The following is a 53,715-nucleotide window of genomic DNA, read 5'->3' as shown; positions in this document are numbered from 1 at the left end:
GAGTATCCGATAATTCTATTATCGCCTTACTGCCCGACTATAAAACAGAAATGATGGATAAAAATCAAATTGTATACGTTCCTTCTATTTTTCTAACTTACAAAGTAGAAGATTAAGTAATTAATCAACTAACGCCTCTATACATTATTAAAACCCCGCAAAATAATATAACGGTATTAATTTAACAAACAAACAAAGGTGTTTATAATTACTACACTCTTTTTCTTATTTATAGCCAAATTACTTAAACACAACTACTTGGGAAATAATTTTATGTTGGTAACAATTATAGAAAATATATACTGTATATATATATATGTATATATTTATTATAGTGAATATATATATATATATATATATATATATATATATATATATATATATATATATATATATATATATATATATATATATATATATATATATATATATATATATATATATAAACTAATAATTTCTATTAATATCAATAATATTATTGTTGATAACACTTACATAATGTATGAAATAAAAGAAATCCACGGAGATTTGTTTACGTGTCCAAAAAATGTATCATTGGCGCATTGCGTTTCCCGGGATTTTTACATGGGGGGTGGAATTGCTTTAGCTTTTAAGGAAAAATTCGATAATGTTCAAAAAATTAAAAATCAAAATTGTAGTGTGGGTAATGTAGCCATTTTAGATGAAAATGAACGATTCATTTACTATTTAGTAACCAAAGAAAAGTACTGGGAAAAACCTATATATGAGAACTTGTCTAGTTCTTTGTTGTCCATGAAAAATCATGCATTTAAAAATAATATATCTAAAATAGCGATGCCCCGTATTGGGTGTGGAATAGATGGTTTAAAATGGTCATGCGTTAAAAACATTCTTAGTGATATTTTTTCAATTTACAGACATTGAAATAAATGTTTATTATTTATAAGATACCGAATAAAAGCATTTGCTTTATTATTGTTATTCTGATTTACGAGAGGAAAAAATGGAGGGGGTGCATTATTAATTTATCATTTCTCTCTAATATTTTTTTGGTTTTTTTCATATATATTAAAAAGACTTTTAACCCTGGATAGGTACGGGTGGGTCGTTTGCGACCCCGAGCGTCAAAAAAAAACAGGTTTTTCTCACGTGACTCACCCCGTGACTGAATTTGTGGGTGATCGACCTGCAGGAGGTGTCTCCCCTACACGCTCTAGTAGTGTCCAGATGTGCATTGCTGTAGCTGTACTCCTTCCCCGATTTCTGAGACGCGTCGGGGTCGTTCGCGTCCGAGTTTACCCTTCTAGGGTAGTTTGCATAATTATCAAAGTTATTACGTATTATGAAATTGTCGTAGAATGGTGCAACTTGTATAGGTTATCAGTTGTGGAAAGTCTTGGTGGATTGTTTGGCTACCATGTGCATGTTTTTTTTTTTTAGTTAAAATGTCGTTCATCACCACGAGGACCATTTTACCGCGAGTGCCCCTTTTTCATTTTTTTTCATTTTTTTGCCAAGTCATTTTTCCGTAAGATATTGCCAAATAATGTCGTAAAACTTTTGCTTGTTTAGTGTTGGAAAGTGTGTCTAGATGATCTGGCTACCCATGCATGACTTTGTTTTTGTCAGATACGACGTAGTTATTGGTATATTGGGTATTTAACTGCGGTTACCAATTTCTGTTTTTTTTTCAATATTTGTAAAAATTACTACGTAGTAAGGAATTGCCGTATATTATTCATTTTTTTTCATGTTTATGTGTTAGAAAGTGTGCCTTGATGGTTGGGCTAACACGTGCATGTCTTTTTTTTTATCTGAGATGTCGTATATTAGAATGTCGGGCATTTTACCGCGAGTGTCCCTTTTTCCTTTTTTTTCATTTTTTTTGCCAAGTCATTTTTCCGTAAGATATTGCGAAATAGTGTCGTAAAACTTTTGCTTTTTTAGTGTTGGAAAGTGTGTCTAGATGATCTGGCTACCCATGCGTGATTTTGTTTTTGTCAGATACGATGTAGTTATTGGTATATTGGGTATTTAACTGCGGTTGCCAATTTCTGTTTTTTTTCAATATTTGTAAAAATTTACTACGTAGTAAGGAATTGCCGTATATTATTGATTTTTTTTTCATGTTTATGTGTTAGAAAGTGTGCCTTGATGGTTGGGCTAACACGTGCATGTCTTTTTTTTATCTGAGATGCCGTATATTAGAATGTTGGCATTTTTCCGCGAGTGCCCCTTATTATTTGTTTTGCATTTTTTTGCTTAGTCATGTTACCGTAAGGAATTGGCAAGTAGTGGTCGCAAAACTTATATTTTTATAGTGTTGGAAAGTGTTTTTAGATGATCTGGCTACCCATGCCTATTTTTTTTTTAGCCAGATATGGCGTATATATAAGTATGTGTTCGATTTTCCTGTGATTGCCATTTTTTCGTTTTTTCCCATTTCTTTCAAAATTACTACGTACTAAGGAACTATCACAGAGTAATATTTCATTTATATGTTTATTTGTCGGAAAATGTGCCTTGATGGTTTGCCTAGCACGTGGCTGAAATTTTTTTTTTCTGAAATGCCGTATATTAGAATGGCCATTTTTCCACGAGTGCCCCTTTTTATTTGTTTTGCATTTTTTTGCTTAGTCATGTTACCGTAAGGAATTGGCAAGTAGTGTCGCAAAACTTATAATTTTATAGTGTTGGAAAGTGTTTCTAGATGATCTGGCTACCCATGCCTATCTTCTTTTTTTAGCCAGATATGGCGTATATATAGGTATGTGTTCGATTTTCCTGTGATTGCCATTTTTTCGTTTTTTCCCATTTCTTTCAAAATTACTACGTACTAAGGAACTATCACAGAGTAATTATTCATTTAGATGTTTATTTGTCGGAAAATGTGCCTTGATGGTTTGACTAGCAAGTGGCTGAATTTTTTTTTTCTGAAATGCCGTATATTAGAATGTTAGCCATTTTTCCTCGAGTGCCCCTTTTTATTTGTTTTGCATTTTTTTGCTTAGTCATGTTACCGTAAGGAATTGGCAAGTAGTGTCGCAAAACTTATATTTTTATAATGTTGGAAAGTGTTTCTAGATGATCTGGCTACCCATGCCTATCTTTTTTTTAGCCAGATATGGCGTATATATAGGTATGTGTTCGATTTTCCGGTGATTGCCATTTTTTCGTTTTTTCCCAATTCTTTCAAAATTACTACGTACTAAGGAACTATCACAGAGTAATGATTCCTCTAGATGTTTATTTGTCGGAAAATTTTGTTTACTTTTTTTTTTGATTGAATATCATCAAATTTTTTTAGCTAAAATATTGTTTTACATTTTTTTTTTCGATTTTATTTCCCTTCAAAAAAATTTTTTTGGGTCAGAATTTTAATTTTATATTCGTAAAATAATCGACAATTATCCAGCAACCCACCATACAATTTTTATGCATATCCAATAATAATTAGATTAGTAAATAACACCTTGAAATTGACATACCCTTCCTACATTTCAAGTGGCAGATTAGGGAGTCTGAGTCAGTGTGGTTGGCGGCCATTTTGTGGACATATCCGAAGCGTAAGCTGCCCTATCTATATATATTCTTGTTCCCTATAGAATTTGTGATATTTTGGTATATTTTTACCTGCATAAATATCATATTATATATTAAATATATGTATTTTTTTACGGAATTTCTAAGTACTCAAAAAATTACCTTTAGATATGGCCCCTGATATAAATGTAATTTACAAAATAATGAAGATTTTTTTACATATTTCTATTTTAGGATAACATATGTTTATTCCCTAAAAAAATTAGCCACTTCCTATTTCATTTGGGTACCCAAAAAAATTCATGAAATTTGGACAAATTTTTTTGGCCAAAAAAAGTTACCCTTTTTTTCTCTTTTCAGATCTTCACCTCCATGGGTCTGACTTCATCCAAAATACATCAAGATGTGTCCTAAACATTCAAGAATCAATTCCTAAAAGGATTTGTGTATATATGTATAAACTTTTTTTTTATGAATTTTTATGTCAGGTCTTTTTTTTTCTACTTAATTTTTTAAAATATTTATAATAAATAGTTTTTCTGCAGATGAGTAGTATTTATCTATACAGTTGTTTTAAGCATTCATTGAAGTTTTTTTTGGCAAAAGAAAAAAGGAGGTTACTGCAAAAACTGATTTTTCAAGAATTTTTTTTGGCGTCGGGGTCGTTCGCGTCCGAGTATACCCTTAAAGGGGTGTCCGAGGACCGTACCTATCCAGGGTTAAAGTTTGATATTAAAATAATCCACGTTATGATAAGCATAATAATCATAAAGAATAAAACAATTTTATAATATTTCATATATCTAGTTTTTTATTTTACTTAAAAAATATAAGATAAAAGTAGCCTTCTTGTCTTGATTATTAATTACGTATACTTCTTGTGGTTAATACAATTCTCATCATGCAGGTTTTTATAAAAACCTTAACAGGCAAAACTATAACAATAGACGCAAACCAGTCTGATACTATAGAAAATATAAAGTATAAAATTCAAGATAAAGAAGGCATTCCAACAGACCAACAACGCCTTATATTTGCAGGCAAACAATTAGAAGACAATCGGACACTTTCTGATTACAACATTCAAAAAGAAAGCACCATTCATCTCGTGTTAAGACTAAGGGGTGGGGGGGGAAGCACCTCATAATAAAATAAAAGTTATTAAAACTTAATCCAAATAACATATTTTTGTACAAAATTTTCTCTGTATTTTATTATCATCCCCCCATTTGGGTAAAATCATTTGTATATAATTTTGATTTGATAGTAATTCATTTCCTTCTTTACTAAATTTTTCGTTTAATAACCGGTACTCATATTCGGATAATTTTAACCCGATATTAATATCATTACCGTAAGCTTGATTTTTATAATAATCTTTCTCAGTAAGAATATCATTAATTTTTTTTGACTCTTCATCTTCATTTTTGTTTTCATTGGTGATATCCATTACTCTTTTTATGTAAACTGATTCTTTAATATTGTTTTCTATTATTCTATGAATGCATGATTGAATAATGGAGGGAAGGTGTGAATTTTCATTAATATTTTTACACTCATTTGCAAAAATATGGGCAAAATCTTTTGGGGTAATTGATAATTTATCAACATCAATAAGATTTTGATTCAGCAATTCACCTTCTAGATAATCTCTTAATTTATTTTCCAGTGTTTTTGTTTTTATTTTGCCTAATTTTTTCATGATACTCATTGATAACTAATTCTATTTTAATGGTATATGTATATAAAAAAAGTTAAAGAATTCAGTGTAATACTTTTATTCATTATTACTTATATACTTAATTGATTGATTATATAAAATATAAAACTACCAGAAAGACATTATTTTTTTTATTTATTTACCAGAAGGTCCAAATCCTTTATTGCCCCTACAAGATTCTATTTCCCATTTTTCATTTTTGATGTTTTCAACTAAACAGATATCAATTCCCGAAAAAAATTTTATTTGGGCAATTCTATCCCCAATATTTATTTCAAAAGAATTATTTGGATGAGAATTATGCAAGACCACTTTTATAGGTCCATTATAATCCGAATATATCATTCCCGCAACAACATCTACATAATTATTCAGAGCTATGCCAGACCTACATTTAATCTCTCCGTGTATTTTGGAAGGAAATTTCATACATATGCCATTATCAATGGCAATTCGTTGACCGACAGGAATATTTTCCTTTTGAGCACTATATAAGTCATAACAAGCCGCCCCCGTTGATCCTTTAGTAGGACATTTAGCATTGTCTGAAATTAACTTAAAGCTGACTTTTAGAATATTTTCCTCCATTATAATTATTTCTTCTGGGTGTGTAGTAATATGACTATATAATACCAAGAGCATTACCATTTATATGAAATATTTTTGGGAAATAATAATAATATTTATAACCTATTGTGGCAAGCCAAAACGATCGATAATTTTTTTTTTGACCAAAAAAATCTATTTCTGTCTTTTTACGCATATAAAAAATAGGACAGTCACGATTACTGCATATAACTTCTTTAATTAATGATCCTTGACACCTTTGACATTCAGTCCAAAATTGATTAAATTTTTTTTTCGAGTGTAGCTAATTTTTCAATGTGGTGTGTATACAAATCTGTTTCGTGTACTTTACAATTATTACATAAAGCGTTATATTCTACATCATCGGGTACTATTTTTCTTTTTAATAAAGGAATTTTACAATTTATACAAGTTGGATGTATTAGAAAAAATTGACTTAATGGTCCTACTCTACTTATTGGTAAACTCTTTTTTTGTGTATGCTCTCCTATTAATATATAAGATTCGGTTTTATCACCGAGAATAGGTTCAAATATTCTAATAAGTGGCTTACTTAATTGATGTTTTAAATAATAATCATAATCTAATGGAATATTATTTTCTAATACATATATTGGATCTTCAGCCCTTTCATAAATAGGACTTTTTTTAAATCCACATATAATAACGTATGGAATTCTATCGCCAAGTTTTGGAGCACTACCGGCATCTCTTTTTCTTAATTTGATGGCTAGCTCATTGTGAATTTGCTTTCCTTTATATTCTTCTGCTTTTTTTGTTAACTCCTTTGTAATAACTAATTGAGAGATGTCAATCTCATTACAAAGTAATTTTGATATGGTTTGTTTGACAAAATTAAGGGCTTCTATTGGGTTTCTATCAATTAAGATTTTTTTCAGACAAGTATTTATGACCTTAGCCACGAGTGGGCAATTGTCTCTACGAATTGTTTCTAGCCCCTTGCAATCTATTTTATCATAAGTATTAGCATTTGTATAATAAAGACCAGCATATCTTTTTTTGTTAATAAGCAAGTAAGGGAAATATATTTTTTCAAAATCAAGTTTGATTGGCTTGATAAAAGACTGAGTCACATGATTTGCCGCCTCCTTGCCCAAATTTATGGCCTCTTCTAAAGTTTCAACTCCAAAATTAATCATAACAGAATCGGTATCACCATATATAACTATAGCATTGTTATATTTTTCTTCAATCTTGTTTTTGGTAAGAGAAATCATCGTTCTTCCAAACGCCGTAACACTTTGTGATATATCTAAACACGGCAATTTACCAATTTGTGCGCCCGTAAAACCATAAACAGAATTAGCCAATATTTTATATGCCAGTTGTCTACCATCAAAGACTTTCTTTTTCCATGGATCTTCTTCGTTTTTTAATGCAATTTTCGCCTTATTACGAGCAATTAAAAAGGATTCTAAAATTTCTGGAATTAATCCCTTGCGCTTATGACATTTTACAAAATAATTATTAGAAGGTGTAATGATATAATCGTCAGTTTTCAAAGCCATTTGATTAATATATCTTTTATCAATAAAGGTTGTATAACACAGATTATGTGCTATCATTATCGATGGATATAATGATACAAAGTCTAAAGTAACGATTGGAACGTTATAATATCCTCTTTTTGGTTCAATAACTGTAGCTCCTTCATATTCAAAACTCTCCTTTTTATCAAACACCGGTAATACTAAATTCTGTTCTTTGGCTTTTCTTAGTATTTGTGGAAAAATTTTAATCTGTTGTCCTCTATTTATAACATATGATAAAGGAATGCCCGTTACGCGTGCCACTTCTATATAATTGACTACACACATCAATTTATTCAATAATTTTAAAGGAAGAATAGAATCTTTTAAACAATATTCAGCCAGTCTTTTTCTAGTCTGATCATTACCATTTTGTAATTCAGAAATTATAGAATGATGAACATCTTCTTTTTGTTCGTTAAGAAAATGATAAGATACAGAATTTAAAGTATATGACCGAAGTTTGTGTTCTTTTAGTATTATTGTTAAAAGGTCCATTAAACACCGTCCATCTATGTTAATGATTTTGTTATTTCTTTTTCCTGTTTGTTTGTTTTGGGTTATGGTATCTAATATTGTAGATTTTATTCCTTTTACCCTTCCTAAATGAGCAAATACTGGCAAGTTTAAATGCTTGGCGCGGTTAAGTAAATATGGTAAATCAAAATTATTAATATTATATCCAGTAATGATATCGGGGTCAATAAACAATAGGAATTTTGACCAATTTTCTAACATTTCTTTTTCTTCCTGAAATGAAAAAATTTTAGAGCCTACAATGGGAGCACAACTATTCAAAGTAAAAACAACACTTATGAATGGCTCAGTCTCTCCGTGCCGCGTAACAACATTTCCAATTTGTATGACCAGATCTATTTCGGGTTCTGGAAATATTCCCCGTCTTCCCCCACACTCAATATCAAAAGATAATATTCTGAGTGGGGCAATAGACGCCCATTCTCCTTCGGGTTCATAAATAATTATTTTTTCCCACTCAAAAACGTTAACCTCTAATTGACAAGTAGTATTTTTAAAATTTGTCTCATTATTTTTTATTTCCCACTCACCAATAGGTAACTCGATCCAACAACAACCAGGCATCTGAGCATCTGTCATAAATCTAAGTGTGAAATCAACATTTGATTCGTAAACCCGAAAGTGAGTGGGATGTTTATCTATCACTAACCCATTTTCAAGAATAATTTTAGCTATAGATATTAATTTTGGTAAAGCCACAGTAACTTTAAAAAAACACAATGATGACGATGATTTTTTTTCTTGATATCCATATATACTTTGTTTAAACACCCTATCTACACTTAATACGTATTCCTTTAATCTAATTTGATCTTTTGTTTCATTCAAGTAGATTTTTCGATTCAGAGCCCTTTTTATTTGGTCTGAATATGAAACTTGTTTTTGTGAATCTAATAAATTCCCAGAAACATATATATAAGGAAAAAATCCAAATACATTACAACAAATAGTATTCCCTATATCATTTAATCCAAATAATCTTATTATGGGTACCTGCTGCTGCTGCTGCTGCATATTATAACCACCACATTCCTTTTTTTCTTACCGGATAACCAATATAATAATCAATATCCATCTGCTGAAAACACAATTTATTTGTATTGGGAGTTGATAATGGTGCTGCTGGCCTATTCCATTCTTGGAGGAACCTATTTTTATTATCACCATTTTCAAAAAATTGCCGCAATTTGCTTATTTTACAACTCATTTTGAATTATATCTTATGAAAAACTATTAGACGTAATACCAATTTCATGTAAAGCCGTTTAAAAATAAACGGCTTATATATATATAAATATCTTTTAAATTACCTGGAAAATAAATTTATATTAAATTTGTAAATTGGGTACCTTTTTTGTTATACTAAAAAATGGCAACATATTATGCATTCCTTTTTAATAAAAAATGTTTACAAGAAGAACAAAACATAGATGATATTGATAGTATTACCTATTATATGTTAAAACCCAAAGACTTGGCCTCACGGATGACATATAATATAAAAAAACATGGCCACAAATTTGAAAAAATTATTATTTATTGTATAACTGATGTGATAAATTTGAAAGAATTCGCTATTTTTCCTGAAGTCGGCTCATCTGGCAATTATTTCATGATGAGTGTTTATGGATTTATTAATATATTTTTAAAAGAAATTTATAAAGAAGATATTTACCAAGACGTAAAAAGTATAATTGGTGTTTTCATCACCACAGAAGAAATTTATGATAAGGGTAAAATACCTCCACTTTATAATGCGGTCAATTTAGACGATGAAAAAGACGAATTAAAAAACGAATTTGAACGTGGATCGTTCGGGTCGTGTTCCGAGATTACAATTTACCAATATTTGTTAAAAAAACATTCAATAGCGACAAAAGAATTGAATGGTTTGAAAGAGGTGAAAAGGTTGATAATACAAAATAAAGATGATTTTGTTATGCGGGTGGATCACAAAGTTATACCTTATATTAATAATCAAATGTTTGATGAAAAAAAAGTATCCCTTAAAAAATAATCCTTTCGGTAGATATTTCATGATTTTCATGAAAACATAATAAAATATTATCATTGTCGATTTCATTAATATCATCATTCGTACGTGTAAACATTAAATTAGAAAAATTAATACGCCCGAATGATAGCAAAGTATTAAATTGAATATTAATATTATTTATTATTTCATCTATTAAATTTGCGTTAAAACAACATTTTGCATAAGAAATGTTAGAATAAGTATCCGAATTTAGACGACTTAACTCAACTAGCCTCTGCCTGTGTTGTTCGGTTACAGAATATTTAGAATGAAGAGAATTATTAGAAATGATAAAGGACAGGAAAAAAAGCTTCGAATTAGTATTATTTTCTTGTTGTTTTCTAAAAATTTCTAAAAGGGACACAAATAACATATAATCATCTAACCACGTTTTAGGATCTAGAAAAATTATAACAATGAAATTATTAATATAGTTACAATTCAGGTATTTTTCCAAGTCCTCTAGAAATAATTGTTTATTGTTTTTTTTTAGAAATGTTTATATATAAACCAAGATTTTCATCTATGTCCTTTAAAATCTTTCTTTTCTTTATTACTTTTTGGTTATTTATTATTAATATCAATGTTTTTTTGTTTTTATAAGAAGGATTATTATTATTTCGGGGTGTGGTATGAAAATAATGATTATATGTTGTAGTGTTGATATCATTGTTGTTATTTTTTGGATAACAATAACAACAAAAGGAAAACATTTTTTTAATATTAAAAAAAAAACAAAGTATGATTATTTCTGAAATATTATTGTGGGTTATATTTATAATCTATGTAGGACTTTTCTGTAATTTATTACAAAAACACTTATTTAAAAACCCTTTTGATGAATTATATCCTCCTATTGGTTTTTATTTTGCATCGCCTATATCAAATCAATATTCTGATCATTCATATCATAATGTATCGGTGTTTTCTAATGAAAATGAATTTACTCTTGATTTCATGATTCATATTATGCCACAAGATTTGTATTTCTTTTTGAATGATAATAAATTAATTTATCATCCCAAAGAAGAAGAGTTATCTGAAATGTGTGATCACGAATTTCGAAAAGCCTTTCTCGTTTTATTAGACAAAAAGGACGATGATTCAACGGATGTCATATATACTCAAAATATATGTCACAGAAAATTAGATTACTTAAAAAATTTATACAAAAATAAAATTTTTTACAAAACATTTGATAAACTACAGAATCCGGAAACGATAATAAATTTAATTTTGAATTTGGTAGACAAGGGAAAAAGTTTCAGAAAAAATCTTAAACATGCCAACAGATAATAACTATTCACGGGAAAAAGAAGCAAAATTGTTAACTGAGATGAAATATTCACCTTCACATGATATGTCAAAAATAATAACCGAAAATGGAGAGACTTTTATGCAATTAGATTCTATGTACGAGTATTATGACTACAACAGTGGAACAAAAAAAACAAATTGTTAATTTTGAAAAGGACGTCGAAATCATAAATTATTCTAATATTAAAATTGCCGACATTGATCATAATTCAAAGAGCAAACTACCGATTTCACCTTGTTTATTAAAATTATATTCAGAAAAAATAGTAGTTTTCATTCCTTATTGTGAATTAATTGATATTAGACAAATTTAATTTGGAATATAATTCTAAAAATTTGATGGTAGATATAACACAATTTCCGTTTTTATTTTTGGGTAAAATACAATTGTTGGAGAAACATATGTACAAGTGGTTTTTTTCGTATAATTTTCCTGATTTTGAGTAAGAAGTCTTAAAATGTTCATGAAAAGGACAATATACATTTCTAGTATCATTATTAATATCATTATTATCATTTTTTGTGTTGTTGTGCATATGTAAAATATTTTTACATTTCTGGGTAGCCGACGAAAAATCATTTGTTTTGTTGTTCTTGTAATGATTATTTTTCTTATTATTATCATTATTATTATAATTATTATTATTATTTCTTGGAAACTGTTTTATTTTAAGTCTATAGAATTTTTCATCGTCGACATATATTTCTTCTAATGAATAATTTCCCATTATTATTATGATGATGATGGCAACAAAGAAGAAGAAGAGTATAATAAGTATTTATTCCAATTTGCAAAACCCTTTATACTTAATCCTCAAATAACTTTTAATAACCTTTTTAAAATTTTCTGCTAAATTTGAAATTATTTCATCATATTTTATATTTTCCAAATCAATGTGGGTTTTATTTGTTAGAGTATTAACAATTTTGTCATGATAGAACTCTATATCTTTAGGATGATATACCAATTCACCGCTCATGACTACTGATGTATAAATTGAATCTTTGGGGTCTGGTATATTGTAAGTTGATAAAACGAAGGGCAGAAAAACACTTGGATTGATTATTATATATAAATTTATAACATTATTGGCGTCATCATAATTTAATATAAAATAATAATAACGTGAGGAATTATTATCCTTGTTTTCTTGATTGATTCTCAATTGTCCTATTATATCGAATTGTTTACCTTCTTTGTGATTGAAATATATTTTATTTATATTATTCGAAGAAAAACTATTTATTATATTTTTTTTCTTATTGTTTAATAAACTTTTCTCTTCTTCTATTATGAGGATATTTTTTTCGTTTTGGTTCATAAATTCATTTATTTTATCAACAACGCCCATATTAGGTCTCGTTGGGGAATAAAATATCCCATCAATATACGTTGACATTTTTTAAATTTAATTAAAAAATGGCAGAAAAATCATATGTATACGAATTCAATACAACACCACATCATATTACTGAACGTTTTAAAAAAATATTTGAAGAAAAAACCTACAATACAGTAATATTAGGTATAAACAGATTTTACGTATGTCCTATAAATATACCAAAACGTATGTTAGAAAACAAAAACAAAGAGGATTTTTTAAATTATGGTAGTATTAACAAAATCTATTATATATTAGAGGAAAACGAACGAGACACGAGTATTATAACTGTCCTGTTTAAAACCAATCAACATTTTATAAATTTATATTTAGTATTTAATAATAACATCATTGATTATAAGAGAAGTTACATAATTATGGGGCAAGACCCCTCCTTAAATATATCTCTAATGATTCCTTCCCTTCTCTCAAAAGATGATGATTGGAAAACGTTATTTTATGGTGTTTTTTTGGAGGATGGGATTCATATAATGTCTCCTTATTTATTCCAAGAATTTTTCAGAGAATATACAAATAAAGTAAATAAGAATATATTGTATTTTAATGTAAGAAATACAAAAGGAATAATGAAAATGTTATATTCTGACATAGTACCTATTCCATACATCCCTTATTTTTATCACCTGGTTTGTCACGCAGAAATGGAATATATTTTACAAAAAGATGAACCAGAAGAAGATGACCCATAAATTAATATTGTTAATAATACTCATAAAAATGGTAGAAACTGAAACCAAAAAATGTTTTTATATATATATTATATATTTATAAAGTGGATACATAAAACACTTGGGTCAGTTGGCCAATTATTTTAATAATCAACTAAAAAAGAAAATATGTCAAATAAAACTCAATTATATGGAATATGGGATTCGCGTTTGTACCCATCAACAGAATACCATCGTCTTGTTATATATTCTAAATTTTGTGATAATATTATGAACGCTTCAAGTGGATGTTCGGAATGTATCGAAAATTTGTTTTCAGTACAAATTTTATCTCTTATTGAACAAATTGCAACGTGGGCAGTAACTGATGGAGGTAAATTTACAAATGGGGAACAATATCTAGAATCAATAGACACTAACACGAAAGATACAGAAGGAAAACCAATATTTCTGTTATTTATTTCTATAGCTAAAATCATGCCACATGAAATGGCAAATATATTCATGCCCGCAGTAATTGATCATTTTTGTCAACAAATTGGTAAAGAACAAATAGATACAAATTCCTTGAACCAAAAAATTAATTTTCATATATTATTTGATACATTTTCCCCTTTGGTTATTGCTAAAACATTAGACAACCTTTCTCATTGTTATCAAGGTTTATTATACAATTATTTTTTTAGACACTCGTGGGAGGTTAGGTTTCGTATAAACAGACTTAACATAACAGAATCGTATATTAATCCCCATCGCGTATTTTATGATGTCAATTTATGTTATGAGCTAATAGAGCGATTAATGTATAAAATACGTAAATTGAAATTACCCGCTATTATTGGATGTTTTGAGCCAATTTTAAATCCAATAGCATTTTGTTTAGAGTGGATGATTGATGGATTTTTTCATGTCATAGGGCCTTGTATTTTAGCTGGAACTCGTGATTGTAATTTTTTGAAAGTAAATGGGGCATTAATGCGTGGCCTTATAGATGTTACTACACAGATAGATATTGATCCAAAAACAAAGACATCCTTTTTAGCCTTTTTGGGACATTTATCAGATGCAAATTTTGAGCAGGTTATTACTAATTGGTTACCAATATTTTCCCAAACAAATCAAAATAATTTTGATCATTGCTCTGCTGTGTTAGAAATGTTGGTCGAAAATGTTATTCATGAAGGAAATTTGGCACCTCTTATTTGTGAAAACAAAGAAGATATAGTTGATAGTTTTGAATATTTTTCTGAAAATAAGTGGTTGTGTATGTATTTAAATTCGAACAAAATGCCAACCACCACCCTTGAAATGGGTAAGGTGGCCATATGGAACGAGCATTGGAGATTATTCAGCCACGTATTAGAAGATGGGAATTTTAGTCCAGGAATTATAAAACATTTAGCAGTATTTTCAAGTAATAAAGTTATTGGAATTGAGAAACTATTGAATAAATATCATACGTGGTTACCAAAAACGCCAGTGATACTGGAAGGATTAACTTTATTGCAATATTGTATTAAAATGAGGTTAGTAATTTTTATCAAATATCAAAACTAATCCATATAAAAAATAATTTGAATGTTCCTGGTTTAGATGGGCTAACTCCCATTATGACAGCCTGTTGTGTTAAAAAAACAAATTATTTTCAACTTTTATTAAAAGCTGGGGCCTCTTGTTTTCTAAAATCTTCCACATTAAATCAAACAATATTTCATAGGATTGCTACAGCAAAGGGTAATAAAAAGTTACTATTAATATTGAAAGATTGGCAAGATAGAAATCCGCTTATGTTGCTTCCAGATATAGAAATTAGACAACGCGATGGAAATTTGACGGCACTACAACTAGCATTACTCTTAAAACGCAACGATGTTGCCAGGCTTTTAATGTCTTTGTTTCATAGCTCACCCACGAGTTTATTTGGTAATTCCAGCATATTTAATACGGCTGACATGATGTTTCTTTATAATAATGCTACAGGATTACAAATTATCAAATCAGTATCATCATCGTTCATTCCCAATTTAACACGAATATATGGTTCATATTTGGATGGGACAATAGAACGCCCAACCAATATGGAAACGTGGCCAGTGTTTATATTTCCATGTGAATACATTTTGACAACATATGATTTTCCAATGTCCCCAAACGAAGAATCAATCCGTCGTGCTTTGTGGGGTTTAAGTGATAAACAAGATAGTGAATGGGTAACCAATGGGGAAATAGAAGGAAAAATAGAAAGTTGTCCAATTTGTTTAGATGACATGAAAAAGTATTTTATAACAGAATGTGGTCACAAGTTCCACCCATTTTGTTTATCTCGTTATTTTTCTTATAATAAAATTTGTCCAGTGTGTAGATATGATAAAATAATAAATCTTCCTGTTGTTTGCAATCATAATAAATATCCCGCCAAACCATCCCCACCACTGTTAAACGAAAGACTATTAGTTAACCCCCCCTCAACTAACACAATATTACCTTATAGAATTCTTTATAATACAGTTCATTTTTGTAATAGTTATAAATTTATCCCACCTTTTATTTGTGGACATATTTTTGAATGCTATTTCCTTGTACATCAAGAATGGGTATCTGAAACTAAATATTTTAAATAAGAAATATATATTTGTGGTACATGTTATATACATACCTTGTTATATTTCAAACAAAAATATAACAATGAGGAAAGAATATGTTTACAACTTTAGCTTGGTAACTCCAGAGATTTTGGGGTTTGTTTTATTTAGCAATAATAATACATTAACGGACCTGGGAATAAAAATATTGTCAGCGTATGCGGCACATAAATTTTCCATGAAATGTAATAATGGATATTTTTATAAAGTATCAAAATTAGAAAATGAAAAACTATTGACTGAAAGAAAATTATTAAAACAGGTAATTTTAACCTTTGATGTTATATTGGTAGAGATGAATGAAGAAGATAAAATGAATTTGATTGTTAGAGAAAATGAACAAACAATGATGATGGTATCACAAGAAAGAGAATATAGAAGATTTATTAATGAGAACCACCCATTATTAATAAAAAAATTTAAGGGGTCGTGTAATGATCTTTCGTGTATGACGTTCTATAGACGAGAAATAGAAATCCTATTTGATAATTATCGTTTGTGTATCAATCCAAAAAAAAAAAAACGTATAATATTCAATATAAGAAAATGAGAGAAAAAAAGGAAACTTTTGTACGAAATATATTGACTCGTGAAATGTTATATATAAACGATGAGGGTCCCGTGTATAAAGAACCTTGTTTCATTATATTGGTAAATAATAACAGTATCATAGGTTTAGCTTCCTTCTTAGAATGTAATAACTTTGCTATAAAGACAGTTTATATTGAACAAGGCCCCATAAAATTATATCAGCGAGTACAACCCGATAATTATACACAATCCTATCCATTCATTTTAGATTACGAAGAAAGTTATGTGAATAAACAAACTTCTGATATATTGACTTATTTTGCTATGTGTTGGAGATTGAATGCTTCTGTTTCTAAAAATGTAAACAAAATTAATAATGTATTAGATAACTACATATCTGCATCGAGTAAACCGCACCATGTAATTAATGAAACCACAATAAAAAAATCTAATATATTCATGAAATTTAATGGTATTCCCGCTACATTAAAATTTTACACTTATCAATTTGTTATAAACAATGCAATGATGAGTGAATCTTATGAGCACTGTATTCCCGATAATATAGTTTATATATTAAAAGATTACATATTTTTAGTTGAATGTAATTTATATAAAACTAAAAATCGTTGCGTTATCCCAAAACCCAAACCTATGGTTATTATTGATATTCAAACAAATGCATTTATAGCAGAAGATAGAATGAAAATTATTCAAGACTTAAGAAATTCCATAGCTTCTTATTTATATGATTACTTTATATTTTTTCAAGGAGAGACGTGTAAAGGGATTTCTTTATGTGGATCTTTACAACCAAAAAATCAGGTCAAAAAGATGATCGATAAGAATATTTACTAAGTAAAATTAGATGCTTCTTCATCATCAAACGAAATTTCTGATATTATTAGGGAACGCCCAGATAAATATAAACCAAACAGTAGTTATATGATTAACATTATACGGGCACTCCAAAAAAATTAATTGAAGTGTGTTAATTAATAAATAGACGAAGAAAAATTATTAAATGATGTATAATAAAACACACACACATATATATATTTTAAGAAATTGCATAAATGACATATATTTTAGATACTAAATGTTAATAAATATCATTATTAAAATACAACAAAATCCATCATGTTTTTACATTTGCTAGTATTAAAATTTTTAATTATATGGTTAATTTGAATTAATCTATTGATATTTTCTTTTAAATTTTTCGGTAAAAGCCAAATATTTTCATGTGACAATTGAAGAAGACATAGATATTCTAACGTTTGGGGCCTTTTAAACAACTCTCGTTCATTTTCATCCAGGAATTCTTAAATTGTTTTTGTATTATGATGAATTTCCCAATTCCAACAATAACTATTATTATTTGACGAAAAAATATTAGCAAATGTATTAAAGTGGGGTGTTATAAACATTTTACCACATATAAGCGGATAATCATGACTTAAAACTTTTTCAATAGTATTAACATTCAAATTTATATAAAGGTTTAAATTATCAATATATTTTGACCGGAAAGACAATATTTAATTAGTCTCTTTGTACCGTACGTCATTATTGTCGTTTAGGTAGTTTGAATCGAAATCAATAAAGTATAATCGATCAATTTGATTAGTTGTTAATTTTGATAAATTTATATTACTCTTCATTTCCCAAGGAATGACTATTTCATCAAAATAAAATATATAATTAAAGATTTGAATATTTATATAATTGGATAGATCTCTAATTTCTATTATATCCGTATACAAACTTTTGAATTCGTTACAATAAGTATTATCGATATTCATTATTTATATATGTTTAGATTTTAAATAGATAACAGAAACTAATCTAAAGTTATTGTATAAATACCAAAAATTGTAAAAAAAAAATATAATTTTTTTTAGATTATTTTGGTTGTTCATTATAAATTGTAACAACACAAAATACAACAGAACAGCAAACTATAAAGGATATAAATACAATATATATATATATATATATATATATATATATATATATATATATATATATATATATATATATATATATATATATATATATATATATATATATATATATATATATATATATATATATATATATATATATATATATATATATATATATATATATATATATATATATATATATATATATATATATATATATATATATATATATATATATATATATATATAGATATAGATATATATGAGAAAATGCAGTAATAACAAGACTATCCAAAGAAACAGCTCTCCTATTTTGACTTGTAAAGTTAAGTTTTGTTTATATTTATGGCCATTTTTATCACTTAATATATATATGAAAAAAAATTCCAACCTAAAATTGAAAAACGTCATGATGGCCCAAAATAATAATAATAATAATAATAATAATAACAATAATAATGATAATAATAATAATAATAATAATAATAATAATATCGATTATATGATTCAGGCCCCATTTAACCAAACAAGAATAAAATTATATAGTATACTTATATACTACCAAAATTTCTTAATATACTATAAGAAATTTTATGAGACAATAATGAAGCCGGTCAAACATATATCATATAGTATAAATTATTCTCCTTACCATAAAACTCCTATACTCCCTATAAAAAATATGCAATTTTTCAAAGCTTTTAATCGATCTAAATATCCCCCAAATACCTTAATTGTATTAGAAAATTTTTATCCTCATCTTCGAGCGATAAAATTAATAATTGAATCTATTATTGATTATGAAAGTAGATTATCTAAATATAGAAAACATTTACAACATAAAATTACACGCGCAATTCAAATTCAAAATAATTTTAGGCAATTATACCGATATTTTTTAAATATAATTCATTCAAATGGAAACGAGTATGATAAAGATTATCAAAAGGTATTATATAGTTTCATTTCTCAAGTTGAAATATAAGCAGCAAATGTGTTATTTTATTATATCTAAAAAATATGAATACAACAACATATAATAGTAAAGATAATTATGGAATAAATAATCAAAGTCCATATCAATATACTCAACTTCAACAACCACCACAACATCAGATATCACCATTTGATAACAACAACAACAACAACACCACCACCACCACCACCACCACCACCGTCGATAACAATCCGGTTCTGATACCACAATCATCTATTCCTTCTGCTGCTACTGTAATTCCGCAAGCACAAGCACAAGGTAATACTAATAATTATTACCACCAACAACAACAACAACAACAACAACAACAACAACAACCTTTTCTAAATCCTAATAATCTACCTACAAATTTTGGTGATGGAAAAAATCCACAAAAAGAAAAAATAAACGAAAAAGTTTTGAATACATTAATAGAGAATTTATCTACTCCCGAATTAAAAAGTTTAATGCAAGACTTGGAAAAAACGATAGATTCGCTTAGCGAAGAGTGTATATTTAGTCATTTACTATATGAAATCTTTGATAATGGTATAGAATTTGATATAACAAGTCAAATTAAACAAATATATACAGATCATTTAAATAGAAAAATAAATGAGCGCCATGAAAGGGTATTTGAAAGCTTTTGTGCGCCTTGTACTTATCTAAAACTTGGTTTGCTATATGAAAATATTGAAAAACCACTTCAACATACATCCTGTAATATGAATCCAACGAGGCATGGATATGAAAAGTTTAATATGGGTCCATTTATCCATGGTCGATCCATTATTCGAATAAACTCTAAGCTGTATCCACCAGAGAATACTGGTTTTTCTGAAACCATTGCATTTCCTCCCGGGGTTTTAATATTTCCAAATAGTAAAATCTTAATGCAAATATTAGCAATGAATCATAATAGAATTTGTAATGCTGTTAAAGTCTGTATGATAAATTCTAGCAAAGAACAAATATCAAATGGAAAAGTTCTTTCAAGGTTTTTAGCCAGAAATAATACATTAGGATGTGGATATTATGTAAGAGATAAAAATGTTAATATAAGAGATTTAAAAAAAAGAAAAAATACCCACCAAAATAAAAAGAGTAAAATAGAGAATAACAATATTGGAATAATACCTGAATTAAAAAAGTTTTTAGATGAATATAACAACAAATCTGATGCCGAAAGTGATGTTGATAATACCAGTAGTAGTAGTAGTAGTAGTAGTAGTAGTTCTAAACGCAAACATAAAAGGAAAATAAATCTTGGACCATTTAAAACCAATTCTTATAGTAGCAGTAGTAGTGATGATGATAATGATGATGATGATAATAACAATCCTTATAATTTATATATAAAATCAGTTGATAGTGATGATAATTTTGATATTGATAATATTTTCCAGACCGGAGAACCCCTGAAATATGTTTTACCGGGAGATAATCCTCAAGATCCTAGAGATATTTGTATGAGAGTATTCGATTTAAATCCCGTACTTATTTCGTTCATTCGAACCATGATGAATATTCAAGGACAGTCAGATAAAAACCACGAAAGGAGTATAATGACTATTAATGAGGATAAAAGCAACAACACCTTAAAATATTTAGACAAAAAGCCCCACTTTCTTTCTAATAACAGGTTATTGTGCCACACATTACATGATATTGTAAGTTTAGCTTTTCTTAATGAAGTACACCAAGAAAATTTAATGGAAATTCCTCCCTTTAATGGGCAGTGCCTTTTAGCTCCATCGAATATTTTGTTTGTAAACAAGCATGGAAATGCAATTATGGTTTCTAATTCTTTGAATCAACCCAGTGATTGTTCTGCATATAATTTTCTCATAAAGCTTATGGATGAATTACATATAAATGATAAATTAATTTCTACTGCTTCAAATACAAATTTGACACACAATGGAAATGTTCCTAGGGCTAAATTAACACCAAGTACTATTGGTAATATATATAATAATATGAAAATTGTAGATGAACAAGTTAGTAGTAATAAGTACCACAAAAGTAAAATTTTTGAAAAAGAAAAAGAAAAATATATCGAATTTATAAATAAACATTCTGATATGTTTAATGATATACACAATAAATTGAAAAATTCAGCTGATATATTTGTTAATTACTTCTGTGAATTTAATGATGATTTCAATGAAAAGGTTGAGTTTAAGGATCATGAATTTGCCTTTGATGTTGCCAGGAAATTTTATCCACAATTAATATTAAATGCAAAAAATAATAAAAAACAATATACTTTAGATTTTTCAGTAAAAAATGGAGAAAGACCAATAATAGACAATTCTATTCCAAACATCGTTTACGTAAAAAACCTAGGTTTTGTTACGTTAACAAATATATGTAATGGAGCGCCCCTAGTTCTAAAAAACTCTGTAGTTTATATTCAAAATTTGTACAACCGATTCACCAAAAACAAAAATGCTCTATATTTAGAAGCACCTGGTATGTGTTCTAAAAAGAGGACCAAGGGAATGATAACACACGGTCAAAATTATGATGAGGATGACAATGATGATAATTTTACAATGCATACTAGAGGGGAAATGGTGACTAATATGCCCCTAAAAAATAAACCGTCTGATGATGTAATTAATATGTTTGGCGAAGAATCTGATTTTGATTATCTGGGACATATTCGACGGAATGATTGTACAGGACCCAGTATCCATGATTACATATCAAAATATTCTACTGATAATTCGAATTGTTTACGGCCATTTTAATGACATTTTGGTTATTTTCAAAACAATAGCACATATAAAGTACATATATATATATTTATGTATATTAAAGTTTATGTTAGATAACTAAAATACTGATTACCTGGTTATTGTGGGTTTCCTCTTTAAATTTTATTATTATTATTATTATTATTATTATTATTATATAAAAATTTAATTAACAACTTATAATAATTTTTGTCACACCTTAAACATAAATTAGCAAAAACTTTTAAACGTTTAAATATAAGTATATATATTATCGTTCATTTTTTTTTATTTATTATTGTCGGTGACAAAGGAAAGTATTGAGATATAACATATTTTCTAAGCAAATTAAAAAATAAACTATGGAAAAATATAATCTATTCAATAATAGTTTAGAAGGTGGTGTTGAATCTGAAGCAAAACTAACTCGTATCATATTTCAAGAATTATTGAAAAAAATTTTAAACGATGAATCTACAGAGAATTCTACTTTGAAAAATATAACAGAACGCATTTTTGATTGCAATAACATAGATTCTTTATCAAACGTTGATATTTTCAACAACACAAAGAAAATACTTTTACTGAAAAAATATATTGCCGATGATGATTTTAATATAACAACATTTGTTCTTCAGACCTTACGGGAAGTTTTTGATAAGGTTCAGAATGTTCCAATATCAAACTCAAAATACCCACAGATGATTCAAGCAATTGGACATATAAACCGCAATATGAAAGCTATGTTGCATAAAGTATCAGTTTTGAGGGACCAAAATTTGGATAAATTAACTAAACTTGCTGAATTATTAAACAATAAGAAATCTACAAACACTTTAACAGACGAATTAACACCCATAGATAATAAAGATATGATTATTAATATGGTATTTTGTTCGTTGTTTAATATAGGTTTTCATTTTATTACCGATATGTTATTTAAGCAAATGGCTATATTTAATAAAGATAACCACCAGGATTCTACGATACTTGATTTTTTAAGCGAAAAATACTCGGATTATAATGTTACCTTTACAGGACACCCCCAAATGAAAGTTGATAATAATGTTAATTATCTTTCGGAAAATTCTAAGAATGCTAATATTATTACAATCAATGATAATTGCAATAAAAACAAAGATTTCCTCTCTGATAGGGAAATAACAAAAAATCTAGAAAAAATTAACAACAATAATAACAAAATGGGATGTAATAATGTCATTAATGATAATGATGATCAATTTGAAATTAAGAATAATAAAACCGAAATTAGTAAGGAAAATTATAACCTTAAATTAACAAATGGTTTTTTATTGAACTCGGTCATGCAAAATAGTAATGATAACTATACCAAAGAAAAAAAAGAAGAAGGAATTGTTCAAGAAAAGGAGGAACTTCATGATGATAAGATGGACGATAAAATATTTATCAATGAAAATTCCAGTGATGACCAAAAAACGGAAAAATATTTTGATAAAGAAATTTGTTGCAGAGACAACGAAAAAAATAACAGCGACAATAATGCTAGTTATATAATAGAAAATAGCAAAACTTTTATTTCATATAAGCGGGGAGAAGAAGCTACGTATAATGACTTTAATAATGATACAGAGAAGAAAGAAAACGTAAAAGAGTTTAATGATCACGCACCACAAAAAAACAGTTTTTCCGATGATAATATCCCCATCACCAAAGATTTTGATCATGATAATGCTAACTTTATCATAAAGGATAATTATACATCACGGGAAACCCATTTTTCTGAGGATAATACTACCACTATCAATAATAAGGAAGACGAAGATGACGAAGGAAAAAAAGAAGACTCTGACAACGACGAAGTATTTGTCGACGATGATAGTGATAATGCTAACTTTATCATAAAGGATAATTATACATCACGGGAAACTCATTTTTCTGAGGATAATACTACCACTATCAATAATAAGGAAGATGAAGGAAAAAAAGAAGATTCGGATGATGATGATGATGATGATGATGATGATGATGATGACGATGAATTGGGTGATGATGAAGTATTTATCAACGAAAACAATAGCAACAATAAGAAGAGAAAAGGTAGCTTTGAAATATTTCAATATAAAAGAATCCGTTTAGGAGCCAACAATGAAAATAATGATAATGATAATAATAGTACTAGTATTTTTAAAGAAAAAGATCATTTTAATATACATGAAAATAAATACATGCCAATTGACAATGATAACGAAAATGAATATAAGGAATATCACGATGAAAATGAAAAATTAATCATTAACAAAGAAGGAAATATTGATATTGAAATAAAAAAAGATAAACCCATTTTATCTATAAATCAAAACAAATTTAATTTATCCCCAAAAATATTAACACCTTATAATCAAAGTAATATATTATTTAGATAAAATATATATAAACCAATCCTTGACAGACATAAATTACACCACGGAATTTGTAAGCAACCCGTCTGTTGGTTTATTTATGTTTGGGGTAATATATTTGAGTGCTACATAAATCAAAATAGCAAATAACAAAACGAGAAATATAGCTAACATTATTTTATTGAAAGACTTTATGCAAAATAAACATTTATGTAGGCTATCCATTTTAGTAATTATGTAACCCACTCGTCTGTTGCTTTATTTATATTTTTTTGGTTTATTTTAAATAAATATTTTTATACAAAAATATTCGTTATCATTATTAATTTAGTTAAAATTACTTTAAAATAAATTAAAATATATTTATTAATAAATATATGATTAAAAAACTTTATGTATATATGATATATCATTTTCTCATATCTAATTATTTCCAATCTAACGGACCAATGTATAGAAAACTTTCTATATTATTATTATTGTTACTTTTATTTTTTTTTAAATTCAAGTAGAGCACAACATAATATATCCCCGCTTCGTGTATATTTTGAAGATTATATCAATGAAAATGAAAGGCGGTTTATATATTATAAAATCAACTTTAATAAGATATACATGGATATTTTATTTGTTAAAAAAAAATGTAATGATGAAAAACTAACTAATTATATATTACCAATAATTCACAATTTTGAAACATTTTTTGAGGTTGTTCATCAACACAAACCTTTTCGTTTATATTACAATAATTTTACTTGTTATACTTATTTTTCCTCGTCGGTTTATAGTTTACCAGATTTATAATATGAGTGGGAAAGATTTATGAAAAGCGCATATATATTGGATATAGATTTGAATTTAATCTATAAAATGAACAATACTTTAAATGCCATCTAGAAAATAATTACTCGTTCAGAGCCCAATCCATTATCCTACCCCGACCACCTACCTTATAAATTGAAACTTCCTACAAACGCCATGCCTTTTCCTTTATGGGTAAATGCTTTAAAAAAAGGAAAATATTTTGTAGAGTATGAATTATATAGTTATTACCCACTTTTGATGCCATTATTATTTCCATTGCCATTACAAAATCCTCCGCCGTATAATACTATGTTCGCTTTACAAAAAAACGAAAATAATTCGTTTTATTTGGCCAAATCAATATCGACTACTTTCATTCTTTCAACTATTATAGATTTGGTGGACATAGAAAATTGTAATATAACTAACGGTATATGTTTTTTATGTGGACCCAATAATGTTATCATCAAAGAAAATCAGACGGGTAATTTTACAAATTCTTTTAATGATTTACTTATTCTACACACGAACCCAAATTTAAAGAATAAGACATTAAATGGTAACTGCAATAATAATTGGTGTTCGGTTATATCTGAAAACATTGAATTGTTTTTCTATAATAAATCCACAACGTGTTCAGTATTTTCATATGAAGATAATTCATCCAAAAAATCTACAACAGAACACGATGTTGTATATAACAAAGATGTAATTAATACTAAATGTTTTTTTACACAAAACCACAATATATGTTTAATTGTATTAAACGTCATATTACTTTCATCAATTCTTACTTTCACTATATGTTATCAATATTCTAAAAACACGAATAAAAGTTTTAAATATTATACAACCGAATATACAAACAAAGTTGACAGAGAAAGTATTGTTACTTTACCCAATATTCAACAAATAAATGATTTTTCAGAAAAAAAATAGACTTTATATCATTAATTTAATAAATTTCACTGTTCATTATAACATGTTTGCTATTTTTATAAGAAAATCATTTTACAGGGTGCTAGTTAATCCAATATTAAATATTTTTTTTGTGGGTTATTCTTATGAAAACTAGTTTTTTTTTAATAAAAAAAATACTTGTTTATCTAAATATTTTTTAAATTTATTCATATAAACCCCCATTTTTGTAATTAAAAAGTAGTATTTGATGAGACAAACACATTTATATTTTCTATTTTTTTCAACAAAAGCCTATTTTTTTGTCCTATTAGGTGCTATTTTTTATTTTTCCCCCATGTTCAATGTCCATTTTATCTAATAAAACTACATTTATATTAAAAAATTATATATTTTAATTTTTTTTGTGTGTCTTTTGTGAATTTTCTGTAAAAAAATATTAATTTTTTTGTACTGAAGAATGTTTTTTTTTCATTTTTTGGGCTATTTTTCTTCAATTTTATTTTATTTTTTGTGGGTTATTCTTATGGAAACTGGGTTTTTTTTATAGAAAATACTTGTTTATCTAAATATTTTTAAAGTTATTCATATAATCCCTCATTTCTGTAATTAAAAAGTACTATTTGATGAAACAAAAATATTCATATTTTCTGCTTTTTTAACAAAAGATCAATTTTTTGGTCCTATTCGGTGTTATTTTTTAATTTTTTCCCCACGTTCAATGTCCATTTTATCTAATAAAACTATATTTATATTAAAAAATACATATATTTTAATTTTTTTTGTGTCTTTTGTGAATTTTCTGTAAAAATATTATCTTTTTTGTACTAAAGAATGTTTTTTTTTTTGTTTTTTAGACTATTTTTCTTTAATTTTTTTTTATTTTTGTGGGTTATTCTTATGAAAACTTTTTTTTGTCACATTAAATGTTACTAAAAACTATATTTTGGTCGTATACGGTGTTATTTTTTATTTTTTCCCCGTGTTCAGTGTCCATTTTATCCAATTTTTGTAATTAAAAAGTAGTATTTGATGAGACAAACACATTTATATTTTCTATTTTTTTCAACAAAAGCCTATTTTTTTTGTCCTATTAGGTGCTATTTTTTATTTTTCCCCCATGTTCAATGTCCATTTTATCTAATAAAACTACATTTATATTAAAAAATTATATATTTTAATTTTTTTTGTGTGTCTTTTGTGAATTTTCTGTAAAAAAATATTAATTTTTTTGTACTGAAGAATGTTTTTTTTTTTTCATTTTTGGGCTATTTTTCTTCATTTTTTTTTTGTGGGTTATTCTTATGGAAACTGGGGGTTTTTTTATAGAAAATACTTGTTTATCTAAATATTTTTAAAGTTATTCATATAATCCCTCATTTCTGTAATTAAAAAGTACTATTTGATGAAACAAAAATATTCATATTTTCTATTTTTTCAACAAAAACCTAATTTATTTGTCCTATTAGGTGTTATTTTTTTATATTTTCCCCACGTTCAATGTCCATTTTATCTAATAAAACTATATTTATATTAAAAAATACATATATTTTAATTTTTTTTGTGTCTTTTGTGAATTTTCTGTAAAAATGTTATTTTTTTTTTACTAAAGAATGTTTTTTTTTTGTTTTTTAGACTATTTTTCTTCAATTTTTTATATTTTTGTGGGTTATTCTTATGAAAACTTTTTTTTTGTCACATTAAATGTTACTAAAAACTATATTTTGGTCGTATACGGTGTTATTTTTTATTTTTTCCCCGTGTTCAGTGTCCATTTTATCCCATTTTTGTAATTAAAAAGTAGTATTTGATGAAACAAAAACATTTATATTTTCTATTTTTTCAACAAAAACCTAATTTATTTGTCCTATTAGAAGTTATTTTTCATTTTTTTCCCATGTTCAATGTCCATTTTATCTAATAAAACTATATTTATATTAAAAAATACATATATTTTAGTTTTTTGTGTGTGTCTTTTGTGAATTTTCTGTAAAAAATATTATTTTTTTGTACTAAAGAATGTTTTTTTTTAATTTTTTGGGTTATTTTTCTTCAATTTTAATATTTTTTGTGGGTTATTCTTATAAAAACTAAGTTTTTATATAAAAAATACTTGTTTATCTAAATATTTTTAAAATTTATTCATATAATCCCTCATTTTTGTAATTAAAAAGTAGTATTTGATGAAACAGAAACCTTTATATTTTCTATTTTTTCAACAAAAACCTAATTTATTTGTCCTATTAGGTGTTATTTTTCATTTTTTCCCCACGTTCAATGTCCATTTTACCCAATAAAACTACATTTATATCATAAAATACACATATTTTGATTTTTTAAATATTTTTTCTTATTTTTCAATAGTTTTCTATGTCATATTATTAACTAGAATTCAATATTATGAACCCAAACGGTAATATTATTAACTAAAATGTAATTTTATGAAAAAAGATAATACAAATGTTAACCACAAAAAAAAAGTTAACCGAAATGGTAATATTATTACCAAAAAAAAAGCATGTTATGAACTTCATTGGTAATATTATGAACATTTTTTATTGGTTTTCCAAAGTTTTATTAATTGATTTTGTTGAAATTTTATTGAAATTTACACATATTTTCAATTAAAAAATAATTGTCGGGAATTTGAAAAATTATGAGCAGGTTGATAAAAAAAAATAGATTGATAATGCCCATGAATATATATTTAAAACAAATAATAATCGTTTTCTATGACTAATATATTTATTAATAGTATTACAAAAAATAATTTAAGAGTGTTACACAAAAAACATAACCACGTAAAATATTATCTTAACTTTTTTGAATTTTGTTAAATTTTAATAACTTTTAAATAATTATTTTATTGTTACTGTTATTCAGTTATATGTAATAGTAGCTGTACTGTACATCTGTATATGTATATAAACCCCAGAATATGAACTGCAATACATCATTAGACTTCTAATTTACGACCAAGTAACATATAGTTGATAGCTAAATATTTTAGTAATGGAGGATAATAATTCTCCGGTTATTGGTATTGACCTGGGAACTACTTATTCGTGTGTTGCTGTTTTTCAAAATGAAAAAGTTGAAATTATTGCTAATGACCAAGGAAATAGAACCACTCCTTCTTATGTTGCATTCAATGACACCGAAAGACTTATTGGGGAAGCGGCAAAAAATCAATGTGCCTTGAATCCAAAAAATACCATTTTTGATGTAAAAAGGTTAATGGGCAGAAATTATATAGATGATTGCGTTCAACGAGTAATCAAAATCTTACCCTATGAAATTATTGATGAAGAGAATAAACCAAAAATACAAGTCGAATATAAAAAAGAGAAAAAGGTGTTAACCCCAGAAGAAGTATCTTCTATGATATTATCAAAAATGAAAAAAATTGCAGAAAATTATTTAGGACGAAATATAAATAAAGCTGTTATTACAGTTCCGGCTTATTTTAACGATTCTCAGCGACAGGCTACCAAAGATGCTGGGACCATCGCTGGACTTGATGTTATTCGAATAATTAATGAACCCACAGCCGCCGCCATCGCTTATGGATTAAATAATGATACAAAAGAACAAAACGTTTTAATATTTGATTTGGGTGGGGGGACTTTTGATGTATCTATATTGAATATTAGTAATGATGGCATTTTTGAAGTTAAATCAACAGCAGGAGATACTCATCTTGGGGGAGAAGATTTTGATAGTATTTTATTAGATTATTTTACGCGAGAATTCAGCAAAAAATATATAAAAGATTTAAGCAACAATAAAAGATCATTAAGGCGTCTTCGTTCTGCCTGTGAAACTGCTAAACGAACTTTATCTTCATCTACACAAGCGACAATCGAAATTGATTCGTTATATGAGGGAATTGATTTTCATACTACCATTACTCGCGCTAAATTAGAAAATTTGTGTGGAAGTTTATTCAAAAACACTATAGTGCCAGTTGAAAGGGCGTTAATCGATGCTAAGCTCGATAAGAGTGACATCGATGAAATTGTTTTGGTTGGAGGTTCTACGCGTATTCCAAAAATACAAAACCTCCTTCAAACTTTTTTTAATGAAAAGAATTTGAATAAGTCGATTAATCCAGATGAGGCTGTAGCCTATGGTGCTGCCATTCAAGCTGCCATTCTCAGTGGAGATAAATCTGATAAGATCAAAGATTTATTATTACTGGATGTGACTCCCCTTTCATTGGGTATTGAAACTGCCGGTAATATTATGACTACCTTGATTAAAAGAAACACGACAATTCCTACAAGCAAATTTGAAAACTTCACTACGTATAGTGATAACCAAGAATGTGTTAATATTAAAATATATGAAGGAGAAAGAACTAAAACTAAAGATAATAATTATTTGGGGGGGTTTTCAATTAAATAATATACCCCAGGCACCCAAGGGTATACCTAAAATTAAGGTTACATTTGATATTGATGCTAATGGGATATTAAATGTGTCAGCAACCGAAGAATCTTCCGGCAAATCAGAAAAAATTACTATAACTAATGACTCGGGAAGATTAAACAAAGAAGAGGTAGATCGAATGATCAAAGAAGCTGAAATGTATGCTGCTCAAGACCGGGAATTAAGAAACGATATAGAAGCTAAATGTAAATTAGAATCATATTGCTTAGAAATATAAAATAATATCATAAATAATAACAGTAGTAATATAGATATATTTAAATCAAAATTAGAAAGTACTCTCAAGTGGATTGATGAAACCCCCTCTGCTAAACAAAAAGATTATGAAAATAAATTAAAAGAAATAAAAAAGGATTATGAACATATACTTGGGGGAAATGAATCAAATTTACATAATAATCAATTCCACCCAACCATTAAAGAAGGTGACTAATAAACAGAGAAGGGTTTTCATAATTTATTAATATAAAATTTTATATATTAAAAAATGAATAATTTCAAAAGTTACCAAGAAGGAATAAATGCCCCAATAGATCTTTTAAAATGTAGTTTCCCGTTCTGGATACAACAACAATATCTATTTTCTCATTATTATTTAGATGTCGATAAAGAAGATGTCCCTTTTGATTTAAAATATATAAATGTACATGCCACTGATCGACTATATTATTTACACCACAAAGAATCACCATTTTATGAAAATGTAAATGAGTGTGTAATGGTTGGAAGAATGAATGATTTAAAAAATAAGAAGTTGGTATTGTATTTCTATATGCACGGAGCTACGTGGAATGATGCACTTGAAAACGAAGGGTATATTTTTTGGGCAAGAGACCCTAATTTATTGCTTCAAGTTATTTACATCGAAAATGGACTGAGGCAAACTGTTTATAATAACCTGAAATTAGATAACACTGGGGTAATGACGCTAAAGCCATATCCTAGAGCAATCCACCATAGATATAGAAGTAACTGCAATCACATTGCCTATCCAGATGAATTTGAAAATGCTATAAAGGGTATTAATTTCAATGTTGAGTTTGATTACATATATAATCCTATTGAAGGTGATGATGATCTAACTCAATTTAAATTTGATGTAGGAAACATTGATAGAGTATATTACTTGAAGAAAGGCGGAAAGGGGGAAGTTGTCATGTATGCGAGACTAGACCCGCGTTTATTTGCCTATATATATATTAATCAAACTACGAAGACGATGTTTATTTCTAAATTTCGAGAGGCATTTATCAATACTATTGTAAAAATGAATCCTGATAATGAAATAAAACAAACCATTGTAGATGCAGTAAACAGCGATACTATTTTAGTATAAATAATTTTCATAATAAAAAAAGATGGACCCCAAAACAATTAATTTTCCTATTGATTTCATATCATCACAAGGTGAAATTCAGTTATTATTTAATTGGAAAATGTTCTATAAATTAAAATCTTGTAAAGAATACCCAGCCATTTTATGTTTCCCCGAATTTTTTACCAATTCTATATTTTCTATTTTAAGATGGTACTCACATGAAAACAATGATAACCTATTATTATTATTAGAAATTAAAAATCAAATTAAAAGATTTTTTGAAATGTTAGAGGTTTTAGTAAACACAATAATTAACAACGAAAGCTATAAAGTTCAGGTTAAGAGTCCCCAACAAATTGAAAAACAGTTATGGGAAATTGTTTTCTTGACTAAGAAGAATAATAATAACAACAACAATCCCCAGGATATAGAAAATAAAAAAACAGAAATTGAACACCTTTTCTTGGAATGGTATCTAGAAAATGAAAGTAGTCAACATAATTACCAACAAATTTTATTCACAAAAAATCTCGAATTCAATAAAGTGAACACACTCAAAGAATTATCCAAAACTTTATATAACACAGGATGCTGTGATACAATAAAAGAGATTTCATTAATTCCTCCACATTCAATTCACTATGTTAATCAAACGGTTTTTTCTAATTATTCAAAGTTGCCCCCTGAATTATATGGACCGGCAAGTTGGGGACCAATATATTGGAATATTTTTCATGCCTTTTCAATAAATGCTGCAAACAATAAAAATTCTAAAACTAATTGTTTACCAGAGCATTTATATGCATTTATTCACATAATTCCAATTTTGATTCCTTGTCCTATTTGTATAAAACATTATTATACCATTATTCAACCTAGTAAAATTAAGCCGGCGATATCTATATCACAATATGAAAATTTATATGAAAAAATTCATACAAGTATATCCAATGGAAAGTTAGTGTGAATTTTTTGAAATAGACAATTATTTGTATAATGTGTACAGTATATTAACTATATATACACATAAAAGGTTTTATTATTAATTAGAAAAATTCAGGGCGTATGCAATAGTATTCAAAATTTTTATGTGGGTATTTAGTACGTTGAGTTTACAGAGACCCATTATAATGATTTGATTTTCTGGTGAGTATTTATCGGGTATATCAATAATAACATTATATTTTTTTCTTAAATTATTAATTTTTTTTCCACGTTTCCCAATGATAAATTTATAATAATCTGAATAGCCATAAATTAAGCTTTGATGTATTTGTTTTGGGTCGCAATTTTCATTTATGGGCATGATATACGAAGAAAAGGATGAGGTAGATAAAAAGGATGGTGATGGTGTATTATATAAAAATAAAGGATTATTATAAAAAATATCAATTGTATTATCATTATTATTATTAATATTATTTTCAGATGAACAAATATTATCCATTTTTTCAATTAGATTAGTAATCTTGATTTTCAGTTCTCGTATGTGAAAATCTAAGTTTTTCAGTTCATTTATATTATATTTTATATGTTGTCTATAATCACAATTTAATTTTCTAAAACAATTATTATTATTATTATTATTATTATTATTATTATTATTATTATTATTATTATTATTATTATTATTATTATTATAATTGTTGTCGTTGTTGTCGTTTTCCTCTCCTATTTTATCATCATCTTTGAGATACTTAGTGTTATGTTTTAAATTTCCATTTTGGTATTCAACGTTAATATAATTATCGCCATTAATACTACTACTACTATTACTACTACTACTACTATTACCATTTACAAAATTTAATTTTGATTTAGTAGTCATGTTTTTTTAGAATGTGTGACTTATCTAAAAAGATTTGCTCTTAGGATTTGAAAAAGAATATATAACAAGGTATATATGTGTGTGTGTGTGCATGATATACACATATATTTATATAAAATTTAAAAACGACAATATTTTTTTATTAAATAATTAAAAAAATGACCCAAAGAGAAAACCAAAAAAAAGAAAAAGATATTCTTCAATCAAAAACGAAATTATTATTTCAAACGAAAAAAATATAAACCCACAAAGATATATATCTGATACCTTTTTAGTGGGATCAACAAACGAAGAAAAAAAAATGATATCTAATAATGAAGCGGAGAACCTAAGAGTTCGAATTAATATTCTTGAAATGAAAATGGATAAATTATTCAGAGTACTAGGTCCCATGAATAGTATAAAAGCTACACCGGTTGCTTCGTTAATATATTCAGATTCAAAAAAATGTCATGATTATGTAACTGCCATTTATAATAATTGGATTGAATACTTTTCATATATGGCATCTAGTAATATAAGTAAAGAACTGAAATTTGAAGATTTTTTTAGAAATATCAATAAATTTATTTTTGAAAATTACTTTTCTAAATATGATATTACAATAAAATCTTTGTTTAATTTACATGATTTAACAGACAAAGAACGTAATATATTGTCGTGGAATAGATACCCAAATACGTGGGAATTAAAGGATGCCAAAAACAAAGAACACATCTCCGCATTTATAAACAAAGATGCAATTTATATATATTATTTTCCAGATGAAATTATAGGAATTTGTAACTGTTCGACCACTACTACTACTACTACTAATAATAATAATAATAATAATAATAATAATAATAATAATAATAATAATAATAATAATAATAATAATAATAATAATAACATTGACATACAACTGAAAAATAAATCTTTGTTTCCAGGATTATCTACATCAAATAGCATCGTAGATCAAATTGAAAATAAAGCAATTTATATCCATTTATCAGAAAAAAATAAATTGATTAATACTGATCACCGTTTTGTTGTTTTGGGTGCCGAGAGACCCCTATTCAATACTACAGTAAATATTTCGTGTTTAAATGCATTAAATGATACTTTATATAAAATAGGACCTACTGTATTAGATAAAACTATAGTTATATTTCATGCCATGTTACACTTGAAATGTTTCGCCGAGGAAAATGATTATTGTTATGGACATAATATAAAATTTTTACAACAATTTATTAATTACACCCCCTCAGTATTATTTGGACATCCATTTTTCCCTCCAGTTACTACTATTATAGACGGAAAAGATGTAATTTCTAAATAAATTTCAAATTTGATAACATGATTCATTTTAAGTCTCATAAAAATCAATAGCGGCTACTAAAGTTTTCAACTCTTTTATATTGAATTTTGTATATAATAACGGCGAAAATTTTGTTAAAAAAATACTTGATTTGCCCATTGACGCATAATATAATATAGAACATATACTTTCAATCAATAATAATTTTTTCAGGGGAGTAGCCCATTGCGATACTGTATTATTGGTATCTGTATTTTGTTTAGAAAATCTGACACAACAATTTCCAATAGATCTAATCATGGAAGAAAAGTCGTTGTTTTCTGCGTGGAATTTAGCAGTTAATTCGTGTATTATTTTTTTTTTGCTCTCTGATGGGTGTATCATAAAACCAAAATTGTAATCACTACCAAAAAATATAAAATGTAATATAACGTATAATATCATTTGATCAATATTGAATTTAAGGCCACACAATAAACTATATAGATTTAATATAAAAGGCCCACTATATGTGTCACTGTTTTTACTTTTACTTAATGTGGGGGTTACTATAGCTACATTTTTTATTTGTCTTAAAACGAGCATGGCCATTACATCCGAGTCAGATGAAAGTATAACATTTGTTTCATTCCCACAGAATTTCTGAGTAAATTTGATTAGCTCCACTTCCCCTTCTCCTCTTTTAGAATATTCAATATGATAGTTACTTTCTAATGAAAAATTATAGGGATACGATAAAGAAATAAGTTTTTCTTTTAATAAATGAAAAATACATTTATGGAGTTCGTTCTTTTCTGATAAGGTCAACAAACTATAATCATCCATTTTTTCTCTTTTTTTCTGTTTTTGATGGTTGGAGATGATCCATCCACGGCAAGAAAACAATAAACAGTATCGTTAATGATTTCTTCTTTCCTAAAAGATTCATAAAATGAGCAAATCTGTTCTATATAATATATGATGCTATTAACTACACCAGTTGCATTACACTTTTTTATATCAATTTTATCATCATCTAACAACGCATTTTTGTCTGGTCTTTTAACGTGTGCATGTAAAAATATGGCTCCATCAACACCAATACTATTCAGTTTCCCCCCATTTCCGATATTATCATATATATCATTGAGATGTTGCGATTGATAATGATTATCATTATTATTTTTGTATTTTGTTAGTAAAGGTAGCCGAGCATTATTATCTTGAATTTTATTTGTAAGAAACGGAACTCCCATTATCTAACTAGTGAAAATGATATACTATATATATATTTATATGCAATTTAAAGTTTGTAAAGTTTAATATAAAATATAAAAAATGAGAACTGTATCCAAAATGGTCCTATCTGATGCATTATTCGTGACAATGATATTCTTATCATTGGTGTTATTGGTTATATCTATATTAAAGATTTTGAAAAAAAAATTATAATATTTACATAAGTGAGCAACAAATGTTATTTATCGAAATTATAGTGTTAATTGGACTAATACTATTAGAAATAGCTAGTGTATATTTAAAATATTATAATTATAATGATAAATTGAATCAAACAACCTATATTAGAAATAATCGTAATATTGATGATGATATCACTTAATTATGTTTCTACATATTGTACTTTTATCAGTTTTTTATCAGAGTTCTTCTTCATATCATCATCATCATCATCGTTATTATTATAGTTTTCCTTTTCTTCGAGTAGGGCAATGTTGGTTCTATCATTTTTTCCTTCTAAAGACGCATTTGCCTTTTCTAATTTAAATTGGTTTTCTTGTTGATCTTTTTGTTGATTTTCAATCTTAGGTATTTTTATTGGAATTTCTTCTTCTTCGTCTTCTTTTGTTTTTTCTAATTTCCTTTTATTAGCCCTTCTGCTTCTATCAAGCCCACCACCATGATCATCATCTAATAATACTTCTTCTTTTTCGGTTATTTCCATTTTGAGGTCGTCCATAGTATAAAATTGGATTTTATCATTTTCCATATCTACCAATTGTGTTGTTTTTGTTTCTTTTTGTTGTTTATTTTCCTTTTCAATTATAATATTAGTTTTCTTCTTTGGGTGTATTTTTTTCGGGATCGTGATTTTTTTGTTCTTTTTTATTGATGTATCCCCCTTTTTGATATTCCCCTTTTTTATCTTTTTACTGACACCATCACCTGCACTTTTAATTTTTCTTTCTTTTTTTATGTCTACCACGTTCTCGTCGTCCAATAATGAATCTTCTTTCTTTATTACCTTTATTTTAGAATCCAATTGGTGGTCCTGGTTATTTTGTGCCGCTACTTCTTTTTCTATTTCATCTTGTACTTTTTGTAGGGGTGTGTTGATATTTTCAGTTTTTAAACTCTCGTCCTTTTTAGAAACAACACCATTATTGATATTGGTGCCGTCATTAGTAGTATCATTATAAGTTAGCATTGGAGGACTATAAGTTGGTGTTAAGGGTGGTAGTGGTAGTGGTAGTGGTAGTGGTGGTGGTTGTGGTAATACCCACGACGATGATAATGATGATGGCAAATTACTATTATTTTCTTCGTGGTTTGAAATTGCCAGAGTAGTAGTATTTTGTTGATCATTATTATCAATGACATTACTGTTATTTTCAGATTTTAAATTCTCTATTGGTATTAGTTTAATTTTCTCGTCCTTCTTAAAAACAATATTATTATTGCTATTGGTACTGTCATTAGTAGTATCATTATAAGTTAGCATTGGAGGACTATAAGTTGGTGGTAGTGGTGGTAGTGATACCCACGACGATGATGATGATGATGGCAAATTACTATTATTTTCTTCGTGGTTTGAAATTGCCAGAGTAGTAGTATTTTGTTGATCATTATTATCGTTGACAATGTTATTATATAGTGGTAAGTTTGTTATAAATTGTATTGCTGGTGGTTGTTGTTGTTGATGATGATTGGAGTGGTGGTGGTAGTGGTAGTGGTAGTGGTGGTGGTGGTAAAGATATAAGTTGTTGTTGTTGTTGTTGTGGTGGTGGTGGTGGTGGTAGTGGTAGTGGTAATTGTGAAGTTATTATTGGAGATGACAGAGATTCTTCTTGGTCTACTTCCATTAGTGTCTCGTTATCATCATTAATATTATTATTACTATTATCATTATATAATTGTGGTTTATTTGCCCTTAATTGATCTAATCTTGATTCAGTAGGAATGTAATAAGGATTATTGGTATTATTACTACCAAATGTAAACAAGGAAGATGATGATGATGATGGTGGTAATGGTTGGTTATTACTACCAAATGTAAACAAGGAGGATGATGGTTGGATTATTTTATTTTCAGGTAATAATGACACTTGTTGATGTTCCATTAACTGTAAATTATCATCATCTTTATTTGGGGGGTTGATTTGGAGGGGAGGTGAGTGTTCGTCAGATGATGGTTGGATTATTTTATTTTCAGGCAATAATGACACTTGTTGATGTTCCATTAATTGTAAATTATCATCATCTTTATTTGGGGGGTTGATTTGGAGGGGAGGTGAGTGTTCGTCAGATGATGGTTGGATTATTTTATTTTCAGGCAATAATGACACTTGTTGATGTTCCATTAATTGTAAATTATCATCATCTTTATTTGGGGGGTTGATTTGGAGGGGAGGTGAATGTTCGTCTTCCATCAACTGCATAGCTTTGTTTGCTTCGCGTTTGGTTATTGTCTTATTATCATTATTAGGATTATTATATAAAGTTGTGGTGTTTACACCCAGTTGTTCTAATCTCGATTTAGTAGAGACATCATAATAATCACGGGGCAATTCACTTGGTTGTAAATTATCATTATTACCACTAGTTGTAGGTAAAAGGGGTGATGGTTGGATTGTTTCTTTTAGCGTTGAGGATGGTGGGATGAGTTGTTGTTGTTGTTGTTGTTTTTCTTGGTTCTTTATCAATAGTGAAAGTGCTTTGTTGTTTTCGTCAATTTGATTTTTCAGCCCTAAAGTATCTTTACTTGTTATTTTAGCAACCCGGTTTTCTTTTTTTGAAGAGTTATAACTAATTTTTCAATATGATTATTTGTTAATGCTAAAGCATTTTCTTGTTCCTGAAACAACAAGTCTTTTTCTTTTTTATGCTTAAGAATTATATTATTTTTTTCTTCTATAGCCTTTTCAAGTTTGATGTTTTGTTTTGAAATTGTTGAGTTTAATTGTTCAATTTCTTCTTCTTGAATTTTTAATTGTTTTAAATGTTTAGTGCACTCCTTTTTCATTTTTTTCATATCGTCATTTGTTTCACGTATGATGTTTTCATTTTCTTTTTGATACTGTTCATTTGAATATAAATAATCATCTCTCTCTTTTTTTATTCTTTTTATAATACTTTCATCATCTCGCTTATTACTTTTCTTGTCTCGTTCACACTTTTCTAATTTATATTCTAAGTCGCTAATTAAACTTTTTTGTTCTTGAATTACTTGTTTAAACAAAATTATATCTTTCTCTATATTTTTTATATGTTTTTCGTAATTTGAAATTATGTCTTTATTCATACTTTCATGTATTGGGGTGTCCTTTTGCGCTTTGCAATGATTTAACTCTTTGGAAAGTTCCTTTATTTTATTTTTCTTATCTAAATCGTTTTTTAGATTTTCTTTTTCTTTTTCATGAAGTTTTGCTATTTCGGTCTTAGAGTTTTTTAGTTCTTCTTCTAATAAATATATTTTATTTTCTTTATCAGACAGCAAATTTGTAAATGATAAAATAATTGTGTCACTGTTTTTGTTTTTATCATTATAATCTTCAGTATTTTCTAAATCTGGGTATAATGTCTCCTCTGTTTCCATATTTTGTGTATCAGTTCTAACGCTTAATACATTTTTCCAATATTTATTATTATTTTCGAGTGTATTTTTACACTTATTCATCATGTGCTCATTATACACTAGGACCTCCTTTTCGTGAAGAAGTCTATTTTTTTGTTCCCTTTGTTTATATGAATCAAATTCGCTTAGTAATAAATTATAAGCACGTTCACAAGCATCGTGTGATTGGTTTAGTTTTTTAACTAAATCATTCTGTAAAATTTCATATTTATTTTTGTAAGTAAGATGTAGGTCTAACATTTTCTTTTGTATTTGAGTTTCATGCCAATTCCAATTTTCTTCCTTTTTTTCGTAAGACAAATAAAAATACTTATATATTAAGGCAATAACTCTTAATTCTTGCATCCATAATAAATTTCCTACGTTGGTATGTAAATTTGTGCTCATATAACCATTTAAAATTGAAGAAAATAGAGATGACCATTTATGTAAAGTATCTTTTCCAATCAACGTATTAGTGTTATTTAATGCCTTTCGAAGTTCATTTTCCATAACATATAAAGCTTGCGAAAGAAAATGGTCAAAATTGGGCGGAAGAAATAAATAAAAACTAGCCTTTGAGTCTTTTTTTAAACAATCTAAAAGATTCTCTACTTTTTGTGATTTGTAAATCATGTCTTCAAATTCTCTGGTACTAATATATTGAACATTACCACCCCTTTGCCATTTAGACTGCCACATATAATATAATAAGTGAATAATAGCCGAATGAAAATTACTTTCATTATTCAACTGAAGTTTTAATATTTCATTGATACCTTCGTATTTTTTCTGGTTGATAATGTATGACAAAATACGATGGAAAAACATTGAATAATATTGAATTGCTTTTCCATAATTTTCATTTTCAATTTCTTCGCATATCTTTATAACAGGATCCATTTAAGGATGTATAATTTTTAACATTAAGAAATATAGGAGCACAGTTAATGATATCATCATAAAAAAGTTTTGTGATTAAAAAAACGAAAAATTATTAAATCTAATTTTTTTATTCCGAAAATTTTAGTATTGCCTCTAACTTTAAAAAGATAATCCAAATAGAACATAAGAGCAATAATTACGAGAAATACTACAGTATATAATATGTAAGTGATGAATTATTATTCAATTATTTTTCTCTCCAATATTGAAAAGTTGTATTAGAAATATTCGTTGTATTCTCATACTATAATTAATCAATTATTATCTTAATAACGCTCGATCATTATGAGATATATATTCAATTGTGTCTTTTTCTGTGTTTTCGTAAGTAGGATTTTTGAAATTATGGAAATATTGCTCTTTATTCATCAGAGTATCACGATAAAAATCATTTTCTACATTTTTTCTATCTCTTATTAAATAATAAATTGTACCAATAAAAATGGGTGATACCAATATTAATTGGATGACCTTAATAATTATATTATATTTTGGTCCCATAAATCCTATTCCCCCTGGAAATATAAATATTTCAGCTAAATAGTTTATAATGAAGATAATGGAAAGGATAAGACAAACAATTATAAATGGTTGGTGAATATTCATCGTTTGTATTTTTTAATTCTAATAAAAAAATTTTAATCAAATAAATCTCGGTATCTACAAGAAACAATCACTAGTTTATAGTTATATTGTAGTTTTATATTTGCATTAGTAATATCATATACTGTTATTACATTTTTATTTATCTTATAATCAAAAGACAATTGTGTAACCTCATTTTTTGGGAAATTAACTTTTATTATATTATGTTCAATTAACACATTATATAAAACATAGAGATGATTATATTTTTGTAACATTTCAAAAACTCGATTCAATTTCATTATGAATTTTGGGCGTTCCGTATATTGAGAATAAAAAATTGATTTAAATTGCTATAAAAATTTAAACATTTTCTATAATATATACCTAATAATTCATCATAAACAAATTCAAAGTAACAATCATCGTTATAACTTTCCCACCCAAGGGATTCAATTTCTTCTGATTTTGGATATTCAGTAGGTAATACATCAAACACTTCTTCTAAACGCTCGTTATGCGATAAAAAGTTATTCGATTCATTTAAAAATCTTTCAATTTGTTGTTTAATATTATTGTATGGTACAGAATGGATAGGAACGGGGATACGTAAAGTATAAACCTTATTTTCCTCAATATCATTATTATTATCAAAAATTTTGATAACCCCCCCCCCCCCCCCGATTGAGTGATACGGCCCTGTAACTTTGAACATTTATTCCTACTATATTATAATTAGATAATTGTTTATCTAAAAGCTTAAAGACCATTTCCGCTTTCATTTCATTGGTTCTATTAAACATTGCATAAATGTCTTTTAAATAATCAAAAATAAGAGATTTGCTGACATTTGGATCCCTTGATTGTTCATCCAAATAAATAGATTTTCTTACATACACGTTTGGATTGTTTAATGATTGTGTAAATGAAAAATTACGTGTACCATAATTTAACGGGTGATTTTGCCAGTCATAATAGGTTTTATTGTCTTTATGGCTGTTACTCTCATCGTCGCTGTCTGAATAATTTAACGGGTGATATGATTCATAATAGATTTTGTCTTTATTAAAGCTGTTACTCTCATCGTCGTTGTCTGAAAGGGTTGAAACGCTCATGATTATTTATTTCTATATTGCAAGTTAGCTAGTAGCGTACTTTGTTGAATTTTTGTATTGTTGGTGTATATATAACCACAAAATTGTGTTAAAAAATATATTTTATCCTCTTTGAAACGAAGAAATATAATTATCAAATTAAGATTTACGGGGAAATATTTTACGCTTTAGATTATTATAATAAAGGTTTTTTGGGGCCTGAAATGAATCATTGATTTTTTTTATAAAAATAAACTCGAAATAAGACTTTTGAGTATAATTTAGTATTTTTTTTTTGGTCTTGTTTTGAACCAAAGATTATTTTCCTCTTCATCATTTATTATTGCGTTATTTTCATTTATCAAACATATACTTTCTTCGTCATTATCGCCAAAATACAAAGATTTCATACTTTTATATCAAAATAAACTATTACTAAGTAAATAAATATATATAGTTATTTATAGATATGAAAAAATATGAATCATAAATTATAAATTTAAAAAATGGAATTTGTTTATGCATTTATACGAATGTGTATGATATTATCAATATATTTGATTTTTGTAACAATAATTCATTTTTTTGCTGCTTCTTATGACAACTATATAGATAAAATTGTATTTTATATTTTACACAGTATACAGTTAGTTATGAATCTGAGTATATTCTTTTTTAGTGCATATATAGTCATTGATTACCAAAGGACACCACGTAAATCCCTTATATATATTAAAAAAACTAAATAAAATGAATGAATGAATTCAAAATTAATTATATATATATATATATATATATATATATATATATATAATATATATATATATATATATATATATATATATATATATATAAGTATATATAGAGTAAACCCCAAAATTTTATTTTATTGTTACCTTTATCATGTATACCCAGACTTTAATTTCACAATATGGTAATAACAATAATCAAAGCCGACAACAAAATATTCAAATTAATGAACGCAAAGCAAGAGTTAATGATTCTAATTCTTTATATGAATCCATGACTTCATCAGATTTAATGTATAACGGAATTATCATTCAAAACAAAAACGCACAAAAATTCAATGAAACATATATTCCGTTAAATTTTTTTGGAATATATCAAAATATGTGCGGAAGTGTTTATTGTTTAGGTATAAATAACCTAAGAAATAAAATACATGAATTTATACGGGATCATCATTTTGTTCCTCGTGGTTTATACGGGTCTATTTCGATTCAAAGAAAATATCTTGATTTACAACATTTTTGTTTAGATTTTGATTTAAAGGGCTGTGAATTTAAATTTGAAAGTAATACACTATTAAATTTTGAAGAATATATTTCATATTGTAAAAATAGAACTAGAACGCCGGAATATTTTTTCATACATAATATTCGACATAAATGTAAAAAATATAACGAAAATAATCTAATCTATGAAGTTCTATATTTAATAACCGAGGGCTTAGGTATAACTAACTTTTCTATATATATACTAGGAAAGGGTAAAAGTTTTAGTAATGGATTTCATATTGAAATTCCTTCATTGATAATGAGATATCCTGATTTAATTTGTCTTTATAATGTGTTACACGCAGTTATAGAAAATCATAGTTTTTTTTATCCAACAGCCAATTATAGTGTCTTCGGATCAGCAAAATATGGAGATGCTAATTTAAATGTAAATGAAATAGATTGCTCATATTTGCCTTATAGTTGCTACAAGGACGGGGCCTTTATATCTGAAAGTCCTTTAATTGCTGATTTGGATAGTGCTTTTGATTTGTTTAATATTTTTAAGCCCATACCAGAGCATACAAAAATTTATTCCTTGAAGTTATTTCTTCATAATGATAACTTGAATTCTTCATTAGAGCACGAAGAAGAAATCATACAAAGTTTTATAGAAAATGAAAATATATTTAGTGCACGTGAAATTGATAATGGCATTCCGGATTGGAAGAGAGAAGAAAGTGCTAATGTCTATAATAAAAATAATGCATGGAAAAAGACATTTAACCTTATTAGGTGGCCCAACAATAAAGAAAATTTAAATTCTTCTTGGTTTTTACCAAATTGTTCAAGCTCAAGTATGCATTTGTATACCCACGTTGGATATCTCGTCGATAGAACAAATTCTAATATCCGATTTAAAATATATAAGAGCATATTTCCTAATTTTAATGTATTGAAATTTCAAGATATACCACATTTAAATATATCAAACTATCCAATAGTTTTGAATTGTATATGTAATAACAAAGACATTACATATTATAATAATCATCAAAAAGAAACCCATTGGAATATATTCATGTTAGAATTACCAAATTATAGTATATTAAAAGATTCTTACAATACATGTTTCTTAAATGCCATTATTGGTGATGATTTTCAAATATATGAATACAAAACCGACGAAGATTTTCTAATTACAATAAAAACAAACCCGTATAATAATAATGTTATAAACGCCACACTTTTCGAAAACGACTTACTCTTTCCTTATAATTTAGAACACGTTTTGCAATTATATGATCGCGAAAAACTGAGACACACAATACATTTCCTCGTGTCAATATACTTTTTATTATTAAAACAATCTGATGATTTAAAATCACATTCATTATTATTATTAGAATGGATTAAAATGATTATAACTTATAATACTCAAAATAGTAGAATTATCATTGAAGAATTTTTACAAATTTATTACCATTTAAATTACAAATATATCAGATTTCCAAACTTATTCAATTTAGATGACTCCATGAAATCTTGGGTCATCTTATGTATCAAACATCTATTGATAATTGAAAACATTATGGAAATCGAGGAGGCAATAAGTGTAATTAAAAATTATAATATATCTCAAACACAAACTTATGATGAAAACGAATTTGATAGTGATGACAACCACAAAGGTAGTTTTAATGATGAAATAGATTCTCAAATGATCAAACATTTTAATATACCACAAACTTTTACAATCCAAGGAGCATCAAGAAATATCATTATACCCAACATTATTATTGCTGCGATATTATTAGTCAAGAATGAATCTATATTATATGAATTATTAGCAATTTATCGGCCAATAATATTACTTGGCAATAGCAGTAGCTTTAATGAAGGGGGGTAAGGATAATAACAAAAGTATAACTAACAAAAATAAAAATAATCGAAGCAAACAAAATAACAAAACTGGAACTATTAATAATAATATAAATAATGGTAAATTGGTAACTTGGGACGAATTTAGATGGAAAAAAATGTTCGATATCGTCTCTTTCTGTGGCTTCTATACCGCTCCATATACCAGAAATATATTATATCGCTAACATACGAAGTCATATATCAAATTTTATCGTTACCAAAACGAAAAAATATAATGAAAACTTGAAGAAGAAGAAAAAGAATAATAATAATAATAATAATAATAATAATAATAATAATAATAATAATAATAATAATAACAATAATAATAATAATAATAATAATAATAATAATAATAATAATAATAATGATAATAAATTGAATATAGAATTATTGACGAAAGAAGAAAGTATAATATTTTCTAATCGTATTCATTGTACAACTAATAAAAATACTGGATCTATAATAAATCAAATTATAAGCAAAATTGAAGCTTTTTGGAATGGAAGTAAAATACACAGCTTGCCACCAACATTTCTCAAACTTTTCGAAGAGAGATACATTTTAATTGAATTAAGTTTAAGTGGAAGCGATTCTTTGGTTCTCTTAAAACCAATACCTATGTACTATATAGATGACGAAGAAAATAATTTTTCAATCAGTTACAGTAATTATCCGAAGAATAATTCAAATAGCTATGGAAATGGGGAGAAAGAGCATGACATCATAGATGATAATTTAAATGACGTAATGGAGCATATTCCCAAATGTAAATTTTTACACAAACAATTTTTTCCCATTGTTCAGAATGTCATAAGTAATTGAAAATTACGAAAGGCTAAAAATTTTACACGATGAAAGAAAATCCATCGATAATCATTCACAAACCGAATGTTCTTTAATTCATGATCAAATTAAACAAAGCATGGTACATGGTCATTTTTTTGGTGATGGGGGAAATATTTTATGTTCATCAGAAATTTTAATGGCCAAAAAAAGAAAATTTGCAAATATGTCTAAAAGAGAATTGCATTTATATTTAACAAACGAATTGTGTAAAAAAAAGGAAACTATAGAGTTAATTAAACTAACCAAATATTTCATTTTGAAACAAATAGCTAATAGTTATAGTGACATGATGGATGTTGTAAAACTATTACCTGAAAACGAAAACCACGATATTTTAAAAATGATAAATATTTATCTGAAAACTCCCCCACAAGAACAAAAAAAAAACACTGCAATATCGTATAGAGACTTTAGCTATCTGTTATGAGCGCATATCAAAAATACACCCAAGTGGATCCAGTTTTCTTAAAGATATTCCCACAGATTCTATGAATATTGTAGAATGTAATTGTTGTTTAACTTTTACTTGTATTTCATTATTACAAACATTTAGTTATGATATATCGTCCTTGATATACATATTAAAATTGATATTGAGGGCTATTTGTCATGGTGTTAGTTTGAAAAATAAACACCTTCATTTTTTTCTAGGAGAAACTAATTCAGGAAAAACTACATTTTTAAACCAAGTATTATCTGTTCTTGGTAATCATGCTGGAATTTTATCGTCACATACTATGAATCACTCTTCAACGATAGATCGATATCACGACCTTTCCAAAAGCTCAAATTTTGCAAAGTTTTGGTATATGGATGAAATTGCCAATAAACCATTTAATAGGCAATTGATTAATCAAATAACTGGTAGTTCTCGTTTATTTATTCGATCAAATTATGAATCAGGTAATAACGTTAAACTCGCATCGACCATATTAATATTTGGTAACAATAAACCTCAATTCTCAGAGCAGTGTTCAGCTTTATTATCAAGATTAAGATTCATGTCTTTTCGTTCTCGATTTGATTCTACTCTTCCCGTGAATTTTAAAATGGCTCATTTCCCCAAACTTTCATTGTATAATGATTATGATAATAAATTCCAAGTTGGAATGGCTGCATTATTTTTACACGGTGTGTGTCACTGTACAATAAATTCTCCGTTATATTTATATGACTCCTTATTTGTTGGCGAATTGAAAATAACTCAAAATATACAAAAATCCACAGATATGTATTCACCCGTGACAGATATAGTTCATTTCATAATCACTTCTTGTAATTTAGAAGAAGACCCCGAATATCTAATTACACATAAACGTATATCTTATCTGTTATTATATTTGAATATACTTAAATATATAAATATAGCATCCGTATCTGATGCCATAATATTTTTATCAAAACACTATCATACATCTCTTATTGATGATGAATTATTAATTTGTGATGATATATACAAAGACGGCCTAGAAATTCACAAAACCGCCGTTTTTCGTGGACTCAAGGAAAAAGATATAATGATAAACGACGAAAAGATTTCTGTTATAAATAAGAGGAGAATTAATAATAATGATAATACAATAGCAATATATGAAAATGATTTCAAACGAAAAAAACACGTGTAATTAAAAAATGGAGAATCAATTGGGGTTATCAACCCCACCACCTTCTTTATCACAAGTCGACGAAATAGATATCATACCAATATTTCATCCATATATTCAAAATGGTGGTTATCCCTATATGAATAAAATAGATTCAAGAGATATAAATAACGTTTTTCAAAATAGAATAGCTACTTCAATTCCTACATTAAATTATGAAATTAATGATGAAATTCTTTCAAATCCAAATTCAACACCAGAAACGCAACAACAACAAGATATTATGATGGATGATAGTATAAATTTTGATAAAAGTTTTTTGTCCTCATCCCAGCTAACACCTCAAAATAATACTGATAAAATAAAATTTATTAATCCTGATACGATACAATCTTTGTTGGTAACAATTAATAGATTATTAGACACGATGGATGTTCCTCCACCCCCGGTATTCATTCCCCCCACTACTAATAATATAAAAGTTAAAAGAGATTGAAAAGGTTTTACCTTTTGGGTATAGTTAAATTATAACAAGGAAAAAAATATGAATAATCACACTAAAACACAAGGACAATGAAAATAATTCGAGGTTTTTTTTTTTATTTAAAAAGTTCATTTTTACACAGATCTTATGCACCTAAGTTTTTCAAAAGCAACGTCGTCGCTCGTAGCATAGATATGTATTTTGTACAAAGTATTTGTATCATCGTCTTGTTTATAATCAACACACCTAAATTTTTGGCCAGTCTTTCCACCCAAAGCTAATTCAGTTTTTGAAGCAGTAATACTATTTCCTCGGTCTACCTCATCAAAACAAGAATCTGTTAAAACTTCTAATGCTTCTACGTGCGGGGTTGTACAATTACCAGCTGATATATTAAACACCAATATAGCGGTAGGATTTGCTCTTTCCATTAGATCGTCATTATCAATTATTTCCCTGGGCTGAGAATTTTCACAAATTTTAATTTGTAACTGATTATCATCGGAAATTAGTCTGGAAAGCATATATGATGTGTGTTTTTTAGTTATAAACGAGTTGTCATAATTTACTCCAGCATATTCTTTAATCTGAATGGCCGTATCTCTATTAGACATGATATTATTTATGTAAATATGAAAATTTAGAAATTTGTTTTGAGGAGTATTTTCATAAAGCAGAAACAACTGTAAATCCTGTGGACTGGATAAATTAGGCTTATGATTTTTTCTGATCAATTTCATTCCATTTATATAATTATCTACTGCAAAATAAACATCTCCTCGATTTTCTCTCGCATCAGTTAACTGTAAACTCATATATTTCTTATCCTCGTGTGTAATAAATTTATCTATTGTTAATTTCTATTAAAATGGGCAGGTAAGGCAAGTAATAGTTGTAGGAGAGTATCCTAGGTCGTGTTCTATTTTACTTTCAAACAAGGGAGTTGGCCCCTTTATATATTGCTGTTGCTATAATATATATATATATAATTTTCCATTTTTATAATTAATAATAATAATAATAATGATGTCATGTTTTCATTGGTTAAATAAAAAATGGTGATATTGCCAAATAAAAATGATGCTTACAACAGTTTTATACTTAATAAAAACCAAGACCAGTTTTGGATAATTGGAGGATATAACGATACTCACAACGATGAAACATATTTTTATATTTTACGCCCAACTTGTTATGAAATACAAGAAAAAAACTATTTCAAAGCCCTTATCAAAAAACAGAATTGAACAAATAAAGGCATCAGAACTGAAGGAGAATCCTTATTTAGATATTAACAAATATCAAAATTTTATTAAGGATTTAAATGAAAATAGTGAAAATAATTCGTGTATGAATGTAAGTTATAAAATAGACAACGGTATCGTAGTGCTGAATGAAGATATAATAAGTGAAGTCTTGAAACTTTCAACAAATGTTATGCAAAATATTCATGACCATAATAAAGCAAAAACTATAGAGTATAATATTCATGAAAATATTTATAACACCGAAGAAACCATTTATAATTTTGAGGATATTATGTGTGGAAATATTAATGTTGTATGGTTAATGGGAAAATATACAAAATTCAATAAAATGAATGACGAGGATACTATATACCTCATAGAAATTCCATCTCAGAAAGAAATTCAGGAGAGAAAAGTAGTAGATTATCTTCCTTCCAGAAATACTTTATTTCGGGTCAGAGAAACAGAAATTCTCAAATATATCAAAGAAAACGTATATAGTTTTCCAAATGTATATGAAATTGAGAACCATCGAGATCGAAATCCTACTATACGATGTTTTAGCAGTTGTATGGAGCCAATTGATGTATTTTTACTTCAGTCTAATGTAATAAAATATTGGGAAAATGATATACAAAACATTAAGCTATTCGATACAATTTGGATATTTTTAATAAAAAAGGGAAAGGTTTGTTATAATGATGTTTGTTATTGTATAATTCCATCAGAACAAGAATAATTAAAGGGAAAATAGACTTATTTGCTATACATAACCGCATTCGAATTATTATTGGAGATTTTATGAATTCTTTGGCTCCTATGGAATTAAAAACTGAAAATATTTCAGTTTATTATTTTTCTGATAAATAATGATAGTAATATCTTAGAATTAAGAACCAAAAATAATACCCTTCGCCCAAAGACGCTTTTAACCTCTATAAGAAAATCAATATTTACAGATTTATTTGATTTGTATGATAAAAAACACGTCCCCGAAAGAATTTGTTTAACCAATGATAATGAGATTTGCGTGTTAAATAAAGACGAAAATATATCTAATTGTGCCTATGTATGTACAAAAATAACAAAAAAGGAGTTACAAAACAAAACCATTGAAAAACCATTATCAAATGATAAATTGTTCAGAGTAAAAAGTAATATTTTAAATATATGTTTGGGTGATTCAAATGCTTTTGACCATGGAACTAATGGGTTAAGTGTGAATATGTATAATATTTCCAATGATTTAAAAACATTGGCGAAAAATAATGCTATAATTATAAAACCATTAGATGTCTATAAAGAAAATAATTATCACAAGGAAATGGAAATCAACCAAGAAAATTTTAAACAAATTTTATTACAAGATTATCAAAATAGTTTAACTTCATTTCATAATACCAATGCTCTTCAGAAGCGTAAACGGTAAAGCGAAACATTTGAAACTAACAAAAAACTACGATACACAAAGATTGGTTGACTTATATATCATTGTCTTACAACAACCAATAATCTTTTTAAAATCAATTAAATAATGAGATGACAACAAATAAAATAAAAAAACAATCAGTAAAGTGGGACTATTTCATTCCCTTTGTTTCGAGTATGATTAGGTACGGATCCTTTTATTTTTATTTTCATTATCACTATCATCCTCTTCTTTTCTGTAAAGGGTTATATATTTGTTGATCCTCCTATCACTGGGGTCCAGGTTACAACTGTATAAATCCAATGTGTCATTATTGTGATTATAATTACTGCCCAAAAATTCTAGATTTTCATAACTCATCACATAATTATATATGTGTTTGTGATAATTGTACATATCATCAACGGAACAAGGAAAGTAAGACTTTCCCAACGCGGGCCTATAATCTTCAAACTTATATAATCGTAACTGTTGATCTCGAAAAAAATTTTGAGAATATGGAAAATATTTTTTAATAACATTTTCACACATATTAAAGACTTTATCATTTAAATAATTAGAAGATTTGTGGTGATTTGAAATAATATAATCAAACTTTACATCTATATTAAATAACGTATTTATATATGTTTCAATTGTTAAAAGTTCTGGTTTAGATATAACTACATATATCTCACTAATAATCTTTTTGTCCTTTAAAATATATTCTATCCAATTTTGTTTTTTTAATAACTTTTTAGATAATTCTACCGCGTTGTCGTCGTGGAAAGTATTGTGTGAACAATAATATAAATCGAGCATTGATAATATATATACTGGATACCTTTGGGGGTCGATGTTTGGCATATTATGGATATTTAATTGTCTCCGCTTTAAATGATTGGTTGCTACCTTAGATATACTTTTATCAAATCTTAAGTGATCTTTTTCGTTCAACATAATAACATTTGGAAGCCCATCAAGTAATACATGAAACATATTTGAAATATATGTATTAACTGCTTCTCCGCAAAGAGCGCCAAATTTATCATATATTTCCAGGCACAAATTTGCGTGCATATCATAAGAAAATAATGGCACCGTGTTTGGTGTTATAAAATAATTTATCTTCATATTGATTCGGTTTATCATTTTTCTGCGCATCCAAATAATTATATGAGACTCCTATATTTAAAAATTTTTTAAATTTGTCCAAGAAATCGTCTGGTGCATCTTTTATTTCCTTTTTTTTAATAAATTCACAAATAAGTTCAAAACATTTTTTCATTGTATCCCTTCGTACAATACAAACATCGAATCCATTTTTTTTTTAAATATATTCAAATATATCTTTTCTGTGGTAATTTTTATATAAATTTGTAGTTCTACATAAATCAATATTAAAATTTGGAAAAAATTCTTATATTTTTAAAATTACTTAACACACAAGCTTTATGAATAGTCTCAAAATATCGATCATATTTATTAAGTAATATAAAGGCCTGTAAAAATACAACATTCAATTTCTGGTTATCTTTTAAAGAAATTATATCAATTTTATTATATAAAGATATCAAGCGTCCATATGAATTATTATTTATAAAATTAGCAAATGCTCTATGATTATCGTGGCATTCATAATAACAATCATCTTTAAATGTCAATAATTTTTCTTTAATACAAGAAAATTGAATGGGATAGGGGATTACCATCGTTATATAGACACAATCTTCAAAATTTCTACCGCGTACTGCTGTTGTTACATGTTCTACACCATATCCACGAAAAATTCTATCATTGCTAGTAATTTTATATTCATCCGAAACCCGATAGTAAACATCACTATTTTTCTTCTTTAATAAAAACATGGTCTTTATAACTAAATGTTTAATTCAAGAGAATTGACCGATCAATATATACACGTATAATATATATGTATCTCTTGTTTTTGTTATATATATATAGGAAAAACGAATAATAATATTTTTTGTTTATTTAATATAAATTATTTATATTTGAATTTCATACAAAACAATGGATTCCTAATTAAAGGATTAATTAAAAATAAAAAGATAAGCAACGATTTCACACAAATAACATAATCATAACCCAATTCATAAATTTAGTATAGGAAACGTAAAACAAACCACCTATAGTTACGTTTTAATAAAAGCTTGATAATATTTAGTTTGAATGCATTCGAGGTGGAATACAGACCCACACTCAATACACTGATTATACATTAACCTGGATTTCTTATCCTTTTTCATAATTGTATTAAGGGTCTCGCAAGTTTTACATCTTATAAATTTCTTTACATA

The 53,715-nt window shown here is 27.0% G+C and overlaps 1 protein-coding gene and 1 pseudogene across 1 annotated transcript; one reads left to right on the top strand and one right to left on the bottom strand.

Annotated features, from left to right (window-relative positions):
* Positions 1-5,935: 5,935 nt before the first annotated feature.
* LOC137620977 (DNA polymerase delta catalytic subunit-like) lies at positions 5,936-9,127 on the bottom strand. Its single transcript, XM_068351418.1, is given in 4 exon segments — positions 5,936-5,971; positions 5,973-6,104; positions 6,106-8,928; positions 8,966-9,127. Coding segments are annotated over 4 exon segments (3,153 nt in total).
* Positions 9,128-29,227: 20,100 nt separating this feature from the next.
* LOC137620976 (heat shock 70 kDa protein cognate 4-like) lies at positions 29,228-33,157 on the top strand (annotated as a pseudogene).
* Positions 33,158-53,715: the final 20,558 nt, after the last annotated feature.

This window comes from Palaemon carinicauda, chromosome 27 (assembly GCF_036898095.1).
Source record: "Palaemon carinicauda isolate YSFRI2023 chromosome 27, ASM3689809v2, whole genome shotgun sequence".
Classification (NCBI taxonomy): Eukaryota; Metazoa; Arthropoda; class Malacostraca; order Decapoda; family Palaemonidae; genus Palaemon; species Palaemon carinicauda.
The sequence above is the reverse complement of the archived record's forward strand: the minus strand, read 5'-3'. Positions and strand labels throughout refer to the sequence as shown.